Source organism: Cajanus cajan, chromosome 8 (genome assembly GCF_000230855.2).
Source record: "Cajanus cajan strain Asha chromosome 8, NIPB_CcT2T_4, whole genome shotgun sequence".
NCBI lineage: Eukaryota > Viridiplantae > Streptophyta > Magnoliopsida > Fabales > Fabaceae > Cajanus > Cajanus cajan.
In genome coordinates this window covers 24,426,780-24,498,464 of record NC_138524.1, presented here as the reverse complement: position 1 = coordinate 24,498,464, position 71,685 = coordinate 24,426,780, and the positions used below count along the sequence as shown (strand labels likewise).

At 34.7% G+C, this 71,685-nt stretch overlaps 6 protein-coding genes across 9 annotated transcripts; 3 read left to right on the top strand and 3 right to left on the bottom strand.

The window, feature by feature from the left end:
* Positions 1-13,149: 13,149 nt before the first annotated feature.
* LOC109818177 (Peptide-N4-(N-acetyl-beta-glucosaminyl)asparagine amidase A protein) lies at positions 13,150-15,203 on the bottom strand. Its single transcript, XM_020383581.3, has one exon. The coding sequence runs from the start codon at positions 15,152-15,154 to the stop codon at positions 13,364-13,366; it is 1,791 nt and encodes a 596-aa protein (XP_020239170.2). The 5' UTR covers positions 15,155-15,203; the 3' UTR covers positions 13,150-13,363.
* Positions 15,204-17,353: 2,150 nt separating this feature from the next.
* LOC145950341 (uncharacterized) lies at positions 17,354-21,655 on the top strand. Its single transcript, XM_083061431.1, has 4 exons — positions 17,354-17,407; positions 17,500-18,100; positions 18,220-18,790; positions 19,669-21,655. Exons 1-4 carry the CDS (start codon positions 17,354-17,356, stop codon positions 21,653-21,655), a joined length of 3,213 nt encoding a protein of 1,070 aa, XP_082917557.1.
* A 6,041-nt stretch (positions 21,656-27,696) lies between these two features.
* On the bottom strand, positions 27,697-32,921 carry LOC109818172 (Rab3 GTPase-activating protein non-catalytic subunit). The gene is made up of 8 exons (XM_083061700.1): positions 32,505-32,921; positions 30,768-30,902; positions 30,374-30,565; positions 29,860-29,921; positions 29,556-29,725; positions 28,626-28,774; positions 28,382-28,525; positions 27,697-28,094 (listed from the first exon to the last, which is right to left on the bottom strand). The coding sequence occupies exons 1-8, from the start codon at positions 32,898-32,900 to the stop codon at positions 27,912-27,914; spliced, it is 1,431 nt and encodes a 476-aa protein (XP_082917826.1). The 5' UTR covers positions 32,901-32,921; the 3' UTR covers positions 27,697-27,911.
* A 1,451-nt stretch (positions 32,922-34,372) lies between these two features.
* LOC109818171 (phosphoesterase) lies at positions 34,373-45,455 on the bottom strand. Of its 2 annotated transcripts, XM_020383575.3 has the most exons (12): positions 44,992-45,454; positions 43,715-43,774; positions 43,501-43,572; positions 43,268-43,339; positions 37,133-37,204; positions 36,910-36,966; positions 36,673-36,749; positions 36,403-36,484; positions 36,108-36,224; positions 35,157-35,287; positions 34,954-35,023; positions 34,373-34,596 (listed from the first exon to the last, which is right to left on the bottom strand). In XM_020383575.3, the coding sequence occupies exons 1-12, from the start codon at positions 45,421-45,423 to the stop codon at positions 34,552-34,554; spliced, it is 1,287 nt and encodes a 428-aa protein (XP_020239164.1). In that variant the 5' UTR covers positions 45,424-45,454; the 3' UTR covers positions 34,373-34,551. The 2 variants fall into 2 exon arrangements, with proteins under 2 accessions (XP_020239164.1, XP_082917828.1); XM_083061702.1 differs by lacking the exons at positions 36,403-36,484; positions 36,673-36,749 and having other exon boundaries at positions 44,992-45,455.
* A 2,783-nt stretch (positions 45,456-48,238) lies between these two features.
* Positions 48,239-57,240, top strand: LOC145950811 (uncharacterized). 2 transcript variants are annotated; one of them, XR_014428668.1, is made up of 3 exons: positions 49,756-54,655; positions 54,816-54,941; positions 57,037-57,240. XR_014428668.1 is itself a non-coding variant. In XM_083062602.1 (2 exons), exon 1 carries the CDS (start codon positions 52,275-52,277, stop codon positions 52,653-52,655), a length of 381 nt encoding a protein of 126 aa, XP_082918728.1. In that variant the 5' UTR covers positions 48,239-52,274; the 3' UTR covers positions 52,656-54,941; positions 57,037-57,240. The 2 variants fall into 2 exon arrangements, 1 of the variants encoding a protein (XP_082918728.1); XM_083062602.1 differs by having other exon boundaries at positions 48,239-54,941.
* A 3,679-nt stretch (positions 57,241-60,919) lies between these two features.
* On the top strand, positions 60,920-64,262 carry LOC109818174 (uncharacterized). 2 transcript variants are annotated; one of them, XR_002241416.3, is made up of 4 exons: positions 60,920-61,945; positions 62,659-62,831; positions 62,932-63,012; positions 64,015-64,072. XR_002241416.3 is itself a non-coding variant. In XM_020383578.3 (4 exons), the coding sequence occupies exons 1-4, from the start codon at positions 61,139-61,141 to the stop codon at positions 64,084-64,086; spliced, it is 1,089 nt and encodes a 362-aa protein (XP_020239167.1). In that variant the 5' UTR covers positions 60,921-61,138; the 3' UTR covers positions 64,087-64,262. The 2 variants fall into 2 exon arrangements, 1 of the variants encoding a protein (XP_020239167.1); XM_020383578.3 differs by having other exon boundaries at positions 60,921-61,945; positions 62,659-62,787; positions 64,015-64,262.
* Positions 64,263-71,685: the final 7,423 nt, after the last annotated feature.

Sequence of the window (71,685 nt, the reverse complement as noted above, 5' to 3'; positions counted from 1 at the left end):
CGGGGAAATCGAACACAGCTGCTGATTCTCTCTCCCGCATGGCCACAGATGAGTGCTCATTCCTTGTTCTTTCCATTCCTCATTTGGATTTTATGGACGCTCTTAAACTGTCCCTTGCTTCTAATGAGGAATACCAGGATCTGAGGACACAGATAACTGCTTCCCCATCTGATTACCCAGATTACTCGATTCATTCAGATTTTATCATCTTTAAGGAACGGCTTTGGCTACCATCTTCATGCCCCTTTATTCCTTTGTTACTCCATGAATTTCACTCATCTCCAATTGCGGGTCATACAGGTGTCGCACGCACCCTTGGCCAACTTCAAGCCAGTTTCTTTTGGAAGACAATACGCAAGGATGTCCAGAATTATGTAGCATGCTGCTCTGTTTGCCAACAGACTAAAATTCCTACCCAACGCACTCTGGGACTACTACATCCAATTCCACCTCCTTCTCGTTGTTGGGAGGACCTTTCACTTGATTTTATTGTGGGACTTCCCCCTTACAAGGGGTTTACCACCATCCTTGTTGTGGTGGATCGTTTTTCAAAAGGTGCGCATTTCGCCATGCTTCCCCGCTCATTTACTGCAGTGAGTGTTGCTGAACTCTTTGTTAACTTGGTGTGTAAACATCATGGTCTGCCCAAGAGCCTCATTTTTGACAGAGAGCCGATCTTTCTCAGTAACTTTTGGAGAGAATTATTCAGATTGAGTGGTACTAAGCTCCGCATGTCAACGGCGTACCATCCTCAAACGGACGGCCAAACCGAAGTCGCAAACAAGGTTCTTCAGTAGTACTTGCGATGTTTCGTCCACCACAAACCATCCCAATGGGGTAAGTTCTTGCCATGGGCTGAGTGGAGCTTCAACACCTCCCTCAACTCTTCCACTAGTTTTACTCCCTTCCAAATCATGTATGGTTTCCCTCCTCCTAGCATTCCAAGTTTCCTCACTGAGAACACCAGCAATGCTGCTGTCCAATACGAGCTCTCTTCTCGTGAAGAGATATTAAGGAAACTGCATTCCAATCTTTCCAAAGCACAGGCAGCCATGAAGCTTTGGGCAGATAATTCACGTCGTGACCTCCACTTTGACATTGGGGACTGGGTTTACATGCGTCTCCGACCACGACGCCAAGTTTCGGTTACTGGTTCGACATCTGGTAAACTCCAAAAATGATTTTTTGGACCCTTCAAAGTCTCTAGCAGGGTTGGTGATGTCGCTTATGAACTGGAATTACCAGCAACAGCCAAAATTCACAACGTGTTCCACGTGAGTTTGCTCCGTCCTCACAAGGGACCTCTTCCTTCCTCTCCTCTACCCCTTCCACCTGATATTTTTGATCATGAACCAGTTTTGGAACTAGCTGCAATTGTTGATTGGAAATGGGACTCTTCTGATGATTCCCGTATTCTGGTTCTGGTCCAGTGGCAAGGCATCCCCCTTGAGGAAGCTACATGGGAACCTTGGTCAAGTCTCAAAGCCCAATTTCACCTTGAGGACAAGGTGCTGCTTGAACCGGGAGGAGATGTAAGGATTGATGGCCCAATCCTTCTTACTGATACCAAAAGGGCTAAAGATGTGGTTACTCTGCAAGGCCCAACTGATACCACAACAATGCAAGAGGGAAGGCCAGCTAGGAATATTCGCCTACCACAGCACCTAGCAAATTTTGTTGTGACACGTCCCACTGCACGTGAGAAGGGGAAAACCGTTAAGGGGAAATGATTGGCAGCAAGGGAATCTTTATTTTTATTTTCCTTTTGTCTTTTTCCTTGTGTAAGGCCATTGGGCCAATGGAATGCATGATATATAGCATTCTTGTTAATGAAAAGGCATGGAATTGCCAAGTATTATTCACTTTTCTCTCTGATATTCTGTACCTTTCTTTCTGTGCATCTTTTTCTATTCATTCTCTCTGTCAGTACCTTTCATTATCCCTTTTACAAATAGGTGCCATATATTGTAATTTTATTATAATTAATTTTTGCTTTATATTATTTACAAATAAACTCTATCGACTTTAATTTTATTTGGAAATATATATATATATATATATATATATATATATGAGGAGGGATTCTTTTACTCCAGGAGAAAGTCTAGGTAGACTTACTCCGTTCAATAACTCATGTTTTACATCAAATTTCAATGATCCAACCATTCAATTTAAATTTCTTAATGCATAGATCAAATTTTTTAATTTTTAAAAAATTTAAAAATCGTTTGATACTTCGTTTCATTAATTTGAATTAATGTATAAAATAATTTTATAATTTTTCGTCAATTTGAATTAATGAAATGAAGTATCAAATGATTTTTAAATTTTCTAAAATTTGCATATTTGATCTATGCATTAAGAACTTTAAATTGAATGCTAAAACCTTAACTTAGTTCCTTATAATATTAAAAAATTTCAATTTAGTCCCACTTTAATTTTTTGTTTCAATTTAGTCCCAATTTATTTTAAAATTTTCAATGTGAGACTTCCGTCCAAATTTCACAAATGGCGTTAAAGGTCCGAGAGAATCATACCCGTGATTCCGAATCACGACCGTGATTCTCACCACCTCTTTTCGCACCTCTTAATCTCAGGTGGTTCCTAGGTCGTAAGAATCACGGCCGTGATTTGGAATCACGGGCGTGATTCTCTCGGACCTTTAACGTTGTTTGTGAAATTTGGACGAAAGTTTCACATTGAAAATTTTAAAATAAATTGGGACTAAATTGAAACCAAAAATTAATGTGGGACCAAATTAAATTTTTTTAATATTATAAGGGTCCAAATTAAAGTTTTAGCCTAAATTGAACGATTGAATCGTTAAAATTTGATGTAGAACATGAGTTATTGTACGGAGTAAGTCTAGGTAGACTTACTCCTAGAGTAAAAGGATCCTCTCTCTCTCTCTCTCTCTCTCTCTATATATATATATATATATATATATATATATTTCAAATAATGACTTTGAACTTTAAATTCATTCAAATTGATCTTTAAGATTTATCAACATTTTATGAATACTTCTTTTTATTAACTTACAATTATCTTAAATATCAATCATTCATTAATCATTTTTTCATATATTCAAATATTATAACTTTAGGAAAAAAGAGAATAATAAAAAAATTATTTAATTTTTTAATTCTAAATTTTATTATGTTTAAGAAATTTATTTATAAAAAAAATATAATTAATGAATGACCACGATTTAAATAAACAAATGGTTGATATTTCTTTTTTACTTATTACTTTAATCCCAATTAATTGTATATGTTTCACTCTCTTATGATCAATCCTCAAAAAAATAGTTTCATAGGTAAGATTTTCTTTCAACTTAATATTGTTGGACTCGAGTATATGACAAGGATCATGCATATATTTTTTTTAGATGGGAAACGTATGAAATATATTATGCAAATTTAAAATAAATGAGGGTAAGGCTATTTGGTAAGCTATTATACCAATCCTCTTAAGGATTTGGTAAGGACCAATGTATGGGGAAGTAAGCTTACGAGATTTTAACGCTTTACCAACACTGGTACAAAAGAGTTACTTTAAGGAATACATGTTCTTCCTCTTTAAACGCAAGACCCTTTCTCCTCTTGCCATGGAAATACTTTATCTATTATGGACTATCCTCATCCTACTCTGAATTATCCTCATCTTTTTGTGGTTTATTGAAGTGCCTTCAATCCTAACATAGAGCTCTTACCAAGTTTTACCCAACACAAGGGTATCCCACACCTTCTACCATAAAGGGGTTTATAAGATGACATCTCAACACTGGAATGATAGTATTATTAAAGATGAACTCTATTGAAGGTAGGAAACTAATCCAACTACTCTTACGCTCTAAAATACAAGCTTTCAATAAATCCTCCAAAGTGTGTTTGGATGGATAATTTAAATGGGATAATTCATTTTTTCAAAGAATTTCAAATATCTTGGTATGAAATGCATTGTTTAAATGAAGAATTTACAAAGAATTTTTTGAAATCCAAGTATTTGTAAATTTTTTTTAAAATAGTATAATTTAAAATCCTTCTAAAAAAGAAAGAATTTGAAATTCTTTTTTTTTTTTTTTTTTATACTTCCATCTTTTATTTTTCAAAGTTGACATAAAAAATATCAATATTTTTTTAATTATTGAATATTCAAATTTATTTTTAAAATTATTAAATATTATCTAATATTATTTTTTAAAAATTATTAAATATTTAAAAATTGATTAGTATTTAGTTTTATAAAATTAAATTTTAAAATTTTAATATATATATATATATATATATATATATTTGTTTAAAATCAATTTTATCCATGGTGAAAATTAAATTGTTCTATCAAAACTTTAAAATTTTAAAATTTTGAATTAACTTATCCAAAAAAGAAATTTAAAAATGAGAAAATTGAAATTAAAATAATTCAATTTTTTAAACTTTTAAAATTCCTCATCCAAGTACGCCACTAAGGATTGAATAGTCCTCTCAGTTCAGCCAACTGTATAAGGGCGGTAGGAATTCAACCTTAGCTTTGTTCCAAAAGTCTTGTGCAAACTCTCCAAAAATGTCGAGGTGAATCTAGGATCTCTATTAAAAAAGTAAATGGATCTTATTCATAACAAATTAATTGTTTTAGAACATCCTCAATTGTAAAGTCTCACACCTATACATAACTCTAGACCCCTCTTATTCTAGTGTGTTCGAGTTGTTACAAATTCACTAACTTTCAATTGGTTTGTCCCTAACCCAAATCGTACTAGGAGAGGGAACCTAGCTCTAATACCACTAAATATGACACATTCTACCCCACATACTAACATAGTCTATATTCAATAGTAATTGAAAAGAGTTTTTCAAATAATTTTATTGAAATACGGTATATTCTCATAGGTAGATGTGTCACATGTATGAACGAAAACAAAACATTAAGTAAAAGAAAGATTTAAAGGAGTAATTACAACAGAACTAATATTAAATCCTTACATCAATTCAACTAACATAATAAAGTCCTAACCATTGCTCGATGTCACATCCTATCACAGTACACTCATTATAAGGTTTAAACCTTATCTCCAACCTCACCATCCTCATAATGAACCTCATATGCAATCATACACCAAAAATCAAGAAAAGAAAAAAGGAGTGAGAAACATCTCACTTTGACTACTAGAGTAAGTTATGGACATGGATATCCTAAATTATATGCAAGTGGCGCTAGTAAAATAATTTTAATTATTGTTCGAATTCCTACTTAGAGTAGTTTAGGAGAACATATCGGATCAAGTCATCACAATACTCTACACTAGGATGATATACACCAAGGCACATCGAGATAACAATGTTGGCTAAGTTACACCCATGCACACAATGGACAAAATTAGGGCTCCTAAACCTAGTTATCCCCAGAGTCATGAATTCCCAAGCTTTTATACAAAGGGACCTTTCTTGAAAGCATTTTTCGCATTGACTATATTATATACTCATTTTAAACAACACAACAAGAATAATCGGCTAGGCAATCCCACTTTGACTTTCACATGACTATGTTCAACTTATGTTTCACATTATATGACCATCACATGGTCCACACACAACACACCACATGTTCCATAATATCATAGATATATTATTCTCATAATTGTACGTGTTCAAATAATAGTACTCAATACATTCATTCAACATTATATTTTCCACCAAAAGATCATAACACCCTTACAAAATAATAATTACATATAAATAGAAAGGTCTCACTTGGTGTAACCCTCCCACGCCCAACAAATTTACAATAGGGAGCCCCTATAGCTCTCGTGTCCTATTGCCACTCATGGCACTTGGCACTACATCAAGAATGGCACTTCTACAACAAGTGCGAAAAATCGCACAAGGTGACCCACAAGCAATCACACGAGTTTTAATAAAAAAAATGTATAATAAGCATAATTAATTATTTGTAAACCATCAATCTACACTCATATACATTCCCTGACATTCAGATTATTCACTCCTTAAGGTTCCCATAAAAGCACATAAACTCCCATAACTTCTTGATTATAGATGATTATACAACAAAAAAACATGACTACTTATCAATTTTATTATAATCAAAACACATAAGAACAACATTGAATACATAATCACATGTTACAATTATGATATGGGGTCAATCTTGTAATAGCCCATTTTTTCGTGGGCCAAAGGCCCAATTCGTGGCCCAGAACGGGCCGTTTCAAAATTGAAACGGGTCGTTTCGGAATAGTTAGAATGCCCAAAATGTATAAGCAGAACAGGCCATTCTGGTTTGGAGAACGGACCGTTCTGGTGGAAGAACGGGCCGTTCTGTTGGGATTGAGAACAGGCCGTTTTGGTTTTGGAACGGGCCGTTCCAGTTGAGAATTTTGCGTAGTTTCGAAGGGTCCAGAACGGCTGTTCCACTTTTGGAACGGGCCGTTCCGGTAGGTGAGCCTGAAATCCTATAAATAGCGCCCCTCACCTCTCATTTTGACACATCTCTCATTCTCTCTTCTTATTCTCTGCTGTTCTCTCTTCTTTTCCTCTTCTTATCTCTGAAGACCAAGGGGAATTTAGAGGATGAGACCAAGAGAAATCCTATATGTAGAGTTACATGAGGGAATTGGGTAGAGGAAGAGCCCCTTAAGATTATGAATAATTTTATAATTATTTCTGTTTGGAGAATTATTGGTCTCATGTGATTCTGTATATAATTAGGACTACGAATATATGATTAATTTGTAAAAATGATGCTCTGAGAGAGAGAACGAAATTATAGAAAAGTTCCTGTAGGCTAGGTTTTGGAAAAATTGGAATATTTTTGTTTGAGAAATTGATGATCCCATTAGATTCTGTATGTGTTGAGGATTAGAAATACATATTTAATTTGTAAGAATGATGATCTGAGAGGGAGAACGAAACTGTAGAAAAGTGCCTGTGAGTTAGATTTTGGAATAATTGAGGGTATTGATAATTCTATTGATTATCATATTAACTTATGATTGTTATTGCTATATTACTTGATGAAATTGATGACTTAGATGTGAATTGCTTGAGATGTATGAAACTCATTATGTTGGACTTATCTGATACGTGTATGGAATTGAACTATGAGATGTTGTGTAGAATGTGAATGAGATGTGATTGTGGTTCTTCACACCTATGACCAGGGGTGAGCACGACCCGGGATTGTTACATGGGTATCGTGACCTTGGTTAACATGTCAGGGGTGAGCACGACCCTGGGTTAGGGGTAACGTGACCTTGGCACAGTGTTATATCAGGGGTGAGCACCGCCCGGGTATGCTACATGAGTATCGTGACCTTGGTTAACATGTCAGGGGTGAGCATGGCCCTAGGTTAGGGGTAACGTGACCTTGGCACAGTGTTATATCAGGGGTGAGCACGGCTCTGGATTGTTACGTGGGTATCGTGACCTTGAATAACATGTCGGGGGTGAGCACGACCCTGGGCTAGATATGCTACAGGGGAATCGTGACCTTGGCACAGTGTTATATCAGGGGTGAGCACGGCCTTGGATTGTTAAATGGGTAGCGTGACCTTGGCATAGTGTGAAGTGCAAGATTTGTGATGATTGGTGTGATTGAGAATTATGACGTGATGACGATGCATGATTGATTGAAATACGATATGTTGAAATATTTATGAATATTAAGCTATAATGAGATAATATGTTGCGTTTTCTTATGTGCTATATATATAAATGTTTTCTTTTCTCACCGTACAACTTGTGGATGTTTTAGGTGAGGAAGATCTGGGCTATGTGTAGCATCTAGAATGTCAACAGTTGATTTATAGGTATGCTATGATATTGAGACATCGGGGCAGAGGATTTCTAAGACATGAATTGCATTGTATATGGAGTTGAACATATTATTTTGAAAATATTTTGTAACCTCTTATGTTTTATTTTCCAAGTTTCATTTTCAGACTATTTTGGGATATTGAAGAATGTTTCTAAAGGTTTTTATGTGAACCCTTTTACCTATGTTGAAAACTTTATTTCCTTAGTTTATTTATATTATTACAATATATGTGTTGGGGTAGTAATGGTGTCACAAATCTCGCTATCCCACAAATAAGTCACACACTAGAGCAAGATTACTTACTCCTTTTTACCTAGGTGGATACTGGATGTCAGGTGTGGATCTTCGAAGTCGTCTCCAGATGTCTCCAGTTTCTCCTAGCTCTTCAGAGCACAAAAGCGTAGATAAAAAAAAAAAAAGTGATACGCATAAGGCAATCCTGGCATAAATTTTCTTTGTAAATAAAACTCTAAAATCTTTATGATTAAACAATGAATAGAAATAAATTAACCACAGTTACTTATCATTTTCTTATAATTAAATAATTAATTAAGTTTGAAGTATTCATTTTTAGATAAGAAAATAAAAAATTCTCAATTAATCCACCACCTAAATCTTATTTTTTTCGATATACTTAATCAAATAATTATTTAAAATATTTATTAATTTATTTTAAAAACTTGGGATGTTATACTCCCATTTTCAAATATCTTAATTGTGTAATCTTGTCTTTCTCTTTTTTTTTTTTCTTACCAAATTTTGTTAACAATTATTCATCTATCTTTCAAATGGACCACAATGAGAAAATGCTTGTGTTGGAGCTCATATAAGATTTCATAAATGAATACTTTGATGAACAATGCATAAGGTGTGTAATAGGGTCTCAAATGCAAGAAGTCACCAACTTCAATTTGTGTAAACGTAAAAGATCTCACATAGAACATAGTTGTGAATAAGGAAATGGTTATTGTTCAAGGACTACTTTTTTGGAAATCCATTAGACACAAATGAACAATTTCGACAAAGATTTTGAATGTGAAAAAATTGTGTTTCTTCGCATTGTAGAAGCCTTTAACAATCATTATGAACATTTTCAAATGAAAATTGATACAATAGGAAGAATGAGTTTTCCACCCTTGCAACAATACATTGTTACCTTTTGTATATTGACATATATGGATCACAAAATGTGGATTATTATGTGCAAATTGTTGAAATTACTACAATAAAATGTTTAGACAGGTTTGAAGGGGGTGAGTGAAGTATTTAGGACTGAATACTTAAGATCTAATAACAATGATATTGAATGCCTATTATAAATAGGACAAACACGTGACCTTCCAAGTATGATAGATAACATTGATCGTATGCATTGACAATGAAAAAAAATTTCAACGGTCTTTTGTTGTAGTTATCAAGTCAAACCCACAATAATGCTCAAAATGATGGAGTCATAAGACTTATGTATTTATTGTGTGTTTTTGGATAGCAAGTTCAAACAAAAACCAATCTTCAATGTTTAATGATGTTTAGAAGGACAAACTCCTAAGCTGCAATACATGGTTAATACTTAATAGAACCCAATATAACATAATGTACTATTTAGCATATTGTATTTATTTAGAGTGGGCTATGTTTATCAAGAGCCTTCCAATGGAACAAGGAGATAGGGAAAAAAAAAACTGTTTAAGTTTATCAATGTCAAGACTAAACATTTATTATAATGAATTATATGTAAAAATAAATATTATATCTAAATATATAAATTACATTTAAATTTGTATAAATAACTACTTGTAAACAAATAGGTTATATTTTATATTCATAATAAATAATTTATATTATAGAATAAAATTATTTTTAATTGTTGATCATTTATTTTAGAATTATTCAAATTTAATTTATAGATAAATATGATAAAAAAATAATTAGATAATAAGTTAAAAGAATCGCTAAAAAATTTCTCATCAACATTATTTTAAAAATTTTAAAATTTAATTCACAAATAAATATGATAAATAAAAGTTGAATCATCTAAGAAGTTAAAAAAAAAAAAAAAAACCCTAAAAACACTCTCCTTAAAAAAAGTCCTTAAAAATACTATTTTATAAGATAGAAGTTTGCGTTTAATATATAGAGATTGATTATTTGTCCAACATTAAGAAAAATCAAGAAAGGGTGTAGAGCATAAGGCATTTGGAGTGCTCCATTCACAATTCGCAATTGTACTCGACCCTTTATGTGCTTGTCACACATACACAATTAGGAATATATCATATGCATGCATTATATTGCATGTGGAAGACAAACAACACACATATGATAATCTTTTTTATTATTCTTATGATCACCAATAATGATACCTCAATAATTAACTTTTGTAATGATCCCATACAAATCTCACAACATACCTAAAATAAACAACTTGTTCACAATAGCCAAATTCATTATCAACTTTAAACGAACCTTGTAGAACATATTTAAGAACATTTTAAGTGTGATAATAACCAAAATTAAAGAACCTCAAGCATGTGATTCAGCGGTAGGGGTTAATTCACGTTTAAGCAAGGTCAAAGCTCGAATCCTATCTTGTGTATGCAACCGCGTTAAATCTTGGGACCAGCTATCCCACCCTTTGAGGTGCCTCCAACCTAACAAGGAAATTAGTCCTGGATACTCCATAGATGAACAAAAAAAAAAAAAAAACCAAAAATGAAGGTTATTTTCATTATCTAATTTATATTATTTTAATGGCCACTTTTAATTCGTAATAATTGACTACATTAAATTTTAAGTTACAAGAAGTGACATTAATTTACATAATTTATCTATTTAATTTTAACTATTTTTCATCATTTTAAATAAAATCTAATTCGTAAAAATTGGCTACATATTAAATGGCATTAATTTAGTAAAAAAACTACTTTAAAAATAAATAAATAATACAAATAAATATTATTTTTATAATTTAATTATTTTATCATTATAATATTTATAACTTAATAAATAAATTATTGATGAAGTGTAAAGATGTGACTTGTGAGATTATTAATAGGACCCATTTAACAACTTCTATAAAAATGTTGATTTAGAGGTGTTAGGGCTTATAAAATTGTTTATATTGGAAACGTAAAACAAGTGATATGTATATGTAGGATAAAAAAAAACTCAAAAATAAAATTAGAAGATGTAATTACTCTTAAAAGTCTAAAGTAGTTTATAAATACTTTTCTTCTTTAACCTATAAAAAAAATCTTTCTGAATCAAAGTTATAACAACTCAATAAATACCAATCAGATAATATCTTAAATTTGATAATGCTAATGATACAAACTGACTTGAAATCGGAACTATTATTAATTAAAAATGTTTTCTAAACATAATTGCTATAATTTAAAAATATCTTTACATTTTAGAAAAGGAAAAAAGATAAATTTTAAATGTAACTATGATAATTTTAATTTTATTTTACTTAATTTAAAAATGAATTACCTTCACATTTACTTTAATCCTAGATAATGGAAAAGCCGGGTAACAAACGCATCAAAAGGTGGACATGTTTTTTCTTTTTTTAATGCTAGAGAGCTCTCTTGTAAATTCAATAAATTGAGTATATATAAAAAACTTATATAATAGTTTAACTTTCACGTGAATCATTTTTACTTGCACATTACCTTTTGATTCATTTAAACTCTACCTTTTCACAGATTCTGTGGTAACATGGTATTTTTATTATTAAGTAAATTGCATACAAGTTTAATTATATAGGAAGAGAAATCCATATGACTCAATGGGTACTTGGTGAGTGTCACTCAATTATAAAAAAAAAATTGTGTAAAATATGTCCAATGCCCAACATATATATTAAAATAAATTATTTATTTTTAAAAGTGAAAATACACCCTGTTCTATGTTACTAATAAAGACAAGAGACTTCACTATTATTAAATATATACTTTTAATCATTCTATGCAAGCATTATTCATTTAAGGCATTTAATTAATCTTATATTATTAACGTGTTCCAACACAAGTAACTGGAGGACGCGCCATCGCATTCAGAGACACCCATATGACTTAATTATTCTACACATTTGTTTTAGAGCTAATCACCTATATACTGTCAGTGTAAAAAAAATTTATACTAATAACCAATTATATCTCTCAATTGTGTCATGTCACTGTAAATATATTTACTTTTAACAGTGACATGACACGATTAGGAGATATAATTGATTATCAGTGTAAAAAAATTTTACACTGACAATGTATACATGATTAACTCTTTCTTTTATACAAGATTCTAACGGTTCGTTTGCTACCTAGATTCTTTTTTCTTCATATACTCTCTTAAGAAGAAGTATTTAAATATATTTCTAATTTCTCCAATTTAAAATAAATTTATTTTTACCTTTCAAATTTAAAATTGAATTTTTAATTCTTGAAATTAAAAAAAAAACTTATTTTAATCTCTTAACACTACAATTATCGTCATAAAAAGTGACAGATTAAGTCATTTTGCAGTAATAATTGAGTTTTATGTGATATTTTTTACTAATACTGACATGAATAAGTTGATTTTGTACAATAGATTCAATAATAATAGACGTTTAATTTGACTGATTCACTAACAACATTTGAACAACATCTTGAAAGAGAAGCCCTATAATTATTTCTTCTGTTATGTATGCATCATAAGTTTTTTTCTTTCTGCTCAAGCCTGGAACCTTAACCCTTGGAAACCAACCCTATAACTATACTTTTTCATGGAGTAATGAAGCATTATTTTGCACTCATACGTTATTTTAGTTTCTTTAACATTTGATAATGACATGTTCTTTGCGTAGCTTCTAAAATGTTACACATTACCAACTGAGAGCAAATAAATTCTGATTTCATTTTCATTTGGTTCGGTAATTGCAGCATAAAAAATTTACATAATGGAAGGTCAGTAGTCAGTTCAAACTTAAACTTGCTTCTTGATCACAAAACAAGCAAAAATTCTACTTTCCATCCATTCTTAGAGAAACTCCTAACAAAAGAGGTGAAGCATATAACTCATTAACCTGACAAAATAATATGAAACTCATCAATGCTATCAGGTTAATCCAAAATCCTTCCCTGTTATCTCTCATATAAGATGCCAAAAACACTTGTTATGAGGGCAAAGGCCACCATACTTTTGTTTTAATTCAAGACTACTAAATATCTAAGTTTGTTGATGAAGAATTTCTTGGACACTTACTATTCAACCATAAACTTTCTTGGACATACAAACAAGCACCGAAAACTAATCATGTTATATATTAAACTGTTGAAGAAAATCACAATTTTATTATTGCAATATTTGTTGAAAATAGAGTAAAACAGACTCACAAATCTTAATTGCAAATAAATAACAAACTGGAACGGTAAGCACAGAACAAATACCTGCAATTGGAGCTAGATAGGCAAATTTTCATGGAGAGTAAGGACTTGTAGGACCAAGCAGGGTAGACCAAACTTCTCTATTCTTAACAGAAACGACCCTAGATAATAAACAACTTTTTGATAGAATTAAGACCATGATGAGACTGACTTCTTTTGTTACATGAATGTCCAACTTTGTCGTAGAGAATTGTGTAATTTGAGCTGCCAACTTTCCTAGAATAACAATAGCCATCACTTGTGTAACGGTAATCTTGCTGTGTTTCACCAAGTCCCCTAACAACCAAATTCCCTTTGATAACCATAGTAGCATGCCCATCCTGCACATTTTTGAGAGCACTCTTTGAAACTCCAAAAGCCGAGCTCCCAGACTTGTTCTCATCAATTCCCAAGGTAATATTCGAAATAGAGAAAGTTGTATCGGGGTCCTGACCCGGCTTATCTATGTCATAGAAGTATAGGGAAAATTTTCTGTAAGTGTCATCAACAAAGGGTGATGTAAGGTCAGCATGAACACTGCCATTGGAAATAATCACTTGATACACAGTTTGCTCATCCCCATTCTTCTCCAACACCATTGAACTGTTGTAAGCAAAATCTTGAACAACACTGGTACTAATATTCCCATAGGAGGATCTGACCCATCCAGAGGAAAAAACGGACCTCGTTGCACTAGTCCAGAAGCTTCCATTCAAACCTTCAAAGTCAGACACCAGAGCCACAGCCAAAGGCTTGTCAACAAGCTCCACAAGCCCTCCTTCTGTTCTACTGCTCTTCCCATCCAACCAAAGATGCAAATTTGCATCAATATACCAAACATTCAACGCATTGGTCACACTGAACCCCACCGAATGGCTCTTCCCATCCAACAACGTCCCCAACAAGGGAGTAATCTCTATATCATAGGATGGAAGATCAAATGATCCAATCCCAGTAATAGGCCTCCACAAGAGGGGATTAATCCCTCCAGTGTAGATCACAGTAAAAGGCCAAACTGCACCAACAACATTCCCATCAAGAGTAACCACAACCTCCCTAAACGAACCACCCCCATCCGCACCACTAAGGTTGTTGGCAATAACATACTCATCAGGAGGGTTAGTGTACCAAAACTCATCCCTCTCATGAAATGAAACATAAACCTCCAAAACAGCCCTATAGGCATTTTGGGGCACCTTGAACTCCTTCAAACCCTCATCAGTGGAATTCTCAATTTCAAACCACAACCCACTATTCAGTGGAAGGTTCCTGGAAATGGGCAGGACCAAATCCGCAGGAACACCACTCCCAAATGCCAAAGCTCCAACCTTTGACTTGGAAACATCATCATTGGAAGGATAAAAGTAAATGGCGACATCAACGTGGTAAACCCCAGTGTAGTTTTGGTCCACAACGTTTCCCAGAAAAACAGCAAGGGTTTGGGGAGTTGAAAACAAAGAGTGGTACCTTGTGATGTCCTTTTGGACACTCCAAACAATGCCAGTGGCTCTTGGCTCTGCGGTGCAGCTTCTGAGAAGCTCGACCCCACCAAGCCAAACACCGAAAATGCGATCAAATTGTCTTCCTTTGCAAGTGGCTTTCCACTCAAGAACGATCTTGGAGAAGGTGTGAGAGGGGCAGTGAGAGGGAGGGGTGTAGTTAGCAAGAACTGGGGGTTGACCATAGGTGAAGCCAAAGTCATGGTGGAGAATGTGGTGTGTGCAAGGTTTGGTTTTGGGGAGTTCAATGGGTGCGGTTACCTCGAAGTACTCAGTGGGTGGTGTGGATTCAGAGAGAAAATCTGATGTGAGAAGCTTGGTTTTGTGGAGTTTTGAAGAGGAAATGGGGTGGAGAAAGAGGAAGATAAAGAGGACATGATTGTACATGATGATGAGTTTACAAGGGTGATTCATGATTGCTATTTGCTAATGGTTACACAGATGTTACCAGCATTTAAAACGATGAGAAATTATTTCTATAAATTCAATTAACCTTGTATATAAAACAAACTCGAACGGATATGTTCTATGAGAGCGATTTTTCTTCGAGAACACAAATTTTTAAGGAGTTTTTTAAAATTTATATCGAATTCAATTTTTATTTATTATAATTATTTATAAATTAAATTTTAATATTTTAAAATAAATTATTAATAAATTAAATTCTATATATTAAATATTGCACAAGAGTTTTTTTGTATTTTTTTAAGAGATTTTGTATTTATATATATATAAAAAAGCACTTAAATTCTTTTAACTAAAATATAAGTAAATTTTAATTAAGTCAACTCTATTAAATATTTTAATTCAAAAATATCTTGAGATAATAAATGAGAGTATTATTTATAATTAATGTGATTAAAAATATTTTAATAAATATAATATGCATTTTATATGAAATTATGAAAATTAAATATATTTTTTTATGTGAAATTAGTTTTTCTCCTCTTATGTATAGAGAAAGTACTATTTTTTTAACGGGAATGTGTTTAGAAATTCTTGTAACTTCTTATTTTTTAATTAAATTAATTTTTTTATTTATCATATTTATTTATGAATTAAAATTTTAAATTTTTTAAATAAATTAGAAATAATTAAAAATAATATTATATTATATTATAAATTATTTATGTTAAATTCATATATAATTTATTAAAATATATTATTTATTTATATGTATAATTTATTATATAATTTAGTTATATATAATAAATATTTTATTTATGAAACACAGACTAAAATACTAATACAAATAATTTTATGGTACAATATAAATTGATTAATATAAATCTAAAATATAATTTATATATTTTAAAAATATTATTTATTTAATTTTTAAATATAATTTATATATTTAAAAATTATTTATATACATAATTTATTCTAAATTTTAATTATATATAATAAATATTTAATTTATTCATTACAAATTTACACTAACTAAAATATTAGTAAAGCTTAAATATGATATCTATATTTTAACCTTTTAGCACATACTAAATAGAGATTTATGTCTTGTTTAATTAATTTGTTCATTTAATTTCTCTCTTAATTTTTTAAAAAATAATATGATGTCAATCTTTTTGTTTGATGAGATGAGACTAACAATTTTTTTATATGACTGATACGTACTATTTTTTTAATTTATCACAGAAAAAATAATTATTATTATTATTAGTCTCGTTCAAGAATATATGTGTATAAATTGAATCTTTTAATGATAGAAGGATCAAGTTAAACATTAAATAAAATGATAGACAAAAACTAATTTAGTTTAATTAAAAATATTTGGTTCATTCTTATATATATCATTTTTATATTTTATATTTTTTTGATAATTTCATAAATTTTATATTTTAATCTTTATAATAATAGAAAAATAAAAATGATATGTATAAATCTATAATAAGTTTATAAATCTTGTTTTTATAGAAAATAAAGATCGTATACCAAATATCTAATACATTTATAATAATTATTTTAAGTTGTCCAACAAGTTCATCGAAATCGGAGCTCAAATCTAAGAAAAACAATTATAAAGGCAAGAATAACTTATTATTAATTGAAAATATAATTTTCTTTATACTGGCAATGCATAAAATTAAACTTAAAATTAAAATATGATAGGTGTTAAAGGTTGATCTAAAACTGAGGAATCATTTAATATTAGACAACTTAATTTATGTAATATATTGTTAAATATTATTTTCATGATAATAATTAAAGAAATATAAATGAAAAATTATTAAGAAGAGACATTTAATTTTATTTGTAGATTTAATAGTAATTTTCATGTTTTTATTGATTATTTAAACAATGCCAATAATTGGTAAAAAATTATATAGAAACTTTTTTTTATTAATTATTACCTATTGGTGTACGTCAATATATGTAAATATTTTTTTATCATTAGTTTGTTAGGTTGTTAGAATATTTGTTGAACTGTACAGTTGTACCTTCCTTATATAAGGAATGTTTGTATATCATTTGTGATATTGAATAATACAGAATCGTTTCTGTTTTCCTTTTCTTCAATATGGTATCCAGAGCAAACGATCCTATCTCCCTTTAATTTTTTTTCCACATATCCTCGTCCTCCTCTTACCGGCTTTCATGGCGCTTTCCACTGTTTCTCATTCTCAATCCTTTTCAACTTTGTCACTGAACGTCTCGATCATTCCAATTATCTTCATTGGAAACAACAGGTTGAACCGGTCATCAAGTCCCACAAACTTCAGCGGTTTGTGGTCAATCCGTAGATTCCTCCGCGATACCTCACCGACGATGATCGTGCATGTGATCGCATAAATCCTGAGTTCAAGGCGAGGGAGACTCAAGATCAAATGCTTCTGACATGGCTTCAATCAACATTGTCGAAATCCGTTCTGTCTCGTGTTCTTGGCGCAACCCACTCCTACGAGGTGTGGGAGACGATTCATGAGTATTTTCAAATGCAAACTAAGGTTCGTGCGCGTCAACTTCGCACTGACCTTCGTTCGATTCAATTAGAAGGTAAAACCATGCGTGAGTACCTTTTGCAAATCAAGAGCATCACTGATGAACTCGCTGGTGTTGGCTCTCCAGTAAAGCATGAGGAATATGTTGATGCCATTCTCGTTAATCTTCTGCAAGAATATGCACCAGTTGTTGCTGTTATTGAAGGTAATTTCACAACACCTCCGGTCAATGAAATTGAAGCTCAACTTCTTTCCTTTGAGCCTCGCAGCAATCGTTTTCGACAACAGTCTATTCCAGTGGTTAATTATGCGTCGCATGATGGTTCTGGTTCTCGAGGTCGCTCATTTGGAGGTCGTGGTGCTTATGGAGCCTCCGCTGTTAACCGTGGTGGTCATCATGGGGGTACTTCTGGTCGTGGTCGTGGTGGCCGTTTTGCCAATTTTCAATGCCAAATTTGTTTAAAATTGGTCATACTGCTAATGTTTGTCATTTCCGTGCTAATGCATCCTATCAACCTCCAGATTCTATGGTGTTATATGATCCTACCACACAGCAACCTGTTAACTTCAAAAGTTCCAACACTTGGACCAATCCTAATCTCAAATCTAGTACTCCTACTGATGCTCCTTCTCAAGGAGTTTCTTCTGAAGCTCACACAACTTGGATTCCAGACTCAGGGGCCTCCAATCATGTTACTGATACAGCTCAAAACATCACTCAGTTTTCTCAATTTGATGGTTTAGATCAGATTTACATTGGTAATGGTCAAGGTTTGCAAATTAAGGGTTCTGGTTCTTCATCTTTCATCTCTCCTTTTAATTCTCAAGTTTCTTTTAAACTTAATCATTTACTTCATGTTCCTGCCATTGCTAAAAATTTGTTGAGTGTGAGTCAATTTGCTAATGATAATTCAGTCTACTTTGAGTTTCATCCTCACTTGTGCCTTGTCAAATCTCAGGCGACTCATGAAATTTTACTTCAAGGTGTTGTTGGTTCCAATGGTCTCTATTCCTTTCCCAATCTCAGGCTGCACAATCCTTCTGTTTCTACTGCTTACTCATGCAAGAATAAAGCTCATGTACAACTGTCCCTGTACATTCCTTAGCTACTGCCAATTCTGTTGATGTTTCAGCTCCAGCTGTTTTAACTTCTAGTTCTAGCAATCTTTGGCACACTAGGCTTGGCCATCCTAATTTACATGTATTGAAGCTTGTTCTCAATCAATGTAAACTTGGTTCAGTAAATAAAAATACCCTTGACTTCTGTAATTCATGTGTTATTGGCAAATCTCATCGTTTACCTTCTCTTATTTCTGATTCTGTTTACACTACTCCATTGGAATTGATTTACACAGATTTATGGGGTCTTTCTCATGTGATTAGCTTTTCTGGTTATAACTATTACATTGCTTTTGTTGATGCCTTTTCCAAATATACTTGGATTTATCCCTTAAAAGTCAAATTTGAGGCTCTCCTAGTGTTTAAACATTTCAAATCCATGGTTGAACTTCAACTTAATTATAAAATAAAAAGTGTGCAGTCTGATTGGGGAGGTGAATTTAAACCTTTCACATCTTTTTTAGCTTCGCATGGCATTACTCATAGACTTATATGTCCTCACACTCATCATCAAAATGGAACTGTTGAGAGAAAGCATCGTCATATTCTTGACAGTGGCCTTACTTTACTGCATCATGCTTCTTTACCATTAAAATTTTGGGACTTTGCCTTTATGACTGTTGTTTACCTATTTAATAGGTTGCCTAGTGCTGCACTCAATTTTTCTGTTCCTTATACAGTTTTGTTCAAAACCCCTCCTGATTATGATTTTTTAAATTCATTTGGTTGTGCCTGTTTTCCTCTCTTAAGACCTTATAATACTCATAAACTTGACTATTGATCCCAAGAATGTCTGTTTCTCGGTTATTCTCATGCTCATAAGGGTTATAAGTGTCTTTCTGCTACTGGCAGAATTTATATCTCCAAAGATGTTATTTTTAATGAACAAAGATTCGCTTATGCTCATTTGTTCCCTCAGTGTCCTGTTTCCTCCTCCACTTTACCTCAATATTTTACTCTCCAACCTAACTTGTCACCTTCTCCTTCTCTAATTTCTTCCTCTCCTACATCTATTCCTTCCTCTACATCTCATTCATCTTATCCTACATTTACAGAGTCTGCCTCCTCCTCTTCCCCTTGTGCTCTTGTCCCTTGTGCAAACACTGATTCTACCACTCAAGGTTCTGATTCTCCTAATTTTCCTGCTGCATCATTTTCTGGTTCTATTTCCAACAGTTCAGAACCGAATATTCCAAGAACCATCAATAATCACCCTATGCAAACTCGCTCAAAGTCTAGAATACACAAACCTAAACTCCATTCTTCTATATTTCTGGTGCATTGTGAGCCTAAAACAGTCAAACTTGCTCTTGCTGATCCTCTATTGTTTGCTGCTATGCAACAAGAATGCACTGCTTTGATGAAGAACCAGACCTGGGATTTGGTCACTCTCCCACCTAATAGGCAGGTAGTGGGCTGTAAATGGGTTTTTCGCATTAAAGAGAATGCTGATGGATCTATAAATAAGTACAAAGCCCGGTTGGTTGCCAAGGGTTTTCACCAAGTTCCTGGATTTGATTTTCATGAAACATTTTCTCCTGTTATTAAGCCTACCACTCTTAGAATTATTCTCACTTTGGCTCTCACAAATAGTTGGGACTTACTTCATCTTGATGTGAACAATGCTTTCTTAAATGGCTTGTTGGAGGAAACTGTTTTTATGGTCCAGCCACCAGGTTTTGAAAGTGCAGATAAAAGTTTGGTTTGCAGGTTAAATAAGGCCCTCTATGGCCTTAAACAGGCTCCACGGCAATGGTTTGACAGGCTCAAAACTACTCTTCTGCAATTTGGTTTTTCTGCCTGCAAATCTGATCCATCCTTGTTCACTTACACTCTTCAACAACAAACCGTTTACCTATTGGTGTACGTAGATGATATCATTCTCACTGGAAGCTCTCCATCTCTTATTCAGCAGCTTACAACTCAGTTAAATGCAAGATTTTCTCTCAAACAGCTTGGTTTGTTAGACTATTTTCTTGGTATTGAGGTCAAATATTTTACTGACAAATCTATTTTGATGACACAAAGCAAATACATTAGGGACTTGTTGCACAAAACAAAAATGGTTGAGGCTCAACCCATTTCCTCTCCTATGGTTTCTTCCTGCAAACTCTCCAAAAATGGCAATGATCTTTTTCATGATCCTACCTTATTTCGTTCTGTTGTTGGGGCATTACAATATGCCACTTTGACTCGTCCAGACATTAGCTACTCTGTTAACAAGGTCTGTCAGTTTATGGCTCAACCTTTGGACACTCATTGGATTGCTGTAAAACGAATTTTGCGTTACCTAAAGGGTACTATTTCTCATGGGCTTCATTTCAGACCTGCTGTTCTTGGGAAATCATTCAATTTAACTGCAATGTGTGATGCTGATTGGGCTTCTGATATTGATGATAGACGCTCTACATCTGGTTCTTCCATTTTTCTTGGTCCTAATTTGATCTCTTGGTGGTCTCGTAAGCAACAAGTTACTCCTAGGTCAAGCACAGAAGCTGAATACAGAGCTATTGCTCAGACTACTGTTGAGTTAACTTGGATTCAAGCTTTGTTAAAGGAACTGCATGTTCCTTTCTTTTCTCCTACCTTGTTTTGTGACAACAAGAGTGCTGTTGCTATTGCTCATAATCCTGTTTTTCATAGTCATACTAAGCACATGGAAATTGATGTATTTTTTGTTCGTGAGAAAGTGTTGGCTAAGCAATTACAGATTCAACATATTCCTACCTTAGATCAGTGGGCTGATATTCTGACCAAACCTCTATCTTCTTCCCGATTTACAGTTCTTAAAAACAAACTTCATGTGCTGGATTTTTCCTCTCACAAATCCTCCACATGAGTTTGCGGGGGGTATTGGTGTACGTCAATATATGTAAATATTTTTTCATCATTAGTTTGTTAGGTTGTTAGAATATTTGTTGAGCTGTACAGCTGTACCTTCCTTATATAAGGAATGTTTGTATATCATTTGTGATATTGAATAATACAGAATCGTTTCTGTTTTCCTTTTCTTCAATATTACCTAATGAGGAATAACTCTAAATCGTTTTATAATGTGTTAAGGAAAAAACAATCAAATCTTACAATATTAATATTAAAAATACCCGTGATTGGTCCTTAAGGTTTAAGGTCTCAAATTTGAATTTTAAATTTAATAAAAAAAACATTAAAAAGTATAAACTTCATACAATTAAGGTCATAAGAGAAACTAATTTAAATTGATAGATATTCCTGTCTATATTATAACACAAAAAAAATGTTAAAAATATATTAAAAAAAATTATGAATTGAAAATTTATTTGAAGTTATTAATTATAGTCATGATTCTCAAAATTTACTATTATTATTTATTTCATTTTATGTGAAAGAAAATAATGAAGCGAGGAAATAATAAATACAGCGCTATAATAATTACATATTATAAACCCTAAACCCTAAATATTTAGTTCTTAATAATTACTTACAATATAAACTCCAGAATATTATATACAAAACAAAAGTATTTTGATTACATATATAAACCCTGGAGAGTTGACTTGCAACTATATATAAACATGCACATTCTTTGTGATGATTAGAGAATTCGCGGTGGTGAATATAAAATATGATCTACGGGTCAATTTAGGTATAACAAAATTCTAATTTTTCATAACAAAGACGAACCATGCCAAAGCCTGAAAGCCATGTTATAGGTCCAATCGACAGGTTTTTGTTAAGTTTAGAAAAGGACAAATTCAGTATATCTTTACAATTATAATTATATCGGAGATATCACAATTCACAAGAAAAGTTTATCTGATCTCAAGCTCACGACTTTTATCGTGATCAATTATAGTTGTCTTTTATCAAGTCTCTAAATAATAGCAAAATATCAACTTTTATATTTATACCGGATAATGGTATAAATATTAGGGAAAACACCTTAGAAGAATTTATAACTCCTTGCGATCACATTGAAGACTTCTCGTATCATTAATGTAGGCCTGTATATGGGACTGACCCATCAAAATTAGTATAAATAAGTATGACTAGTGACAAAGAGAGGTACGTTTTGATAATTATCAATTTGATTAGCATTGATATCTCTGAGACCGAGGACTGACTTAAGCATTGGAATGCCTTTTGCAGGTACCCCTCTCTTTCCCTAGGATACCTCATGGAAGATGAAGACCCAGCAGGAGTAGCAAAATTATCGGAGTACCCTCGTGCAGGTACATTTTGGCGCCCACCATGGGGCACGTTTTGAAGGCCCGCATTGTTTATCTCTTTTGCAGGAAGAAGATGGTCATTACCAGGAACAACAACCACTCGGTTCAACCTGAACAGGACTCAGGGCCGGTTGCTGTGGAAGATCAAATTGATCTCTCAAAAGCTGTGAATATGCTTCGTGAAGAAATAGCAGCTGTCAAGAAAGCCCGAGAAAGAGACGCTCAGGAGCTTGAAGTACTCAGGAGAGAAAATGCCGAGTTGAGAAGCTTGAACAGAACTTGGAACCCTACTGAACAACCCAACAATGAGGCATCCTCATATCACGTACTGACAACTCCAAAAACACACGCTCCTCTCATGCAGTTATCAACCATTCCTGGGAAACCTCCCTCTCAGATAGTGGCAACACCCGGCTCATACAAGCACCCTTTCACTCAAAACATTATGGAGACAACCATATCTGATAGTTGGAGAAACCTTCCTTTAGAGAAGTACGATGGATCCTCAGATCCCGATGACCACTTGAATGCATATCTCACACAGGTTACCTTGCTGACAACAGAAGACGCTGCTTTGTGTCGCCTCTTCCCCACTTCACTAAAAGGACGAGCATTGAGTTGGTTCATTAAGCTTTCCCCCAGCTCCATAAATTCATTTGAAGAACTAACATCTTTATTTACAGTACAATTTGCTACAAGCAGACCTTACCAACTGACATCATTGGCGTTGGCCAACATCAGACAGGAAAAGAAGGAATCCTTAAGGTCATTTATGGATCGTTTTAACAAAATTGCAATGGAGATAAAAAACCTGAACCTAGCTGTCGCAACGGATAGGTTGAACACAGCGTTGAAACCCGAACCTTTTGTAGATAGTTTATGCAAAAAACCTCCGTTGGATATGAATAACTTGAGGAGAAGGGCTGAAAAATACATGAAAATGGAGGAATTAACTAAATCAAGAAATCAAGCTAGAGCCGAGGCTATGCCAATTGAGAAGCAAGAAAGAATCTAAGGGAAGGAAAGCTATCGGCCAATTGAGATGGACCATACAGAATTGATCAAAACATGCGAGCATACAAGCTAGAAGAATTAAATGGAAAGTTAATGCCAAGAACATGGAATACAACACATTTGAAAGTGTATTACAGTTGAAAAACATTGTAATTTGGTGTACTCTTTTCCTTGCTTAGCTTTTTATCCCTAAAAGAACGTGAAAGGGTTTTTGCTAAGCAATATTTTTAACGAGATACCCCAGTGAATAATAATACAAGAAATATATTCAGGTTTAACGAGCTCCTAGACTCAAGACCTCGACCAAGGACACACTCGGTCGAGCGTGAAAAACAACTCAAAACCTCGACCAAGGACACACTCGGTCGAGCGTGAAAAACAACTCAAGACCTCGGCCGAGGACACACTCGGTCGAGCGTGAAAAACAACTCAAGACCTCGGCCGAGGACACACTCGGTCGAGCGTGAAAAATGAATCAAGACCTTGGTCGAGGACACACTCGGTCGAGCGTGAAAAACAACTCAAAACCTCGACCGAGGACACACTCGGTCAAGCGTGAAAAACAACTCAAGACCTCGGCCGAGGACACACTCGGTCGAGCATGAAAAATGAATCAAGACCTTGTCCGAGGACGCTCGACCGAGCGTGAAAAATGAATCAAGACCTTGGCCGAGGACACACTTGGTCGAGCGTGAAAAACAACGCAAGACCTCGGCCGAGGACACACTCGGTCGAGCGTGAAAAACAACTCAAGACCTCGGCTGAAAACACACTCGATCGAGCGTGAAAAATGAATCAAGACCTTGGCCAAGACACACTCGGTCGAGCGTGAAAAACAACTCAAAACCTCGGCCAAGGACACACTCGGTCGAGCGTGAAAAACAACTCAAGACCTCGGTCGAGGACACACTCGGTCGAGCGTGAAAAACAACTCAAGACCTCGGCCGAGGACACACTCGGTCGAGCGTGAAAACTAACTCAAAACCTCGGCCGAGGACACACTCGGTCGAGCGTGAAAAACAACGCAAGACCTCGGTCGAGGACACACTCGGTCGAGCGTGAAAAATGAATCAAGACCTTGGCCGAGGACACACTCGGTCGAGCGTGAAAAATGAATCAAGACCTTGGCCGAGGACACACTCGGTCGAGCGTGAAAAACAACGCAAGACCTCGGCCGAGGACACACTCGGTCGAGCGTGAAAAACAACTCAAGACCTCGACCGAGGACACACTCGGTCGAGCGTGAAAAATGAATCAAGACCTTGGCCAAGACACACTCGGTCGAGTGTGAAAAATGAATCAAGACCTCGGCCGAGGACACACTCGGTCGAGCGTAAGAAATAAATCAAGACCTCGGCCAAGTACACACTCGGTCGAGCTTGAAAAACAGCTCAAGACCTCGGCCAAGGACACACTCGGTCGAGTATGAAAAACAACTCAAGACCTAGACCGAGGACACACTTGGTCGAGCGTGAAAAACAAATCAAAACCTTGACCGAGGACACACTCGGTCGAGAGTGAAAAACAAATCAAAACCTTGACCAAAGACACACTCGGTCGAGTACGGAAAACAACTCAAGACCTCAGTCGAAGTATAACGTCCAACACACATGGTACCTCGACTGGGACGCATTCGGTCAAGAGTAACTTCAAACAAATCAATATGTATTAACCGAAGACATAATCCATTGAACACGACTTTAAGCATTTTAGACCCCTCGGCCTCGGCTTTTAATCAAAACTTTCAATGTTATAATATTATGACATCACGGTCAAAATCCACTGCGTAAAAACCTTGTCAAAAACAATGATTACAAAAATTTTATATATAAATAGGCATCGGCCAAAAAACTTGAAAGCTAAATTTTATATATTAATGGTTCACAACCAAAGAATTGCCAGGGTTAAATGTTTATAACCCCTCGGCCAAAAACTTTTCAAATTATTTGTGATATTAAAAAGTCCACGGTCGAAAAACCTTAGCAAAAGCTAGGCTTCACATTAAAAGTCCTCAGTTTTATTGAAAACGATGTGATTCAAAAGCGAGTTGAAGCCCCTTCGGCCAAAATTTGTCAAGGCCAAAAGCTTACAACCCCTCGGTTAAAAACTTACCAAGTTCCCTTGTAATAATTATGACTCCTGGCCAAGGAAAAACTCCTAAAAACTGTTTTTATACATTATTAAAAGGGGTTAAAAGAAATTAAAAATTGCTTGATTTATGCCCTCGGTCAAAAGAGTTAAAAGGAATCTTTTAAAGGACAAAGGCAAGGGTCATACTCAGCTCTTAGTTAAAAGGAATCTTATTAAGGAAACCGTTTTAGTCTTCGGTCAAACGTTTAAAAGCAAGAAATCTCACATATAAAAGATTCCTTGGTGAAAAAGTTTTGAAATCCAAAGTTTTATATACATAAATATGGTAGTCCTCGGCCAAGTATGATTGAAAGCAGCAGCCTCACATTAATTGAAAGACGACAATATCAGAGAAAGCAACAGAAAAGATCCGCAAACATTTCTTTTTAGGATTTCTCCATATTTTAATATTTATCAAAAAGCCTTGAAACCCTGGGGGCATGTATACCGGATAATGGTATAAATATTAGGGAAAGCACCTTAGAAGAATCTATAACTCCTCGCGATCACATTGAAGACTTCTCGTATCATTAATGTGGGCCTGCATATGGGCCTGGCCTATCAAGGTTAGTATAAAAGTATGACCAGTGACAAAGAGAGGTACGTTTTGATAATTACCAATTTGATTAGCATTGATATCTCTGAGACCGATGACTGACTTAAGCATTGGAGTGCCTTTTGCAGGTACCCCTCTCTTTCCCTAGGATACCTCATGGAAGACGAAGACCCAGCAGGAGTAGCAAAATTATCAGAGTACCCTCGTGCAGGTACAATATTAAAGCAAATTACATTAGCAATCCTTGTTGATTTTTTGAGATTGCAAGTGATATTTATATATTTTTAACCCCTACATTCTTAATTCAAAATACATTTCACTAACTCTTACTGATAATGAAAGAATATATTACTCCGTGTACTCCTATAAAAAGAATTTCGTAAGTAATTTCAAGGAAACAACGTAGTGTTATGTAATTTGCTCTTTATCTTACGGTAACGGTAAGTAAACAAAATTATCCCGTGTTTTGTTTAATTTGAGAATATATACTTCTACTTGTGTCCGATTAACGTCTACATTTTACAAAGTATAACGTAAGAACTCGAGAGTAAATTTTAAGGCAAAAGGTTTGCATAATAAACACAAAATGCCAAATACCACAGAACAACATAGCTGCATACATATATTGAAAACAACAATTTGATAAAGTCTGTATACCTCTCTACTTTTATTAAAATAAAAAATAAATAATAAAAAAAGTTTAGCATATGCAGGCTTGGTTCGGTGACCTTAGGGTAACACTACCGATTTTAACCTGTTTAGATACATTTTTAGAAGCACTTTTAACAGTTTTTCTACTGAAAATAAAAAATATTTATCAATAAATAAGTTTTTAAAAATTTATCTGAATTTGTATCTAACCAGACTCTGTTTTACTTTATCTAAATTAACGGGTATCAGGGAAGACAACAATTACCATTATTAAATTGAACTTTAAGAGTTCCTGAATCAGTCTTGACGCAACAGTGGGAATTTGACACCATCTGAATGGGAAATAATAGATTCGAGATAAAACCAGTCTAACAAATGCTAGGTAAAATGCCTAGTATTATAGACTCATACAGTGGATCAACCTTCCCTAGAATCCCGCACAACATAGCAGGGGCTTTAAAAAACCAGGCTGTCTTTTTTTTCTTTTTTACAAATATGGTTTTTCTTAGCAAAGGAAAAAAAAAATCAAAAACCTATTAAGAATCCAAGGTTCGGTTTAAAACTGATATCTGACCTGAGTCCCCATTTAACAAGAAAACTTCCAGCGGGACATAAGGAGAGGACATTGATGCTCCAAACCTGTAGCTGGGCTGTAACATTTTACTGCCTTTTGTGCATGAAATCGTTCTGAGACGTGGTCCAGTTCTCATTTGCCAGATCTGCAGGACATTGTCAAGGAAATTAAGATGTATCAAGAAGAGAAAACACATAATGAAAAATTTGGTTGAAACCAAATGGAAGGTAAAGGTTTCCAGTGCAAGACTTGTTCAATGTTTATGCACAAAAATGAAAATTGAATAGTGTCAATGTTGTTAAGCATGATAAGAAACTATTATGTTATCAATTACAGATTTTTAATTGCACAATTTCAGCAAAGGCTTTTAAATAGTTCTATAAATGAGGGGAAAACGTATAGTTCACTCTTAATATAAGGTAAAAGACTAACCTCAATAATTCCTTTTCTAGGTGCATGAATAGCCAAACACAAGCAGTAATCACTCTTCAACGGTTCAGAATAAGAAGAGCTTGATGATGCAAAATCTTTGTTCACCAACATCTCCATGAATAGACAGCTGGCATCCCTATATCCCTGCAAAAATACTAATTTAATAAAGGGAATAGAACAGTAACTTCATTTTAATTTTTATTTTTGGAAGGGAGGGGAAGTCAGGTCAAATTCAAAAGCAAACCTTCCATAAGCGCACCACCACAAGTGCTTGAGTATCAAGAAGCAATATGCGACCAAGTGAATCTGTTATAGCAGCCAACGTACCACTTGGTGATAAGGTAAGCTTCTCACCTTTCCTAGGGTGATCCTTTAAACAGGTCAGAGGTGAAGCTGCATTGAACCATGAAGGCAAAAGTCAGATAATAGGATTTGTGTTAGGAAATAATGCAGCAATTATGGACGACATTAGTTCTGCATTTTAGCTTTTATAGAGTCCAGTTTGTTCAGCTATATTTGTTCTTCTAAAATAATGTGAAATGCATTTTAGCTAAGTATTCATTATTTTTTTTTTAAACACTTATAATGAGCTTCTTAGTATCACAGTACACCAATTCTACTTGAGTGTTGATAACATACCAAAAAAAGGAAAAGAGAAACGCACTAAATGGTTATTCAGCAGAACTTTCCTTTAACATGCATCAAAGTTTCTAATTGTAGAACAAATATTTCCCACCTACCACCCCTGTGCCACGAAAAAAATTAAAAGAGAAAACATAAAAATGAAATGTAAGAGGCTGATAAACAGTATGCAATGTAAAGGCAATGGCATTTGAACCCATACAAGAATCATTCCTCGCCATATTATGTCAGTAAAATGCAGTCCATCCGCTTATAAGATCTTGAGCAGTGGGATCCACTTTTCAAACTTACTCATTGTGTAACCTTCATACAGTCTAAAGTTAATTGTGGCAGTCCTTTTCTTCTGGTTATAGTTAAAATATCATAGCCCCACTTTTCTATTGCCTACAACAATCCTATTTTGATTTTAGCAAAATATATATTTTTCTCTTCCTTTTACTACACTTGACTGTTATCCCTATTATGCACACAATTATCTGCAGGTGTACTTGTAATCACAAAAGGCAAGCACTATAATGGGTGTTACACCTACCTTTAGCAAATGGCTGCGGTTTCTGATCTGATTTCTTTGGAGATTTCTTTGGAGATGACTGTTCACTCCGCCATATTAATTTAGAAAAAGAACTTATTGTGGAAAATGTTGCAGGTACAACTTTAGACAAGATAGCTCCTACCAAAGACCCGCCTTTGTTCTCAGAAAGTCTTCCAAAGGATCAAAGAATAACAGTTAATATAATATTATATCACTACAGCTACAAAAAAGACTTCATAGAGAAAATCAGAGTGCATATGGATAAAGAAATAGCATAAATTATAGCAAATAGCCCACCAAGTACCTGTATGCTGAAATCACAGCATCCTCTCCAACAGCCACTGCACAATAATAACGATGACTTGACTGCCCAACAATAAAAGCAGCTGAATTCAAATACCAGAAATAATTTCAGAATGCTCCCATTATCTATGGTTCAAACAAAACCACAATCATTAACACAATAACTCGTGGAAGGACAAAGTGAATGGAGAAACACATACTTAGCACGCTTCTGGTTTCAGGTAATATAAGATTTCCGTAGTTAAAAGGAATTTAACCAATGAGTAAGTTTTTTGCTAAAAGGCAAAAGGAAATTTTAAAAGCCTACTAACACCTGAACAGGTATACAATTAAATTAAAGAAACTAAAAAATGTGCTTTGCAAATACTATTAAGATGCTAAGAGATACTAAGAGATTTGATGATAATTTCCCCCAATTACTTTTCCGTATTTCTATTGTTTGGATTTCAAGAAATGAAATTCAAATGAATGTCATTACCATGGCAGACAAAACACAAACATTTAAAAGAATTTACCTGTTGTTCCATAAGCGGAGGTGGCATTATGCCAGTAATTGCTGCATCAGCACAAGTACCATACTTGCCAATATTCCACAACTGGTAAGGTATTTTTACATCAGTATTTGCAAAATCTTCTGAATCTTGGCTCTTTGGGTTTTGATCCCAAAATCGAGAGTGAGCTTCTTCAAACCATTTCTGCAGCATATTCTGCATTTCAACATTGCAAAGACTACAATTAGAATCATAATTAGCTACCACAGTCCAAAATTCAGTCTGTAACATTGACTCGCTGTTTCATTACTAATATAATACAGTATTCGAATACCCAACATGAAAAAAAAAATTACATTTATATCCATGGATATTTCAGTGAAGCTATAGTAGTCAAGATACAGAAACCAGTGTTTACCTGAATATCGGAGCTATCAAAACGGGCAATTACACCTGGCATAATTAGACAAAACTCTTCTGAGGATGTATCTTGAATCAAATCTTTCTTTGTCCCACGAACTCTTAACTTTAAAATTGGTCCAGGATAAATCATCTACAAGGAAGCAAATTAATATAAAACCTACATAATTAACATAATGCCAAAAAAAGGACAAATATGTATGTAGACTTTTATATTATCTGATTTATATACCATACCTATTTGCCAGTCTTAAATTTGCACCCATTTTAATTATATTTTAAACTTCATTTTTTCTTTTGCTTGTATTGTTGATCTTCAAAATACCTATATTTCAAGCAATAAATATTTTAGAAAATGCGAAAAAAGTAGAAAACAGAGTTTTTGAAACAAAAAAATATAATTTTTTTCTCTCTTGACGACATTTCTCTATTTTAAAACAACTTTTGCTCTCTTCACTCACTCACCTATCCCTCTCCTAATAGGTTCAAAAATCATTCATAATACTTATCACAAAAAATCATTTACATCATACAAAATAGCATTACTAAAATACTTTTTTACTTTTACAAGGAGGGGGATGCGTGAAGTGAAGGCAGATTGACCCCAAGTCCTTGTAAATTGTAATAATCTCCAGAGGACTTATTATTCAAGTTAACTAGCACATTCATTTTCGGAAAATCAACTGTTGAAATTGTAACTAACTTCAGATTTTCCTTTTTTTGTATAAATTTAACTTCAGAGTTAATCACACACATATATGATTTTATCACACTTCACAACCATTAACTTTCCAATCAACTGCTATCATATTCTATACACTTTAGAAAAATACTAGCGACACTCTTACCACTTTTTTTATAACACACAATTTATTATTGATTGAAAGTTAGTGAGAATCACAAATTATGCAGATCTCACATCTCATTTAACGAGTCTTTCTCCTAATTTAGTAGTCGGACCTACCAAAGTTTGTTGGAATTTTCCAAAAATAATAAAGAGTATTAACAAAAGAGTGTTGCTAGCATTTCTCTGACACTTTATCCTCTAGAGTACATATACTTATTTCATAAGAATCAAATCCATATTTCATACGGCAAACTTTAGAAGATAAAAAATAGTTACAACCATTGATTATTGATTGCAAAATCAGTCGATGAGATTTGTGCAAATTGCAAGCTCATATACAACAACTTACGAAATTGTTAAAATCTCAACCACTACCCCTCGCTCTATCCTGATCCAAACAAACTCGTCAATCCAACCAAATACACACATTTTCCAAGTCTCTCAAATTGCACCAATTCTTAAAAGAATAAATTTGAACCTAACTCAACCCTAAAACCTGCTTGTAAATTGAAAATTGCTTCCTATTTGCATACACCAGTAAATACCCGGTAAGCCCAACAACAATAATTAGGAAGACTCTATGGAGAATTACCTCCTTCACCATACCATGCACCCATCACATGTGTTCTGAAACACCCATTCCAGAATAATAATGATGAGTACAAATATAACAAGCAGAGTGCAGGAAGCATTTGCTTTGCCCCGCACTCTCTTTTCATCTTAAGAAAGTAGCTTCTAAAGTAAGAATAGCCCTAATTCATATATTACATTTAGGCCATATCATTGATCAATTCCAACACAATTTCCCCTAAACATCTTCACAGAACAAACAAAATGGCTAATCCAAAAGGAGTTGCGGAGGGAAGGGATTTGGAAGGACAACATTACCTGCCTGTGAATCAAATCGCCGCGGAGGGAGTAGAGGAGGAGGAAGCCGGAGGAGGTGCCGGCGACGATGACGCGGTGGTGGCGGAAGACGAGCCACTGGAGGGCGGAGATGGACTCGGGCTCGATGGGGGAGAGTTGAGGTCGGATCTTGAGAGGGGGATCGGCGGAGTCTGACCAGGAGAGGAGGAGGATGGTGGAGCGGTTGGCGAGGAGGAGGGAGTGGGTGTCGATGGCGCAGAGGAGGTTAGGGTTCTCCACCAGCCACGACGGCTTACCCGCTCCGAACTCGCCTAGCTCCGAGCACGCTATGCATCCCAACTCCGTCTTGTACGATCGCTTCGCCATGGCTTCTGCGATTCCACACTCACAACGGAAATCAAATATGAAGATTCTCATCCATGTCTGCAATTATAACTATAACTATAATAACTATTTCGGCTTGGACAAAAGGTAAATAAATAAAGGATATTATTAGACACTAGTAATACTTTTTATTTTTTTTAACACCATTCGATCCTAAAAGTGCATGTGGCATGTACTTTATTGAATTAAAGCGTAAATTTTTTTAAACAAATTGTAAAAATATAAAATATTACTCACTTTAATTCAAAATTTTAATATATATATATATATATATATTATTAAATGATAATATTAATGTAATTTAAAAATTAAAATAATAAGTGATTATTTTTTTAGTGATTTAATAAAATAATTAGAATTTTAATAATATGTGCTTTTAAAGAGGCTTAAATGGTGTTTTTATTTCTATTCTCACTTGAGATCAGTCTTGGAAGCGATCACTCTAATGAGATTGGTGAGTCTCTTCTCCTGGGTACGTTGGTCGTGTCGAAATGGGAGTAGTACCTACAAAAGAGACTCTGATGCTAAAGTTAGTCCTTAATAGTATACATGTCTCGTATTTATAGTAGACGTACCTTGGTAATTTTAAGATTTTCTCTCTTTAAACGAGAGTGGGTTTGAAGTCGGCCCAACATTGAACGCAAGCCCCATTGACTATGGACCCACGCACATGATTGATATCGTATCATAATTAGGACTCACGTGAAACTCGATATTTGATAGAGACAGTACAATTTCTATTTATATTAAAATAACATTTATTAATGAAAGGTACATCTCACTAAAATATATTAGTCTTTACTTGTTGGATATCACGTGAATTACGTATATGGAAAAATAAAAATAAAAAATAAAAAAGGTGTTTTACTTCTTTTTTTTCCTTTAGTCTTCAATTTTTTATTTTAATATTGTAATTAGTTGTTCTTTACTATGTGTTGACACTTGTTAATTACTTTTTGCAATGCTGCACTTATCCTCAATAGAGGTCCTCTTTTGACATAATTATACAGGAAACGTATATTTTATTTTATTTTTGTAACAGCAACAGCAAACGTATATTTATTCATTTAAAACTCCCTTACTGTCGAAGAAAATAATATACTGATTTTGTTTTCTTAAACATATCTTTTAAAGTGATTTTGACATATATTTAAATTCTAATGAATTGATATTACAATACACATTCATATCAAAACATAAATTACAGCACACCTTACAGATTAAATCAAACATTAATATATCCTTATTTATTTATATCTTTTTCGATGATCCTTCCCTTAAATTTATTTCAGTCACCCACAACTACGATTCTGGTTCTTCAAAAGTTTATCAATTTTAAAACCAAATAAAGCAACTCGATGATAGAATATCGGAATTGAAGCAACAAACAGATAAATTTGAGATTGCCCACAAATTATAGGGTGCTTGGTCTAGCATTTCAAACCCAAAACACGTTGATTTGCACATCCTAAGGCACAGAATGAAGAAGGAACACTAGTACATCATTGAAGAAAACGTTTTCCATTATATTCAATTCTTTACCAAACACAACACTTAGGGTTTAGGATTGCCCAGAAATCCATTTACATCCTTTCTGGTCCAAACTTCCATAATGCGACTTTCAAACAAAGTCCTTAAGACCTTAACCTTCCTAATCCTACGAACTAATGGCTAAATTAGATGCTCAGGCAAAGTACTCTTCAGGGACATAAAATTTTAAACCAATGGCCTGAAATCATTGAAAATAAATAGTTTAGACAAAGAACATGCAAAGATTCTAAAGCAATTTTTAAATCAAATTGTAAAATATGAATTAAAAATTAAGTACAAATTTGGGCGTCAAATATTATTCAGAGTGGACGTGCTGCTTAAGGTAATAATATTCACAGCTGGATGAAGTACACATCCATAAATTTAAAAACTATTCAGAGACAGAAAAATGCGCTCAAACCCTATTCATTAAACCCCAAGATTTATTTTGTAAAAGCTGAACATTTTCTAAATGGTGCATGAATCAGTCGAGAAGGGTGCTTAAGCATAGAGTATAAAAAAGAAATCAAGTTAACTTTACTGGTTAAACAATTACCTCTGCAAATTTAATATCAGCATCACTGTGATCTGATTCTCTCCCGGCTGCATCACCAACATAAAAGGATCTACAACATAGAAAATGCCTCTTTAACATTTTCATGCCTTCGTGGATAAAAAATGATAACATTCTAAATAAAATTTATGAAAAGAATAAGAAACGTAGCATCAATTAAACAGTTGAATGGGAGAAAATATAACTGATCTATATCGATGGCAATGCCAGAGTTGAAGTGTTGCTCCATAAGATACCACATCCCCGGTTTGGGTTTGCGAAAAAGATCATCTTCCTGTGCTTTACCTGATTTACCTAGCCCACAAGCTATAAAAACCTATATAGATAAAATATTGTTACAAGGTCAGCTTCTCGTGCATTTCCCACATATTTTTTAAAACAAATGTGCTACAAAGTCTTTCTTTTTTCCCTTTAATCTTTGTTACATAGAAGAATTTTAGAAATTAGAATACACACTCCATATACATATTGTTAGATTTGGACAAAATGTGTATTTATTTAGTTCAGAACCAACAATAACATATAAGGTGCAGAGATACACCCTAACTTCATGGGCACAAGTTAGAATCACTCGTTACAAAATGAATGAAACTTGCAACTATTCAACAACAAACTTTTGACCTAAATTTTTATAGGTGAAGAATATCGTTGTTGTGCATTAATGTAAAGATGCAAAAGTTTCAGCTTCCAACTTTAACATTTAGAACTATAAATAGAACCAATGATAAAGAAGTTTGTTCTTGGAATGCAACTCACAAAAAAAATTGCAAATTAATAACAGGAATATTGCATTCACCATGGACATGGCTGGGACTTGTTTAAAATGATTGAAAAAGAATTATCTTCAAAAAACCAAACAGTTAAAAGGCATATATATTTAGTCCATTATCCTCCCAGATGGAAAAAGAAAGAAAACAATATTTAACCTATTGCCCAAAAGACCGCATCTCTAATTTTAACATCACCTCACTTTTGTTTCACTTGTAGAACATTCTCATCAAAGTAATCCTATGTTCAGAAATGGAGAGAACAGCAACTGAAGAGTATGACAGTTGTAATTCATATCTAGCAAAATAAATAATCCAAAATTGAATTGTTGATAACAGCAGATACATTTGATATACCAAAAATTTCACCTGAACTGGAACCTTCACTTTCTCAATAAATTGATTTAGACGTCCAATTTTTGAGTCAACGGCAACTTGCCTCTTATTCTTCCAACGTTCAATATTGGATTCATTGGTGAAAATTACCTGCGTAGACAACAAAAACAAAAGAGCACTCAACATATAAAATTTCAAGTGGGCAGCATTACTAAACAGCTGAAACTTTAAATTAGAGAGGGGGAGGGAGCACAAATACTTAAGTTCTAAAGTTAGCCAAAATTTTATAGTAAATAACAAATATATTTCACCAAAAAAGGATACACACCAACTTGTAGCCATCGTTGTATAGGCTTTGTAGTTTATCCGGAATTGATGAATGCATAAGGGACCAAGCATTTGCACCCACTCTGAAAGAAAAGGATAAATTTCTTAACAATCGGTAACTTAAGATTAAGATGTTTAGGATGATAATAATAATAATAATAATAATATCAGCTTGATTGCTTAAATTTGGTAAAAATATATCCAATTCATAGCACAACAAAAGCCAACAACATTAATAATCACAAAGTTATGACTTCAGATGCAGAAATACCTATTCACCGCTGTTTTTGCAAGACAGCCATCAAAATCAAATGCAGCAATTTTACTTGAATCATGCAGACCATCATCCTGCAAATTATTAGCACATAGAGCATGGGGAACATGTAAACATGCAGAGCAGAAGGCATTTGTGTGTATATATTCCTTTTGTATGTTTAACTAGACATCTTGCACAAGGTTATACTTGTCAACAGTCCAACCAAATCAAACCTAAGACAATTAATCTCACCCGTTCAAGAAATATGACCGTTTGGAATGCCTTCCATTTTGGTAAAAGGTTGGCTTCCTGAATCAGGTAAATATTTGATCAAACACAAGTTAAACAAAAAGCGCCAAGATAGCTCAGAAAAGTAAAGAAAATTGTAAGCAACAAACATAACAATGTGAAAAAGTTTAACTAACGAACATTAAAGCTGGAAAAATATCAAAGACAGAAAAGGGCATAACCTTACCTTGTACTTGCTCTTGACATCAGAAACCAAAAAACTAATGTTCACCACAGCTTTAACATCAGGTGGGCACAACTGCAAGCAATAAACATGAAGAATATAGAGAACTAACAATAAAATGTAACCAAAGATAAGGAACTTGGAGAAAACAATCATCAGAAAACAGGATCATTATGTGGTAATCCCAATGAGTTTAGGATCATTGGTGATCCACATGTTTTAACCTGAGGTAACAATATTATTATAATAATTATTATTGTTTAAATTATAATTTAGTCCTTATATACTTTATCATTCTGTAGAAACTAGAAACCCTAGAAGCCTGATGGAATAACACTAAGGCCAAGAAGACCAAGAGGTGATATATTGAAGGAAGCAAGAGGAATGGGTTAGTGTTGAAAAACCATAGGAGGAGTAAGCCTACTTTTGGGCCTTAGCTCCTAAGTTTTTAAAGCATTTATTTTTATTCCTATTTTTGCCCTTATCTTTAATTTCCTATTTTACCCTTGTATTTTGGGGTGCTTAGGACTTAGAATTTATTTTCCTTGTATTTCCCATTTTGCCTTTGTATTATGGGGTGCTCTAGATAATTAGGTTTCTAATTTTGGGCTAGGGTGTTAATTAGAGGGTGATGCATGTTTTTTGGTGTCATTGGGTCTATTTTTGGTGTTAGAAAGGCTTGGGCCCAAGTGGAGGGCAAAGGTTGCATGGTCTTATCATGCACCTAGATATAGCCAATCTAAACCCAAAGATTCCATCCTTGGCCACCAAGTTTCATCTAGGGTTCATTTGCATTTCATTTGGAATACATTTGCCTACTCCAAATGCAACCCTAGATGCCTCCCTCCTATAAATACCCAACACCCCACACCTTGTAAATACTTTGGAATTTATGATATTAAGAGAGCCTTTGTGCCTTAATATTCTTCCTTAGTCCCCTTGGTCATTTCGGCCACCTATCCTTCTCATCTTCACCGTGAGTGTTCTCACCTTTAGGAGTGGCCTTCATCCATCAATGAAGTGAGCCAAAACCCTAGAGTACCACCTTAACATTTCATCAAACACCTAGCCTCCATAAACACCATTCGCCCATCTCCATCTCCAAGGCTAGAAACCTTGAGTTCCATGATCCAAGGAGTCCGGTCATCCCTCTTTCACGCTCTTAACTCAATCCATGCAAGGAGGGTTGCCATCATGTGGTATCTAGAGCCAATGGTTCTTCAAGGGTAATCTCTAGTCTATTTTGAGTCTTTTAAAAATCCGGTCATGTCATGGTGTCTTCTTGCTTGTCTTGAAGTTGTGCTTGATAGATCATATTCATGCTATATTCTCATGGTCTATGTGTCTTGTTTTGTTCATTGATTCATGCCATAAATTTCCTTATGAATCATCTTGGTGCCTAGGTTTCTTTGTAGGATCCGTCCATTTTTGTTTAAGTTTGGGTGGCTGGAAAATTTTGTGCATGATAAGAAAAATGATGATCATGTGTTTTTATTTTATAATCTATTAAGTTTTGTCATAAGAGTATGATTCTCCCTAATTTTTCTTGAAAGAAAAATCCAAATACACATGCCTAAAGACTTTCATGATCAAAATATGATATGCATGCTATATGTTTGTTGAAATGGCCGTGGGATTTAGATTGCTTTAGAGAGTCAATCATGCATGCTAATTAATCCTAGCATGTTCCTTGATATTTAACCATTCATGTGTGATTTGTATCTTTGCACACATTGCAAAAATCGGCCATCTTGCTTTCCTTTTCCATTTGCACTTAATATGAACATGTTTTGCTTGATAATTTGAGGTTGAAAAGTGATTATATGTGCTTATTTTACTGCTGGACTTTATTATACAAAAAGCTCAAAGAAACTAAAATTATTGACTCATTAAGCCATCACTAATTGCTAAAAGGATACTCCAAAATTTTTGCTAATCAAAATCAACAAACACAAGTGTAAAACCCAAGCAAAGGAGGAATATTAATATAAAATAAAAAAAAGCAAGAAAGTGGCTGGACATTATCATTAAAAAAAAAAAAGTGCCAAAACAAGTGAAAAAAAAAATGCAAACAAAAGGGATCCTTTGCTAGACTTGTGGACTTTTGGACAATTTTTCCTACCTTAGCAATTGGAGTTATTCTTTGGACCTTTGGACTATGTTTTAGTGGCTGAATGAGACTTTAAAATTTAACATGTTAAGTGCAACATTTTATCAAACACTTCCTACTCAATTCTAGTGCCATTCTAGGAATTAATCTTTTGAGTACTTGCCTTTCTTAATGTGCCTTAATTTTAGTTTTTGTGTCTTCTTTCTACTCTTAAGTTTTGTCACATATATCTCTACTTGAGTTTAGCCTTTTTAATTGTGCCTTTTTAGTTTTATTTCTTTGGACTCTTGTACTCTTGGGTGGTTTCTTCTTGATCTAGGTGTGGAAAGCTCCTAAAACTCATCACATACACTTTTGGTGAATTGATTGGAGGAGCTGTCCGATTTGATTCCAAGACCTTTGGAAGGATTTCTACTATCAAAAAGAGTGCATACACATTGAGAGGCTAACTTTTGGTTGTTCCTTGTGAAGGGGTGACAAGTGGGAGACTTGAAGACTCAATTTCTTGAATTGTTTTATCTTTTGCACCATTTCTTTTAGGCCACTTGTATTTGGCCTTTGTTTATTCATTTTTGGTTTGTAATTGGCCATTTCTAAACCTCTTCACTTTGGTTTTAGTTTGTGTAGTTGAAGGTGATTTGAAAACCTTCACCTAGGACTTCGACTAGAGTATGTTTTAAGTGCTTTCCTTGTTGCATGTTTTAAAGCTTTTAGTAGTATAATTGCTTAGGTCCTTACTTTGCTTCCAATTACGTTTAGAAGGCTTGCTTTTGCCTACTAGGGGTAACGTGCACACACACACTTCATTGTTGTGCCAAATTGTTTTGTAAGAAAAGTTGAAAAAGCTTAGTGATTTTTACTTGATAAGGCTTGGTTATTAAGTGATTCTTTGTAGTCCACCTCCCTTTGAAAGTTCACTTTGTACACTTAGGCCTTTCCTACCTATCTTGCACTTTGAAAACCTTTTGTGAAAACCCTTTTATCACTCACTCTTTGTGAAAAACTTTTTCAACCTTTTTGAAAACAAATTTGTGAAAACCTTTTCTTGATCAAAGATGAGTGATCATTCTAGTGTTCATGGTCATAATTCTTGTAGTACTAGGTCTAGTGTTAGGGATGAACTTAGGCAACTAAAAGAGTACCTAAGAAAAAAAGAAGAGGAAAATATAAAAAGAGAGGAAGAGTTGAGAAGAAAAGAAAAAGAGTTTGAAAAAAATAATGCGGAAATAAAAAGGTTACTTGCAAAATTAGTTGAGATGAGAGAAACTAGTGGATCCAAACCTAGGGTTGTCTCAACTAGGTATCAAAATTCCAAAGAGGTTAGAATCCCTAAGAGTATGCATGAGGAAGAAAATACAAAAAGAGAGGATGAACTTAGAAGAAAAGAAAATAGAAAAGAAAGAAAAAATGAAGAAAAGTATAGAGAAAGTTCAAGAGTGGTTAGAAAATGAAACACAACCAACACTCTTAGAGAAGAGTAAGGAGGATAATGTTTCCTCCAAAGGGCTTATGCTTGAAGAGAGTCACTTTCCCATTGAAATTGATTTAAAAGAAACTCTCTTTATTCATCAAGACCTTAACTCTTTCTCTCACATTGCCACTAGTCATGAAGTGGAGATTCAAAAACAAGTCCTTTTTAAAGAAAAAGAATCTCAACTTCAAGATTTAGTGAAGAAGAAGTGGACTTCACTTAGTCCCACTTCTTGTGCTACTTCCTTGGTGGTGCCCAAGGAAGATAAGCCTTCCTTCTTTAAGACTTTCTCCACTTTAGTTCCCTTCATAAAGCACCCAACTTTAGATTTGTATGATTTGTTGGATACATCTCATGGTGTCCTATTTTCTATTTTTGATCTTGAGGGAAGTTCAAACTTATTTGAACTTAACTTGGATACTTCCCTACAAGACAAACTTAGATTATATGAGTTTTCTAAACTCCTCTTAGCACCTTTTTCTCATATGTATCTAACAAATTATGCAATACAAAGTTGTTTAGGTAATTTTTTAGTTAAGTTTTCTTTATTTTCCAATACATACCTAGGTCATTACATTGGGCACTTCCAACAAGATATTTTAGTTTTTAGGACTAATACATTAGTGTGCTATAGTTTTAGTCTTTTTACCTTTTTAGGTTTTAGTTATACACCTAGACTTCACCATGGGGAGGATCCTATCCTTAACATTAGAGAGTCTAGTCCTTTTAATTTAGACAATCTTTTTAGCATTTTTAGTAGAACTCCTCTTAGGATACACTTTCCATTTCTATCATATACTATTACCTCTTATGCTTATTTTTATGTTTTTGTTGGTCATGATGCCCACCATGAGGAACCTCTTGATTTGAGGTCAAATCCTTTTCAAGAGGGAGGGAATGATGGAATAACACTAAGGCCAAGAAGACCAAGAGGTGATATATTGAAGGAAGCAAGAGGAATGGGTTAGTGTTGAAAAACCATAGGAGGAGTAAGCCTACTTTTGGGCCTTAGCTCCTAAGTTTTTATAGCATTTATTTTTATTCCTATTTTTGCCCTTATCTTTAATTTCCTATTTTACCCTTGTATTTTGGGGTGCTTAGGACTTAGAATTTATTTTCCTTGTATTTCTCATTTTGCCTTTGTATTATGGGGTGCTCTAGATAATTAGGTTTCTAATTTTGGGCTAGGGTGTTAATTAGAGGGTGATGCATGTTTTTTGGTGTCATTGGGTCTATTTTTAGTGTTAGAAAGGCTTGGGCCCAAGTGGAGGGCAAAGGTTGCATGGTCTTATCATGCACCTAGATATAGTCAATCTAAACCCAAAGATTTCATCCTTGGCCACCAAGTTTCATCTAGGGTTCATTTGCATTCCATTTGGAATACATTTGCCTACTCCAAATGCAACCCTAGATGCCTCCCTCCTATAAATACCCAACATCCCACACCTTGTAAATACTTTGGAATTTATGATATTAAGAGAGCCTTTGTGCCTTAATATTCTTCCTTAGTCCCCTTGGTCATTTCGGCCACCTATCCTTCTCATCTTCACCGTGAGTGTTCTCACCTTTAGGAGTGGCCTTCATCCATCAATGAAGTGAGCCAAAACCCTAGAGTACCACCTTAGCATTTCATCAAACACCTAGCCTCCATAAACACCATTCGCCCATCTCCATCTCCAAGGCTAGAAACCTTGAGTTCCATGATCCAAGGAGTCCGGTCATCCCTCTTTCACGCTCTTAACTCAATCCATGCAAGGAGGGTTGCCATCAAAGCCTCTCTAGCACCATGAGCCCATGCTCTTTCCTTTAGCACAGCGGCTAAAACAATCACCTCGAACGTGGCAGGCAATGATTTCTAAAACTTGTTATGCCCGGAGCTCTTCAGAACATAGAAAGTCCCGGTTAATTGCTTGTGCAATGGACTAAATAGAGAATATCCCATCCAAATGTATTCCCACTTGTGATTGTCCTGATTATTATTTTCATGATCAGAATTAAAATCTGATACTGGACCTGTCAGAGGAGCTCAATTTGAACTTTAAACAAGCAGGTGATTCATGTTATAACAACTGTTTTCAAGGGCAACCCATTAATGAACCAATAGCATTATCCAGGTACCATATGCTAAATCCACAGGTAAGTTGATTACTTAATGGGATATTAAATAAACAACCTGAATACTTTGCTTGTGTTACCAGATCAGAATGTAAGCAATGATCATCATGATTTGGGGGTGGTCAGTTCCCAATGTGAGCTACCAGAAGAGGGGGTGTACAATGGGCATCCAAATTCCAAAGAGAACAATCATTGACATGGCCATCAATTGCACCATGTCCTTGAATATTGAGGAATGACCGAATAAGATGAAAATTGATTGGCTTCCTCACACAGATACAGCCATATATGGTCAAGTGATCAGACAGACTTGTAAAGGACAAGGATCTGGTAGATCTCAGAAGAATGTTTACAAAAGCAACAAAGATACAGAATAATTATCAAGCCCTAGCATTTGACACTCCAAATTTTTTTTTTTTTTTTTGACAATGTGCATGCTTACCTTTCCTTTCCTTAAATCACCTTCTTCAGTCTCTTGTGATTCATTTTGTACACTTTCCACAACTTTATGAACCTATTAAAGAAGCATAACACACAACCACGGTGAATTAGTTGGGACAAAATTCCAAAGGAAACAGAGTTTGTTTACTCTTAAAAATGCAGACAAAGTTAAAACAAAAAGATACAGAATAGCATTTGAAACTCCAAAAATTCTTTGACAGTGTATGGGCTTACCTTCCTTTTCTTTGAAATACCTTCTTCAGTTTCTTGCACTTCATTTTGTACATTTTCCACTACTTTATGAACCTATTAAAGAAGCGTGACACACAACCAGCGTGAATGAAACAAAGTTTTACTCTTAAAAATGCAGACAAGTTAAAACAATAAAATACAGAATAAAAATTAAAATAATAAAAAGAGAAACACATCAATCAAATTGGGTTCTCACCTTCTCTTCAGCCTTGTCATTTTCAGCAAATAACTTCTTCAGAGCTTCCTGGTCACTAATCTACAAAGATAAAACAAGACAATAAAAAAGATTTAAAATAATGAAAATCTCCAAAGCTTTTAAGTAGAATGAAAGCATCAAGCAGGTTACTAGTTTGTGGTTAAAATACTATTAATCCCCCCCCCCCTAAAATGTCAAATAAACCCCAACCCAATTCTTCAAGCAAAGCCACGTAATGTCATGCACTCAACTTAAACTTCCTGGTTACTAATCATGAAAATAAAAAATAAAATGCCACAAGAGTTGTCAACAATAAAAAGTATGTTTTATTAGCATCCTTATTTTAGTTTTTTTGGTTTGCACCTACAAACCGATAGATATTCTCCATTCACACAGCTACGGAATTGAACCCACAATCAAAGTCTTTTAACATATTTAAGGAACCCAACTATCTAGCTATTTTTAGTGGACTTTATTGCTTCTCATTTAAGTTAATAATAAAAAATATATGTTACAAAAATATGTAATGAACACTTTTCACAAGAAACACTTCTAGAAGAAAAAAAAACTTAGAAGAAAAAATGAAACAAGTTTCCCCCATAAACTAAAATTAGTTTATACATAAGCTAATTTTTTAGAAGCTCTCTTTATTAACTTTTCCAAAATCTTATTTTTAACTAAAGCATAACCTAGTTTTAACTTGTAGAGAAATTTATTTTGATTTTTCTTCTTATTTTTTTCCTCTTAGGTGTCTTTCAATAAAAGGTTATCCAAACCCATCCTAAATGTATTCAAAGCATGCCCCCCTCACAATGAGAAATGCACATCTCAAACGTGAAGTTTTACAAAACCAGACATCTGTGGGTGGCACGATAATGGCCCGGTAGCAGGTGACCTTATAAGCCCAACAACAATCTCAAGCATGCCCTCCTCACACTGAGGAGTGCACATCTCAAACACGAAATTTTGCAGGACCGGACTTCTGCGGGTGGCATATAGCGACCCTGATAGCAGATGACCTAATAAGTCTAACAACAATCCACTGCTAGGACATGACTTTGACACCATTTCAAGAAAGTGAGTTAAGAGCATAACTCAACCTTACAAAACTAATCCTAAATGTATTCAAACCAAGCATGCCCGAATTACACCGCAAACTTATCCCTACAATATGTGTGTATCATTCATAATGCAGCTATTCATTTTTCTAACATGTTAAAAACAAAAGTACAGGGCAGTGTTTGAAAGGGGGAAAACCAAGAGAAGAGATTGGAAACCTTCAAGGAGGAAAATCCTTCAATAGCCTCAGGAGCGGAGTGAGAATGCGAGGATAGAGGGAAGCAACGAAGGTGGTGCCACTTGACGACGTCGTAGGGACCCTTGCCCTTGGAGACCGAAGCCAACCTCAGGGACTTGGCTTCGATGGCTTCGGAGCACGCCTTGCACGATGACCGGTTCGATTTCGCGTACTCCGCCTTCATCGAATCGCGTGGCGCCATCCGGAGCAGCGGAGTTCGGTTTCGCGACGGAGGAGGAGACGCCGCGACGGTGGCGGAGACGGAGAGAAGGGAGGGAGGGTTAGGGTTGCGGACGTTGACGGCGAAGAATCTAGGGATTCGAAGCATGGAATGATTCCATAACGGTTGGGTGTAGAACGAGGGAGCAGAGTGTCTGAGTGAGAGTAATTTGGGCGAAATCGCGAAACGCATAGGTTTGTTTGTGAGTTTCGCGCCAAATAAAAAAAGGGAAAGATCCTCTTAAATCTTAACTAGATTCGATTTATTTCAATAATAGGCTAAACGACTAATTTGGTGTAGTTTTACAAATTAATTACCAAAATGGAGTTGTTTTGAAACATATTACACCTTTGGGGTACTTTTAAGGGGTGTCGCTATGGGCCATAGCGCCACCCGTGACACGTGGACTTTTTGAGTTTGAATATAAGCCATGAAAGCCATATTGTGTGAGTCACTGTAGCTGCTGGAGACCTCTAAAGAGGCGCTATAGCCCATAGCGCCTCATCCTAGCTTAAATTACAACCGTTGTAGCCTATAACACCACCTTTATATAAATAATATATAATAAAAAAATTTATTATAAATATTAAAAAAAAAATTATAAAAATGTCTGATAAAAAACAGAAAAAGAATTTAAATTTTAAAAAATATAAACAGAAAAAATAAAGTATATAACATGAAATAAACTTAAAAACGAAAAAAAAAATATAAAATATGAGGCGCTATGGCTTCCAGCGCCTCGTATTTAAGAAAAATACTTAGTATTTTATAAATATAAAAATTAAAAAATAATTTGTTTAAAAAAGTCTGATAAAAAAGAGAAAAAAGAAGTGATATTTTAGAAAATATAAAGTTAAAAAAATACAGTAATATAAAATGAAATAAAATTAAAAAGGAAAAATAAACAGAAAAAAATGAGACGCTATGGCTGGCAGCGCCTCATAGGCGTTAGGACTCATAGCGCCTCAACTAGTGTTTTTTTTTAACTTTATAATATTTTTTAAATTTATTTAATGATAAAAAAAATTTTAAAAAATGTCTGATAAAAAACCAAAAAAGAATAAAGATTTATAAAAATTTTAGTTTTTAAAAATAGGCATTAGAACGTGAATGAAAATTTAAAAGGGAAAAAAATATATATAAAATGAGGCGCTATGGCTTGCAGCGCCTCTTAGGCGTTACAGCTCATAGCGCCTCAAATGGCGTTTTTTGTGTAAATGTTTAAAACATTTTATAAATTTATAATATGCAAAAAAAAAAAAAATTTAAATGTCTGATAGAAAAGAAAAAAAATTGACATTTATACAAATTTTAGTTATTAAAAATAAGTAATGAACGTGAATGAAAATTGAAAAGGAAAAAAAAACTAAATATAAAATGAGGCGCTATGGCTTGCAGCGCCTCTTAGGCGTTACAGCTCATAGCGCCTCAAATGGCGTTTTTTGTGTAAATGTTTAAAACATTTTATAAATTTATAATATGCAAAAAAAAAAAAATTAAATGTCTGATAGAAAAGAAAAAAAAATTGACATTTATACAAATTTTAGTTATTAAAAATAAGTAATAGAACGTGAATGAAAATTGAAAAGGAAAAAAAAAACTAAATATAAAATGAGGCGCTATGGCTTGCAGCGCCTCTTAGGCGTTACAGCTCATAGCGCCTCAAATGGCGTTTTTTGTGTAAATGTTTATAATATTTTATAAATTTATAATATGCAAAAAAAAAATTTTTAAAATGTCTGATAGAAAAGAAAAAAAAATGACATTTATACAAATTTTAGTTATTAAAAATAAGTAATAGAACGTGAATGAAAATTGAAAAGGAAAAACAAATAAATATAAAATGAGGCGTTATGGCTTGCAGCGCCTCTTAGGCGTTACAGCTCATAGCGCCTCCTGTTACCGCAATTTTGACCAATGACGTAGTGACACGTGGCCATGGGCGCGTTTGAGGTGCTGGGGTTCAAAGCGCCTCACATTTTCACCGCAGATTTGGCCAATGAGAGGCTGACACGTGGCGCTGCCGTTAAGATAATTAATTTTTTACCCTTATAAAATGCAGATGGTCCCCCCCCCCTCCCCCACTTTTACCTTCGTTTTGTCCTCCTTCTCCGGGTAAGTTTTTGTTTATTTTCTACTTCAGTTTTTTAAATTTTGTTTTATTAAAAATTTATTTTATTTATATTACGTTTTGATTAATAATAATTTATACTTTTTAATTAGATTATTGTTGATTTGGATTGCTGGATTGTTGGTGCTCGTGAATTTCTGCATTTGAGGTAATTTTTTTTAAGTTTTTTTTTTATAAATATTTTAAAGTCGCTATAGGATATTTAAAGTTCAAAAATATTGACTTAATAATTGTTAATTAAAATTTAGTTTTTTATTTTGTTTCTGTGTTATTTATGCAATGTGTTCAATTTTTTGATTTATCTCTTAAGTTAATTAAAATAAATTTAATTATTAGTTATATTAATTAATTATCTGTTATGTGAATTGATTTATCTGTTATTTAATTAATTTATTTATGTGTTATGTTAATTGATTTAATTTATTGCAGTATAATTGATATTAATTAAAATAATTAATATATTTAATTTTTAAAATTATAAAATGATTTCTGTGTGATTTTTATTTATTTAAATAAATAAGTATTTTATTTATATTTGAAATTGCTTAAATTTATTTCTGTTTAATTTAAATTATTTTCGTAAATAAATATATTTAAAATATAAATTGGTATAATTTATTTCTGTGTAATTTATATTTATTAAAAAGTTAATTTTAATTTTTAAAATGATTTAATTTATTTGTGTGTGATTCATTTTTTATTCATAAGTTAATTTATTTAATTTAATTCTGTGTTAATTTTATTTAATTAGAAAATAAGTTTATTTAAATTTTAAATTAATTTAATTTAATTGTGTGTTGTATTTATTTATGGTAAAAAATAAATATTATTTATATTTATATTTTAAATTGCTTTAAGAACCTTTTTGAAGATACTTTTTTATAACTGTTATGTTATTTATTTTTTTCAGATTATTGTTAGTTAATTTGAATTTATTGGTGGATTTCGTCATCTCAGATATTACCAGGTATTTATCATTTTTAGTTTGAATATTTATTTTTCTTTTAAAATTAAGTAGTCGGTATAGGTTTTATGAAATTATTAGTTTAATTGATTAATTATTGACATTTATTTGAAAATTATATATGATGTTAGTGTGTTATTATTTATTATTTTGGTTTAATAATGTCAATGAAATTTAAAAAATAAATGATATGTTTTAAAATTATTAATTTGATTACATTTTGTTATAGATGGCATCATCATCATCATCTTCTACGGGCATGCGTGTGACATGTGGACCAGTCGACGATGATTTATTGTCGTTGCAACATATGCATGTGTCGCAACATGTTTGGAACAGAGATGAAGACAGGAGACTAGTAGCACGACGTGCTGCTCCATCTCGTACTGGAATTACAGGAATTCCACAACAAATAATTCCGTTGCTAGATCAAGCTGGTTTCGGCTGGATCGCGCGTTTGAGTTATATCAAAGTGAGTCCTGGTTTGCTAACAGCCTTGGTAGAGCGTTGGAGACCAGAGACACATACATTTCACATGCCATTCGGAGAGTGCACAATTACTCTTCAAGATGTGGGCATGCTTGTTGGTCTACCGGTTGATGGTGAACCGATAGTATCTCGAGGCGATCCAAATATATTGGAAATAGGTAATTATAAGTTGACTTTAAATTATTCGTAAATTTATAGTATATTCATATAATATTAATAATAGTTAATTCTTTTGTTTGATTTTATGCAGCTCAGGAGCTGTTAGGGGTTGTTCCACCACAGACTGAAATAAAAGGACATCGCGTTAGGCTATCTTGGTTGGCAGCAATGTTTGGGGACATTCCTGATGACATAGAGGATGTAGATGTCTTGGCTCGTTATGCTAGAGCCTGGATATTACGTTATCTAGGAGGACTGCTTTTTCCTGATAGATCTTCAGCGTATGTGTCCTTTCGATGGTTGCTATTTCTGCGCGATTTAGATATTATTAGGACTTATGCATGGGGTGCAGCTGTGCTTGGATATTTGTATCGGAATTTATGCACCTCAACCGATTACAAAACCCCAAGTTGTGGTGGATTTACCCTTTTGTTACAGCTATGGGCATGGGAACGATTCCCAACCATTATGTCTTCACCATTTCCACCTATTCCTCCAGCCAGTCCAATTGATTCGTGGCTGTGTTGAATGAGAACCTGTTTTTGGGGGTTTCGGGGTTTTTGAGAAAATTTGGGAAAATCCGTGATTTGTTGTTGCATGTTGAAAAAGGTAGTATTTTTGGGTTCTTGGATGGAAATGTGATGCTTTGGACCGATTGCATGTGCCTGGGAAGTTGATTTTGCAGGTTTTTGGGTGGAATTTTCGAACTGGGGAGAGTTGCTGTTTGAATTCGCGTTGAGTGCAGTTCTTTGCGCTGAGCGCGACTTGAAATGGGGACTCACTGGGTGAATCAAGCTGAGCGCGGGGAGAACCGCGCTGGGCGCAATAGACCTCTGTAGGTCTCTGGTTGATACGCGCTGAGCGCGCATTTGAACGCGCTGAGCGCGCATTTGGATTTCAGAATTGGACTTCATAGTCTTCATAAAAGTTGTAGACTTGGATCTTATATTTCCAATGGCGCTGGAATCACCCAAAAAGGAGTTTTAGAACTCCAGATATGGCCGTTTTAGTGAAGAGGGGTCAGGCTGCCAGCTTTACCTATAGCTGTTGCGGTTTTTAGAATTTTTAACAAGGTAGATGAAAGAATTAGGACTTGGTGTCTTCATGAGAGTTGTAGGAAATTTGGTTATCTTTCATATGAGATAAGGATGAGCATGGTAGGAGTAGTATAACTCATGATGTGTTATTTTCTGTGAAGGTTGCCATTTTCCATTTAGTGATTTGGTTAAGTTTAAAGTTGTTTTAGGTGCTTAGGTTGATTGGTGTTGTTTGGGTGGGTAATTTGACAAGATAGATGAGTTGTAAATAAGAGGATTGGGTCGGAGTATGTGTTGAACATGTCGTACGTTGTGAAATTATTGATCATGCTATTTTATGTTGTTGATGATGAAATGCCACGCTGTAATGGATATATATGTATATGCTGATATTGATGCGTTGCGCTGAGCGCGGCCCTTGTCGCGCTGGGCGTGAGACTCCTTGGGAGTCTCTGCCCTGTGGGCGCTGGGCACAATTTGAATTGCGCTGGGCGCGAGACCAAGGGGAGGTCTCTGCCTTCCCCGCGCTGGGCGCGGGTATGGGCACGCCGGGCGCGCGAGACTCCTGGGAGTCTCTGCCTGGCATGCGCTGGGCGCGTGTGAGCCTTGGGCTCTCTGGCTGAGTCCCGCCAGGCGCAGGCATACCTGCGCTGGGCGCGCTAGCCCCTGGTGCTCTCTGGTTGTACCGCGCTGGGCGAGACCATGAGTGCGCCGGGCGCGGAGATGAGAAATTTATATATGTTGGTTAATGTTGTTTTATGCTTAGTTGAGTTGTAGACGAATATAATGTGATGACTAATGGATGATGTTGGTTGATTGATGTTGGGTTGTACAGTTGAGTTGTGTTGAAAGTTGATGTTGAGTTGTCCAGTTGTGTTGTGTTGCAAGTTGATATGTTGAGTTGCAAAAGTTGTGTTGTGTTGAATGTTGATATGAGTTGTTGTAGGCCGAAAGGCTGAGTTGTTGTAGGCCATAATGGCTGAGTTGTTGTAGGCCATAATGGCTGAGTTGCTGTAGGAGATCTCCGAGTTGATATGCGTGACGACGCATTGTGTGCTGATTGCTGATAATGCTGTAAGATCGATGAGTTGTATGCTGAAGATGTGTGCTGTTATGGCTAAATAATGTGGTACTTTAAATGAATTTTGTTAAGTTGATTGATGTGTTGAAGTGTTGTGGTGCTGTTATAGCCGCTATGTCGGTGCTGTTAGCCACTATTGTGGTGCTGTTATAGCCGCTGAGCGGTGCTGATATTGCTGAATTGTTGTGGTGTAATGTAAGCTGTGCGGACGTGCTAATAACTGTAGATGTTTTTTTTATTATTTTTTTATTCACATATTTATATATGTATGTTGATTTCTTCACACTAGCTTACCCTTTTGTTGTCTCCATGATATTGGACTGCGATGATCATACTATGTATGGGAGCAGAGCAGGGATAGGTGGGCGTCTATGGATGAGTCTTCGGCAGACCAGTAGAGCTGATCGTTTTTGTGACTATTTTGTTATGTAGCTACTTGGGATAGTAGCATTGATTGGATTTTGTGTTGTACACTCTAACTCTAGTCGGATAGAGACTTTGTATATATTTATATTCTAGATCCTATATTTATATACTTGTCCTTTCTGTCTGGCGTTTCCGGTGTACAGTGGTGTGTGTGTAGTGACCAGCCGGGTCGTTACACTTTAGTGGTATCAGAGCAGTTCGAGTCTAGTGGACACTCTTTGGGGGTGGTTCCTTTAGGCTTTTGTTGTGCTGAACTCTGTGTTGTGCTGTCTTGTTGTGTTGTTTGTGTTATTGGTTGTTGTGGTGTTTTGTTGTCCTAGTGATGGTTGATTGGTTTAATTATTGTATACTGAAGATGTTGTTACTTCGGTAGACAATGACTAGAACCAATTAGTAGGTAGCCTGTGCCATGGAGATGATGGCTATGGCTATATAGCAGCAAAATGCCTATTTTGCTAGGATGGACGCTGATAGAGCTGCAGCTGGTGCAGCAAGGCCCTTGGGGTCGTAGGAGAGTCGGGATCTAGCTGAGTTCCGGAAATGCCGTCCTACTCAGTTCAAGGGAGATGCAGACCTAGAGGTAGCTGACCACTAGATCTGTGAGATGGAAAAGATCTTCACTGTGTTGGGATGTTCTCAAGAGAGGAGGCTGGCGTATGCTGTTTACATGCTGGTTGGGGAGGCTGAGCATTGGTGGAGGGGTACAAGGTGAACTTGATTTGTTTACCTTGGGTGGATATTGACATAGTCTTAGGGATGGATTGGTTGTCTGCCAATCGCATCCTTATAGATTGTGCCAACAGGCGGTTGATCGTTCCTCAGGTAGAGGAGGAGCTGTTGATTTCAACTGGTCAAGCTGAATCATTGTTGAGGGATGGAGCCGAGTGTTGTCTTTCGCTTGCTGCTATGAGTGTGGAGACCGAGAGGGTCATTGTTGAGATTGATGTGATGAGGGATTTTACTGAGGTGTTCCCTGATGAGGTGCCTGGGTTGCCTCCTGTTGGGGAGATGGAGTTTAGCACTGACTTGGTTCCAGGTGCGGGGCCAGTGTTGGTGGCTCCTTATGGGATGGCTCCTGCTGAACTGGTTGAGCTGAAAGGTCAGTTGGAGGACCTGTTAGAGAAGCAGTTGGTATGACCGAGTGTATCGCTGTGGGGCGCTCCCGTGTTGTTGGTGAAGAAGAAAGATGGAGGTTGTCGATTGTGTGTTGATTTCTGGCAGTGGAGCAAGTTGACCAATAAGAACAAATATTCACTTCTCCGGGGTAGATGACTTGATGGATCAAATGAGGGGAGCATCTGTTTTCTCGAAGATTGACTTAAGGTTAGGCTATCACCAGATCAGGGCGAAGGAGGGTGACATACCGAAGACTGCTTTCAGGACTAGGTATGGTCACTACGAGTGTGTTATGATGCCGTTTGGTGTGACCAACACCCCGGCTGTGTTCATGGATTACATGAACAGGATTTTCCGGTCATTTTTGGATAAATTGGTGGTGGTGATGACATCCTGATTTATTCAAGAACACCAGAGGAGCATGGAGAGCACTTGAGGTTGGTGCTGGAGATTTTGGAAGTGAAGCAACTGTATCCTAAGCTTTCGAAATGTGAATTCTGGTTGGAGAAGGTGAAATTCTTGGGACATGTGATCTCAGCTGAGGGGAGTGCTGTTGATCCGGCTAAGGTGGAGTCGGTGTTGCAGTGGGAGTGTCCCAGAACTGTCACTGATGTTCAGAGTTTTGTGGATTTGGCGGGTTACTATCGAAGGTTCATTGAGGGATCCTCCAAGATAGTAGCGCCTCTGACCCAGCTAACAAGGAAGGAGCAAACGTTCATTTGGACTGATGCCTGTGAACGGAGTTTTGATGAGCTGAAGAGGAGGTTGACTACTTCTCCTATGCTGGTGATGCCCGACTCTAGTGAACCTTTTGGTGTGTATTGTGATGCTTCTCACCAGGGTCTGGGGTGCGTGCTGATGCAAAACAGGAAAGTAGTGACATATGCTTCAAGGCAATTGAAGAATCATGGGAGGAATTATCCCACTCATGACTTGGAGTTAGCAGTTGTTGTGTTTGCCTTGGAGATATGAAGACATTAGTTGTATGGTGCTTGGTTCAGCGTCTTCAGTGATCACAAGAATTTGCAATACTTGTTTGATCAGAAGAAGCTGAACAGGAGGTAGAGGCGGTGGATGGAGATTCTGAAGGATTATGACTTCCAGTTGATGTATCATCCTGGTAAGGCCAATGTTGTGGCGGATGCGCTGAGTAGGAAATCCATCCACATGTCTGGTATGATGGTGAAAGAGCTGGAGCTGGTGGAGAAGTTTAGAGATTTGAATCTCTGTGCGGAGTTAGCTTAGGATCACATTAGTGTGGGATGATTGCCATAACTAGTGAGTTCTTGAGGCAGGTTGGACCGAAACAGTTGCAAGATGTCGAGCTGGTGAAGATTCTTAGGTTGCTGAGTACCGAGAAGGCTGTTGGTTTTGAGCTGGGCGGAGATGGAATCTTGAGGTGCAAGGGCAGGATTTGCCTACCTCATGATGCTAAGCTGAAGAAAGCTGTGTTGGAGGATTTGCTGAGGGCTGATGTGTTAGACCACTTGGGAAGCTGGGGAGGAGGTCATATCGCTAGTTGAGTTCATGTATACAATAATAGCTTTCATGCTAGTATTGAGATGACGCCTTTTGAAGCCATGTATGGCAGGAGATGTAGAACTCCTCTGTGCTGGTATCGAGATGGTGAGTCAGTGGTTGTGGGACCGGAGCTGATCTTATAGATTACTGAGAAGGTGAAACTGATTTATAAGAGGATGGAGACTGCTCAGAGTAGGCAGAGATCATATGCTGGTAAAAGGCGTAAGCCTTTGGAGTTGCTGAAGGGTGACATGTAATTCATGTGTTCCTGCTGAGGAAGTACGTTCATGACCCGAGTCATGTGGTGGAGCTGGACGATGTGCAAGGGAAGGAGAATCTGACCTTGAGAAGTTGTCAGTAGCTGTGGTTGATCATAAGCTGAAAAATGCTGAGGGGCAAGTCCATTGCCCTGGTGAAGGTCCCGTGGGATGCAACTACCGGTGAGGCTACTTGGGAGATGGAACAGTAGTGCCGTGAGCGATACCCGTTTCTTTTCCCAAGTAAGTCTGTTTTCGGGGACGAAAACTCTTGTTGTTGGGGAGATTGTGAGACCCGCTGTCCTTTTCTCTCTTCCACTCTCTTCTCCCTCACTTCACATTACTTTCTCCTTACTTCTCCTTGCCTCATCCATTGATTTCCTTTACTTCTTGCTGTCTCAAGGTGTTGATTCTTAGAGGTTGAACTTGCTGAGGTGTGGGCGTTTCTCTCCTTCTTTTCCCCCGTTCAAGCCCTTCTCCACTTCTCTTCTCCGTTTCCCTTGCCGGAAGCTCGGATTCTCGCACCGAGGTAAGGGAAGCTAGTAATTTTCTTTCTTTTGTCGCTGTTTTTGGCTGTGGACGAGTTCTAGAAACTCATTAGATGCTTATGGATGGTTGATTCGTGGCTGTGTTGAATGAGAACCTGTTTTTGGGGGTTTCGGGGTTTTTGAGAAAATTTGGGAAAATCCATGATTTGTTGTTGCATGTTGAAAAGGTAGTATTTTTGGGTTCTTGGATGGAAATGTGATGCTTTGGACCGATTGCATGTGCCTGGGAAGTTGATTTTGCAGGTTTTTGGGTGGAATTTTCGAACTGGGGAGAGTTGCTGTTTGAATTCGCGCTGAGTGCAGTTCTTTGCGCTGAGCGCAACTTGAAATGGGGACTCACTGGGTGAATCGCGCTGAGCGCGGGGAGAACCGCGCTGGGCGCAATAGACCTCTGTAGGTCTCTGGTTGATACGCGCTGAGCGCGCATTTGAACGCGCTGAGCTCGCATTTGGATTTCAGAATTGGACTTCATAGTCTTCATAAAAGTTGTAGACTTGGATCTTATCTTTCCAATGGCGCTGGAATCACCCAAAAAGGAGTTTTAGAACTCCAGATATGGCCGTTTTAGTGAAGAGGGGTCAGGCTGCCAGCTTTACCTATAGCTGTTGCGGTTTTTAGAATTTTTAACAAGGTAGATGAAAGAATTAGGACTTGGTGTCTTCATGAGAGTTGTAGGAAATTTGTTTATCTTTCATATGAGATAAGGATGAGCATGGTAGGAGTAGTATAACTCATGATGTGTTATTTTCTGTGAAGGTTGCCATTTTCCATTTAGTGATTTGGTTAAGTTTAAAGTTATTTTAGGTGCTTAGGTTGATTGGTGTTGTTTGGGTGGGTAATTTGACAAGATATATGAGTTGTAAATAAGAGGATTGGGTCGGAGTATGCGTTGAACATGTCGTACGTTGTAAAATTGTTGATCATGCTATTTTATGTTGTTGATGATGAAATGCCACGCTGTAATGGATATATATGTATATGCTGATATTGATACGTTGTGCTGAGCGCGACCCTTGTCGCGCTGGGCGTGAGACTCCTTGGGAGTCTCTGCCCTGTGGGCGCTGGGCACAATTTGAATTGCGCTGGGCGCGAGACCAAGGGGAGGTCTCTGCCTTCCCCGCGCTGGGCGCGGGTATGGGCACGCCGGGCGCGCGAGACTCCTGGGAGTCTCTGCCTGGCATGCGCTGGGCGCGTGTGAGCCTTGGGCTCTCTGGCTGAGTCCCGCCAGGCGCAGGCATACCTGCGCTGGGCGCGCTAGCCCCTGGTGCTCTCTGGTTGTACCGCGCTGGGCGCGACCATGAGTGCGCCGGGCGCGGAGATGAGAAATTTATATATGTTGGTTAATGTTGTTTTATGCTTAGTTGAGTTGTAGACGAATATAATGTGATGACTAATGGATGATGTTGGTTGATTGATGTTGGGTTGTACAGTTGAGTTGTGTTGAAAGTTGATGTTGAGTTGTCCAGTTGTGTTGTGTTGCAAGTTGATATGTTGAGTTGCAAAAGTTGTGTTGTGTTGAATGTTGATATGAGTTGTTGTAGGCCGAAAGGCTGAGTTGTTGTAGGCCATAATGGCTGAGTTGTTGTAGGCCATAATGGCTGAGTTGTTGTAGGCCGAAAGGCTGAGTTGTTGTAGGCCATAATGGCTGAGTTGCTGTAGGAGATCTCCGAGTTGATATGCGTGACGACGCATTGTGTGCTGATTGCTGATAATGCTGTAAGATCGATGAGTTGTATGCTGAAGATGTGTGCTGTTATGGCTAAATAATGTGGTACTTTAAATGAATTTTGTTAAGTTGATTGATGTGTTGAAGTGTTGTGGTGCTGTTATAGCCGCTATGTCGGTGCTGTTAGCCACTATTGTGGTGCTGTTATAGCCGCTGAGAGGTGCTGATATTGCTGAATTGTTGTGGTGTAATGTAAGCTGTGCGGACGTGCTAATAGCTGTAGATGTTTTTTTTTATTATTTTATTTTATTCACATATTTATATATGTATGTTGATTTCTTCACACTAGCTTACCCTTTTGTTGTCTCCATGATATTGGACTGCGATGATCATACTATGTATGGGAGCAGAGCAGGGATAGGTGGGCGTCTATGGATGAGTCTTCGGCAGACCAGTAGAGCTGATCGTTTTTGTGACTATTTTGTTATGTAGCTACTTGGGATAGTAGCATTGATTGGACTTTGTGTTGTACACTCTAACTCTAGTCGGATAGAGACTTTGTATATATTTATATTCTAGATCCTATATTTATATACTTGTCCTTTCTGTCTGGCGTTTCCGGTGTACAGTGGTGTGTGTGTAGTGACCAGCCGGGTCGTTACACATATACCTTTGATCTTTCCTTTACCACTACCTCCAAATGTGATTGTTCCTTCATGAGGTTAAAAGTCTAGGAATATAGACCTTTTTTTTGTCATGTGTCATGAGTAGCCACTATTAAGGTACAACTATGAATCCTTTCTTTTTCTCACTAAGGATATCCACAACTGAAATTGTTTAAGACCTTAGAGCCCAAATCCTTTTTTTTCCTTTTTTGTTAGTACCATTGACCTTAAACATTCTTCGATATTTCTTTTTGTTTTTGCATCTGCTAGGAGGATGATTGCTTTTTAGATATTACAAATAATAGTTTTAGGTTTAGATAATGATGTCTTTGATCCCGTTTTATCAAACCCATGACCACTTTTGTCATGTGACCGATTTCTATGCTTTAAAAACATATTCATTTTGGAAGATCCATCCACAGACTTAGCAAGATCTTTCCTAAGTTGTTTATTTTTAGCTTGCAATGTTGTAACCTTAGGTGGATCATTACTTATGATTTTGTGCTTAAGAGTTTGGATCTCTCTGTAGTGTCTAACAAATCATTCTTGAGTTTTTCATTTTCTATTTGTAATAATTTTCATTTTTCTTTTAGCTTTTTGTACGCAAGAGTGATCATGTGAGAGTCTTCCATAAGAGTTTCACAAGACATTTTCTCTTCATCAAAACTTTCAAAAGAACTATGACAAGAATCAGAGTTAATTTTTACCTTCAATCTTGTTTAGTCCAGATCTTTCCAAGTGACCATTAGAATTTTCTTGGCCTTCCTCTTTGTTGGTCCATCACTTTTTAAGTGTACGGCATTTAGTTGTCATGCGTCCAGGCTTTTTACACTCATAACATATGACCTTTCTACCTTCTTCTTGAACAAGTCTTTAGAACCTATCCTTCTTTTTGTGGAAACTCATCACTCTTCCTTTCTTTTTCATCATGTTCTTAAATATCTTTGACACAAGAGATATCTCGTCATCCATTGAGCCTTTAAAACCCCATCTAAACTGTTGTGCTCAAACTCAGCTTTTAAAACTTTGCCCTTATCCCTCTTCTTAATAGTTTCACTAGTCCTTGGAGCAATAAAATCATTAGCTCTCAAATGATCCTTGCTTTTCATATGAATTTGATGAACCCTCGAGGCTAACAGAAGTTCATCCACTGTAAGAGTTCTAAGGTCATGAGCTTCTAATATAATGGTGACCTCTGGTTCCCAAATCTTTGGAAGGTTATCCAAGATCTCGAGATTTTTCTGAGCTTTAGAAAACTCAATTCTCAGGGATTTTAACACATTGAGAATGGTTTGGAATCTTTCAAACATCTTATCAATAATTTTGTTCTCCTTCATAGAGAACAACTCATAGTGTCTTTGAAGAGTAGTAGCTTGTTTAAGCCTTACATCTTTAGTACTCTCATAAGTTAACTTGATGACTTCTCACATTTCTTTAACAGTCTTGCAACTGTATAACTTGTACATCGTTCTGGACAATGAATAAGCTAAAATGTATCTTGCCTTTGTGTTAAGCTACAAGATGTTGTAGTCTTCTTGTGTGTACTCATTTTCTAGTTTGGTTACAAGAGCATCACCACCGACTATGATGATTTTCTAGAGATGGTATTGGGTAGACTTGATAAACATTTCCATCTTGCCTTTCCAATATGGGCAGTTTTCTACGTTAAAAACTAGTGACCTTATAAGAGAAGCTCTCTTAGGCAAGTAGTGATCTTCACTGCTTTCAACTAAGAATCTTTTCCTTTATCACAATTAGATACTCGACTTTGTCAAAGGCTGAACTTTGATACCAAATTGTAGAAAAAAGAAAAATATTAGAAGGGGATTGAATAATGCTAATCAAAAACTTCAACACTCTTTTAAAATAGTGACATAATATCAAAAACCTTAAGTGCAGACAAAGAGTCAAGAGCAAAAAATATACAATATTTTTATATTGATTTACCTTAATCACAGCAACTACGTCCAATTCTTAATTATCCTAATCAAGTTTCACTATCTTTTACAAAGATAAAAGTATTGTTTTACAAACTATTTTTAACTCAACTTAAATATTAGGTTAAAATCCATATTTGATCCCTTATAATATTTTTTTTGTTTCAATTTAATCCCACTTTAATTTTTGATTTTAATTTGGTCTCCAATAATTTAAATTATTGCAATTTAGTACTTCTGTCAAAATGATTTAAACGGAGTTAACTGTTGGCCACGTGGATGCCAGGTAGATGCCACGTAGATGGATGCCAAATTTATTGAATACACCTGGAACCAGAACGGCCCGTTCTAGTTGCACTCTTGGTGTGTAAATTTGTACCTGGAACGGGCCGTTCCAGATGTAAAATTTACACACTAATAGTGTAACCAGAACGGGCCGTTCTGGTTTCAGAACGAGCCATTCTGGTTCCAGAATGGTTAATGACTATCGTTCACGGTTGTGAATCATGCAAGGAAAAAGATCCAAGGTATAAAACATTTCAAACACTATATTTGGTAATATTGTCAATGGGGATTGATAATTTCAATTGCTAAACATTTGGGCTATACAGTGTATTATTAAGGACGATGCAGTGTATTACTAAGGATAATGGTAGCATGTTTTATTTCATTGTTAGTCAAACTGGAGTGAACCACTTACTACCAAATTGACACTATACAGTCAAGGATGAAACAAAATGATGCTTTCCCTTGAAGTCATTGACGATGTAGCCCAACAATAACAACCTGTTCTTGATGAGGTACAACCTGAATTTTTGTGGTTTAGGGTTTTCCTTCAGCATTACCCAGATGATTTCCTTTCTCAGTAATTTCTTTGAACTTTTTTAGTATATGTTATGTTCTGAATTTTTATTTTCAGTTTCTAAACCATGTTTCTGTCTTTGAATTTATGATATGTTATGAATTTTTATTTTCAATTTTTGAATCACATTGCGACATTTTGGTCAACGCATGCATGAAGTTGGAGTTCTGGAACGGGCCGTTCTGAATCCAGAACGGGCTGTTCTAACACCAGAACAACCCGTTCTGGTTTCAGAACGACCGTTCTGATGCACTCATGGTGTGTTAAATTTGCATTTGGAACGACCCGTTCTAGTTGCAAAATTAACACATAACATGTGCAAGCATAACAGACTGTTCTAGTTTCAGAACGGGTCATTCTGGTTCCAGGTGTATTCATGGAATTTGGCGTCCACCTATGCATCTACGTGGCATACACCTGACATCTACGTGACCAACCGTTAACTTCGTTTAAATCATTTGAACGAAAATCCCAAATTGTAATAATTTAAATTATTGGAAACCAAATTGAAACTAAAAATTAAAGTGGAATTAAAATGAAATAAAAAAATTATTATAAAGAACCAAATAAGAGTTTTAACCTAAATATTATTTGACTTATCTCTTCAAATAATTATCTAAATATTATTTAAATAATGAATCTTCTAAAAAATTTTAACACCCAAATATTCTTTATAATAAAATCTTTTCGAGTTTCAACAATCTAATATTATTTTTTTAAAAAACATTTGTAGACTTCAAATAATAACACAAGATAAAATTGAACAATTATTTTATTATTGTTAGAAAAGTTACTTTAGTATTTAGTAAAGTAAAACTCGAAGATGTAATGCACTGTCATTTGCAACTTCCAAACCAAAGGGAAAATGTAAAGAATAAGCAGAATTTGAAACCTCAATTCGCCGTGGCAAGAATCGTTTCTAGCGAAATCAGAACTGAATCGTGGGTTAGTTTGTTTGTGCCCCAATTTACAACAACACATTTCAAACTTTCAATCTTCTGTGTATTGGTTCAAATTTCAAACCAGAAAAAAAAAAAAAAGAAACACGATGAATCCCTACGATGCAGAGAGACTAAGAGACGAAGTGATTTATCTTCACTCTCTGTGGCACCAAGGCCCTCCACCACCGCCACAAAACCCCGTTATTCATCAACCCTACATCCCCCAACACACGTGGCACCTTCGTCCTCATCCACAACCTGCACCCGCCCACACCAGATCACTCCCCACAGTCCCCTCCACTACCTTCAAGAAGCGCAAAAGAAATAGCCCCGAGGAGAATGTTGCACGGCCCGACCCAGGCCCGGCATGGCCCGTCCCGGTTCGGCCCGACCCCACCCCAGCTCCCAGTTGGGCCGCGCCGAAGCCCGGCCCAGCCCCCCCTCCTGAGGCGCCTCTGGAAGGGAACGAGAGGCTTCTTGCGATGAAAGCGCAGCAGAAAGCGTGCGGGGCTTTCAAGAAGTTTTTATCGAGTTATAATGATGATGATGATGATGATGATGGTGATGATTATGATGATGGTGATGATGGGTGGGAGGAGTTTGAGGAGTTCTTTGAGGGGGTGTTCTTGGAGGACCATGAATTAAGGGGGTATTACCAGAGGAGTTATGAAAGTGGAGAGTTTTGTTGCATGGTGTGCAGTGCAATTGGGAAGAAGAAAGCTGGGAAGAGGTTTAAGGATTGCGTTGGGCTTGTGCAGCATTCCATGTCCATTATGAAGACTTTGAAGAAACAGGCCCACAGGGGCTTTGGGCTGGCCGTGTGCAAGGTTTTGGGCTGGGATCCTGATCGGCTTCCGACTATTGTCGTGAAGGGGAAGCCTCTTGGGATGGAGATGAAGCCTGCTCAGGCAGAGGTAATAGTTTAGCCAACATTTCTAAGTGAATTTGGAGGTTTTTATTTAGGAAAAAAAAAACTTAAATGCGGTTTTCATGTGATTTTGGTGATGTTCTCCAATCGGAGTTTCAGTTAAGGTTTTTGGGTGTTTTTATATAGGACAAAATTTAGACATGGTTTTAATTTTTAAAGGTGTTTCTTTTGGGAGGGGGGAGGAGCAAAACTTGGATATAGTAGTACCATTGGTACTGTTTTTTTACTGTTTTTCAATCAGAATTGAAATTTTACTTTGATAATATGCATTTATATTTATGTAATCTTTAATTATGCATATTATTAAGGTTAAATTCTATTTCTGATTAGAAAATACCATCGCTAGTACTTGTAATACTGGACTAAGTTTTGTCCTTTTTGGGACTATTCTAGGATAAAAGTTTTATTTTGATTATATTTAATGCAAAACTCTTACATGGATTACTGAGGTGAAATTTCAAGTCTGAGTACTATGTCCTTTTATTTATGGTTTTTTTGGATTAGGATAGCCTATTGTTTGTTTTTCTCCTAATGATAGAGAATGACAGAAAACAGTTACATCAGGACTAGGCATTATCTGTAGGGTTCACTAATTTTTCATTTGTATATTAACTTGACATTGTAATGTTATTTACTAACATAAGAGAATTCAAATTCAGGATTATTTTAAAATAATAATTGAATTGGTTTGGTGTGCAGGGTGAGTCTCAGGTGAACAATGTTGTTAATGATGGTGATGGAAAAGATGGTTCCCAGTCCCTTGAATCAGATGATAAAGTTGTGCCTTTGGAGCTTGGTGACAAGCCAATTGAGGAGCCGGCACAAGAGGTTGATCAATCAGAGTATCAGTGTTAGCTGATAGCTGTTTATAAGTACGAGTTTTTTTAGCTTTTCAGGGAAAAAACAGAAAAGCTAAAAGAAGACATTGGTTGTAAATTCTCCTTTGATTGTTCTGTTCTGTTCTGTGTGCAGTGTTCTTCCAAGGAATGGGGTCATGATGAAAAATCGTTGGATACTAGAGTGCAAAATGGAGATGGTGGAGCAATACATGAGGTGAAACATTATTGTCTTTTTTCAATTATAAATTCTAAACAGAGGAATACATGTTTTATCAAGTGTGGAAATTTTCAGCCTGTATAGTCATTTGACTCTTTATTTAGGGAAAAATCTGCTGCTTTGTTTTTGTCTTCTGATTGCTACATATTAAGAATAAAAATCTGCCATATATGACAGTCCATGCAAAACTCGATGTTTTTCTCTGGCCAAGTCTAAAAGTTGCAGTAGACTAGTGTATATAAATAATTGAGGCTTAAAATTGTTAGAAGATGCAGGGAATATGATTGAATATGCTTGAAAAGATGGTGCCCATAAATTAGGTGATAAAGTTGTGTCTTTGGGGCTTGTTGATGAATCAGTCGAGGGGCATTTGCAAGGAGTTGATAAGAGTATTAGTGAGGATACTATCAACTTTAACCTTATCAGGAAAAAAAAAAGGAAAACAAAAAAGCTCAAAGAAGACACTGTTGCTGTTAGTAGTTAGGAAATTAGGAGTTATTATAGTTAGCTGAAAGGTTAGTCAGTTAGAGATTTGAGAGGTAAATAAATAGACGAGGATGTAAGGGAAGAGGCATTCTATCTGGTATCTGAGAATTGAGTTTTGCTCTTTGTAAAATGAGAAATCATCTGTAAAGGGAAACCCTTAGATTTGATTTCTCTGCAGTTAATTTTGTAACTGCTTGGCCAGCAGATCAATCCTATGTCTATAAAGTTCTTTTTGTCTATTTAGAAGTTATATTTTTTTAATGGCTAAGATCATTTGCAATTGAAATTTCAACTGCTGAGGATCGTGATCCCCTTGGAGTTCTCTCTATTATTTTATGTTATTTTGCAATGAAAAAATAGTGCAATCTTTCTTTTCTTCTATTTTCAGATCCCGGTTGATAACAATTGATGATTCTGATGTATCATACATGAGATATCTACATGTCCTGTATATTTTGGTCTGAATTATATTTGCTTTAAAAATACGCTGAATTGGTTGAGTTGTTTTCACAGGGTGAACCTGAGAAACCTGCAGATTGTCATATTGATGATTCAAATGTTCTTCAGGAAAATCAGGCAAAGTGAGCCGTGAATGTGATGTAGTTTCTAGGGAGGTCCATTTGGCTCACCACGACAATTCTGACTTTTTGGGTTAGTACATAGCTTAGTCTGGTTCACGAGATTCCCTTGTACAGAGTGATAATTTATAAATTTGTGGCAAAAGTTTTCAACTTGTAGTTAATATAGTGTAAATTTGCTCATGCCCCTTCCAAAATTACATCTTTTGTGTGCAGAAGTCTCATCTTGGCTCCCATGGTATCCAGAGAATAAACTCACATACACTGCCTATAATTTTTAATCAACTTTAAGTAAATCGTAATTTGTCTAAAATTTGATCTTGAACATTTTTTTTTATAGTTAATATAACAGATGTTGGGGGCACAAAAACCTTGCAAATTTCACATACTGAGGAGCCAGTTATAAGATTTGTCACCTTGATTTACAAAAGAAATCCAATTAGCTATGTCTTTCAGGAAGATGTGTTTTATTCCCTTGTTTTATTAGTGCAGGGTTTGTGGACCAGAATCATGTAACCATTTCAAAAGATCATGTTAAACTAACAGTTCCTTTGTCATTAATTCGTAAATGACAGGCATAGCTCCCTCTCTCTTTTTTCTTTTAATCATTGCTAAAAACTACGTACCATTATGTTTGACTTTATGTTTAGGTTTTTCATAGGAATCAAAGGTCAATTGGTTTGAAAAATTGTTCTGTATTTTCACTATATTTACCATTTTCTGAGGTTTACGCAAGGAAAAAATGAAAACAGAAAATAATAAAATACCGTCTTCACTATTTCTTATACAAACTTTGAAAAAAAGTAAATAAAATGTAAGTAAAAAGTATTCTCAAATTGTAATTGTGGACACCTCAATCTTTCTTGAAAGGTAGATTTATAGTAGTGCAGATAAATTGTTTTAAATTGTTTGGAAAGCAAAAAACAAAATTGTTTTTTTTTTGTGGGTAATACAGAGTTGAAAAAGAGGAAAACACAGAAAAAGAGAAATAGCCTACACCCTCAAGAAGACAGTCTTGGATTCATGAATCTGAAATGGCTTCAGGCAGAACAAGTTTTTAAAATGGTTTTTGATAACTGCTTTTTTAACTGCTTTCTTTATTGGTTACATGAAAAACTAATTAATCACTTCTGAAGCAGTTCAATGCTAGTTAACTGGAAATTCAAAGTTTTGGTTCAGTTGAACTGAATTGCATTTCCAATTCGGCTTAATTGGGCTCAATTTAGCATTCCTAACTTGAACTTTTCCTCGTTCTAGGGTGGACACGTTCTGAATGAAAAAAGAAGAAGAAGAAAACCATAAGAAAGAAAAATAAAATGAACTTATCCATTAGTTACAATTAATTGTATAAAACGTAGTGTTTGATTGAAAGAGAATAAGGTGGAGAAATTTTTATAAACCTTTTTTTGTTTGGTTCAATTTTTACTCTTCATGTAATTTTATCTTCCCTATAATATTGAGGGATTTAGAGAGGATGAGAGGAGTTTTAAAACATTTTTAGTATAATGTATAAAATATTTTTATTTGTATTTTTAAGCTCAAAATTATAAGGGTAGGAATGTAAATTGATTTTTAAAATTTCTCTCATTTCCTTGTGAAACAAATAAGAAAAGAGCTACCTTTTCTTTCCTTAACCAAATAAAATTTTTAATTCATCTCTTTTTTTGAACCAAATAGATCCTATGTTAAAAATATTTTTCTTTTGAAAGAATGTTAAAAGTAATTTTTTTTAAAGAAATTAATATAAAAAAATTTCTATAAATTATGGATCAGCTTTTTGTTTTTTTCTTTTAAGTTTTTATATAGTAGGATTATTCTACTAGTTAAGATTTAAGATTAAATCTAATTTTTTTATACATCGTATTTTTTTTGGGTACAAACTTGTGTTGGAATGAGGTATACGATCTCTCATTGAAAATTCTTAAAAAAATTGGTGATTGACTTTGGTTTTTCATTAGTTTATATATATTTTTTTTGAAAAAGCAAAGATATAGCAGGAATATAGTACGCCAACACCCCCAAGCCACTTCCAGGGAAAAATAAGTTGTGCAATCGGTGGCGTACCTAACAAATGACTTTTAAAAGTTTGTTGGTTTCCGTTTTACTATATATATATATATATATATATATATATATATATATATATATATATATATATATATATATATATATATATATATATATATTATTTCAAAGAAGTTAATTTATCACACTCATAAGAATATTTCCATGAAAAATCTATGCAAGAAAAATAAATAATATTTCTAGAAATGTTATTTTTAAATAATAAATTAAACAAAAAAAATCTAATATTTTTGGATGTCATATTTTTGAAAAAAATAATTTTTTTGTGTACCAAATTCTAGAGCAGTATTAAACAAATTTTAGGCCTAAGACAAAAATTTTATTTAAATTTTACTCTTAAATAATTAATAAATTTTATGTTTTATTTTTTAGTTTTAACGATAAAATTGATATAATTCATAGTGATGTTTTGGGGTGATACTGATTATATTTATTGCTCATTACAAATACTTTGTAACCTTTATTGATGATTATAGTCGTTTTAATTGGATCTATTTTTCACGCTTAAAAGATAAAGTGTTTTTCACTTTTAAATTTTTTATGCTTATGTTTAGAATCTTCAAAATCAAAATTCTTTACTAAGATAACGGGGGAGAATACATATCGCATTCATTTCAAGAATTCTTGCAATTTAATAACATTATATCTTAAAGGTCATGCCATTCTACCCAAAACAAAATTACCTAGCTAAACGGAAAAATCATTATTTGCTTGATGTTGTTTACATTCTTTTACTAAAATCTCATATGCCATCAAGATTTTGGTGTGAAGTCATTTCCAATGCTCATCTTATAAACAAATTTTTATCTCCATCACTCAATAATGAATCCTCCTTAACTGTTATTTGGTCACCTACCTAATTACTCCATTATTCGTATCTTTGGTTTTGTGTTATGTCCATCTTCCTTCACAAGTACTCAACAAGCTTATTGCACAATCTATTAAATGTACTTTTCTTGGATATTCTCCTCATCAAAAAGACTTTCTATATTATGATCCAAACTCCATAGAATTTGAGTCATTAGAAATATTATTTTCCAAAAAATATATATATATATATATATATATATATATTTTTTTTTTTTTGCAAAACTTCATGATTGTCTTTCTTCTCCAATTTTTGTTTTGCTATTTTTCACTCAAACTCAACCAATCCAATCTCATGGAGCCCTTCAAGATAATTCCTTGGTTGTTGATCCAATACAAGAACTTGAGCCAACTCCTCTACGATATAGTTCATGTGTTCATAAACCCTAGAAAGGTATATCAATTCCTTGATAACAAAATTATCATCTATTTTGTTCCTTCTTATAAATAGGCCATGGGGAATGAATGTTGGCAAAAAGCTATTGAAGTTGAGCTCCTTGTCTTAGAAGAGAATCAAACATGGGATATGGTGCCATGCCACACAATCTTTAAACCTTTGGAAAGCAAGTTTGTGTTCTCTATAAAGCTGTGCTTAGATGGGTCCATATATCGTTATAAAGTTCAACTAGTTGTGCTTGGAAATAAACAAAAATATCATTTAGACTACAATGAAACTTTTGCCCTATAGTTGCTAAGATGACCACTATGCACATTATTCTTGCTCTTGTTGCATCTCAATCTTGTTCGTTACATCAAATGGATGTAAAAAATGTGTTCCTCCACAGTGATCTCAAAGAGGAAGTTTGCATTAAACTTCCTAATGGTATGCTCACACTTCCTTTATTACTGTTTGTAAACTAAAACACTTTCCATATGGATTGAAAGAGGTCCTAAGAGTATGGTTTGAAAAATTTTGCTTCACACTACTTGGTTTTTCATTCAATCAAAATCAGTATGATTCGTCACTTGTCCTCTGAAGGACTCCTAAAGGCATTGTGGTGCTTCTTATTTATGTGGATGATATTGTGGTGACTAATTCTGATCAAGAGGCTATTTTTAGAATCAAACACATGTTACACTAAACTTTTCACATGAAAGAATTGGGCACTTTTTCTTGGGCTTAAAAGTGCATTATCATCTTGAAGGAATTTTTCTAAATTAGCAAAAGTCTATTCAAGATTTGGTGCACTTAGCTAGACTCATAAATGCAACCCTTGTTGACACTTCGATGGGAATTAATGTTAAATATAAACAAGACTAAGGAGAACTTCTTGATGATCCCACTTTATATTGAAAGTTTGTTGTTAGTCTCATCTATATAACTATCACTCACCTAGATATTTCATTTGTTATGCATATTGTTAGTAATTTCATGTAATATCTGCAACACTTCCATTTTTTAGCTGTGCAACGAATCATTAAATATCTTGTTGGCACCTCACAACGTGGTTTAGTTTTTCTTGTTGATTCATCTCTCCAACTCCACGCATATAGTGATGTTGATTGGGTTGGATGTCTAGAGACAAGAAAATCTACTATTGGCTAGTGTATACTCCTAGGAAATGCTCCCATTTCATGAAAATGTAAAAAACAAGATTCAATATCAAAATCATCCACGAAAGCAAAATATCGTGCAATGTCTGTTGCTTGTTCTAAAATAATATGATTGCATGGTCTTGGTCTTTTTACAGAGCTTGAATGCCCTCAAGCACAACCCACTCCATTGCATGCTTACAACACTAATGCTATCTAGATTGTAATGAATCCAGTTTACCATAAATAGACAAAACTCATCAAGGTTGATTGTCATTCTATCTAGAAAGGATATGATAGTAGAGTCATCACTCTACCACATGTCTCAACATCTGTTTAAATAGCTGACATTTTCACTAAATTATTGACACGTTAGTGATACAATTTTCTACTTGACAAATTGATACTTGTAGATCCTACATCATCAATTTGAAGGATGATGTCAATGGGTTTAAATGAAAAAAAAAATTTATATGTGATTGCACAATTATTTGTAATTATTATTCTCTTAATTAGAATAATCAAGATAAATGTAAACATGATAATTTAACTTATTTATAGCGTGTTTGTTTTCACGTTGAATGAAACTGAACCGTAATTCATCCCTTCCCTTACTTCTACTTTTCTGCTTTGGAAAGTGTAAAAAACCCGTTGAATGATATTTAAACGGTAAAACAAACACGCTATTAGTAGATAGAAAATTAAGTAGATTACTTGTAATCATTTTATACTTAAATGATAATTCTTGAAGAGGAGAACAAAGTTTTTCAGCCGATTCACTCCCGGTCTAACAAGTATGTGATTCATGAATTTCCCTTGTACAAAGTGATATATAATTATGTAAATTTGTGGCAAATTTCGCCCACTTGTAGTTGTATATCACTAGTTAATGTAGTGTACTTTGTTCATGTCCCTTCCAAAATTATGTTTTGTATGCAAAAGTCTCATCTCCGCTATCACGGTTTCCACTGAATACACAGTCACGCATGTGTGCCTGCACACTTGACCAATATTCAGGATACTTGATGCTTATTTTTTAAAGAAGACAAATCAAAAACTGTTGTAAATGCTTATGAATTTTAAGCAACTTTAAATAAATTGTAATTTTTCTAAAATTTGTTTTGAACATTTTATTGTTGTTAATAAAAGAAGTGGTGATAATAAATATAAGGCTAAAAACCTATTTTGGTCCCTTATAATCTTTTTTTGTTTCAATTTAGTCCCTCATTAATTTTTGGTCTCAATTTGGTCCCAAACTAATTAATTGGTTTCAATTTAGTCCCAGATTAATTAATTAGTTTCAATGTGAGACTTTCCGTCCAAATTGCTTTAACAGTGTTAACTTTTGGCCACGTGGATGCCACGTAGATGCATACGTGGTATTCACGTGGATGAGAATTTTTTTGAAAACTCCTGGACCGGAACGGCCCGTTTTGAAACCGGAATGGGCCGTTCTGGTTGCAAAATTAAAACACCACCAGTGAAACAGAACGGGCCGTTCTGAAACTAGAACTGTCCGTTCTGCTTTCAGAACGGTCCGTTCCAAAACTGTGAATAAAATATTTTTTACTTATTTGTGTTTTTGATATTATAATTATGCAATTTTGATCTCTAAGGTTTTAATTGAGTAATTTCACTCCTTAAAAGATTATAGTTGTGTAATTTTAGTCTTACAATTTTTAATTGAACAATTTTAATCTCTCAAATATCATAATTGTGCAATTTTAGTCTTTCTCATTAAAAATTTAATAATTTTAAAATTTTAATATATATATATATATATATAATGTTTTAAAACTATATAATTGTTTGTTTATTTAAATTAACGTATATTTTTTTTTAATGTATCAAATGATATATATTTATTATTACTAAATAAATAAAATTTATATATTATTAGTATTTTAATATTACTGATAAATTAATATCAATAATATTTTTACTATATTTATAAATAAATTAATAATTTGATAAATATAACTTAATATATATTAATATACTTTTACAAAAATATAAATATATAAGATCAGATATATATTTCTAATTAATATACTTATATTTTTGTAAAAATATATTAATATATAACAAGTCATATTTATCAAATTATTAGTTTATCTATAAATATATTAATAATATTATTGATATAATATCAAAAATTATAATATACGTTAATTTGAATAGATAAATAATTATTTAATTTTAAAAAATTATATATATATATATATGTATATATATATATATTAAAATTATTAATTTTTAATAGGAGAAACAAAAATCATACTATTATGATATTCGAGGGATTAAAATTGTTCAATTAAAAATTGAAGGACCAAAATCGCGCAATTGTAATTCTTTAAGGAATAAAATTATGCAATTAAAATCTTGGAGATCACAAAACTGCACAATTGTAATACTTGAGAGATAAAAAATGCAATTAAACCAATATTCTTGATTAATTTTATTAAAAAATATAATAATTTTAAAAAATATTTTTTATGGTAAAAATATTTAAATATTACTTTATAATTTTTTACAACTTATTTAAGATTAAAAGAATAAAATGATAAAAATTAATAAGATAAATATAATAAAATAAAATATAAAAAAATATTAATATATTTATTTTATTAGATATAATAACATAATTAAAATATAATTAATAATATATATATTATAAAATTATTAATATTTTATATATAAAAAAATAAAATAAAACGGGAACGGCCGGTTCTGAAACCGGAACGGGCCGTTCTGGTTGCATTTTCGGTGTGTTAATTTTACACCTGGAACGGGCCGTTCCGGATGCAAAATTAACACACTAAAAGTGCACCCAGAACGGCCCGTGCCGGTTTCAGAACGGGCCGTTCTGGGTCTAGGTGTTTTCAAAAAATTTCTCGTCCACGTGTCATCCACGTATGCATCTACATGGCATCCACGTGGCCAAAAATTAACACCGTTAAAGAAATTTGGACGGAAAGTCCCACATTGAAACTAATTAATTAATCTGGGACTAAATTGAAACCAATTAATTAGTTTGGGACCAAATTGAGACAAAAAATTAATGAGGGACTAAATTAAAACAAAAAAAGATTATAAGGGACCAAAATAGGTTTTTAGCCTA

Excerpts from the sequence above, each read along its gene's own strand:
- LOC109818174 (XM_020383578.3), top strand. The coding sequence starts at position 61,139 with ATGAATCCCTACGATGCAGAGAGACTAAGAGACGAAGTGATTTATCTT. Across the intron at positions 62,788-62,931 it reads TTGAGGAGCCGGCACAAGAG|TGTTCTTCCAAGGAATGGGG; the intron begins GTTGATCAATCA and ends TTCTGTGTGCAG. Across the intron at positions 63,013-64,014 it reads ATGGTGGAGCAATACATGAG|GGTGAACCTGAGAAACCTGC; the intron begins GTGAAACATTAT and ends TTGTTTTCACAG.
- LOC145950811 (XM_083062602.1), top strand. The coding sequence starts at position 52,275 with ATGGATTGGTTGTCTGCCAATCGCATCCTTATAGATTGTGCCAACAGG.
- LOC109818171 (XM_020383575.3), bottom strand. The coding sequence starts at position 45,423 with ATGCGTTTCGCGATTTCGCCCAAATTACTCTCACTCAGACACTCTGCT. Across the intron at positions 36,485-36,672 it reads GCAAAAACAGCGGTGAATAG|AGTGGGTGCAAATGCTTGGT; the intron begins GTATTTCTGCAT and ends CTTTTCTTTCAG. Across the intron at positions 35,288-36,107 it reads AAGTGAAGGTTCCAGTTCAG|GTTTTTATAGCTTGTGGGCT; the intron begins GTGAAATTTTTG and ends TTATCTATATAG.
- LOC109818172 (XM_083061700.1), bottom strand. The coding sequence starts at position 32,900 with ATGAGAATCTTCATATTTGATTTCCGTTGTGAGTGTGGAATCGCAGAA. Across the intron at positions 29,726-29,859 it reads GCTGTGATTTCAGCATACAG|ACTTTCTGAGAACAAAGGCG; the intron begins GTACTTGGTGGG and ends ATCCTTTGGAAG. Across the intron at positions 28,775-29,555 it reads ACCGCAGCCATTTGCTAAAG|CTTCACCTCTGACCTGTTTA; the intron begins GTAGGTGTAACA and ends GGTTCAATGCAG.
- LOC109818177 (XM_020383581.3), bottom strand. The coding sequence starts at position 15,154 with ATGAATCACCCTTGTAAACTCATCATCATGTACAATCATGTCCTCTTT.
- LOC145950341 (XM_083061431.1), top strand. The coding sequence starts at position 17,354 with ATGGCGCTTTCCACTGTTTCTCATTCTCAATCCTTTTCAACTTTGTCA. Across the intron at positions 17,408-17,499 it reads TTTCAACTTTGTCACTGAAC|ATTCCTCCGCGATACCTCAC; the intron begins GTCTCGATCATT and ends GTCAATCCGTAG. Across the intron at positions 18,101-18,219 it reads CCGTGGTGGTCATCATGGGG|ATTCTATGGTGTTATATGAT; the intron begins GTACTTCTGGTC and ends ATCAACCTCCAG.